General features: G+C 43.3%; 3 protein-coding genes across 3 annotated transcripts in view; 2 read left to right on the forward strand and 1 right to left on the reverse strand.

The window, feature by feature from the left end:
- The first annotated feature begins 4,141 nt into the window (after nt 1-4,141).
- LOC143105798 (uncharacterized) lies at nt 4,142-17,569 on the forward strand. The gene is made up of 4 exons (XM_076269908.1): nt 4,142-4,301; nt 13,874-14,913; nt 15,053-15,136; nt 15,571-17,569. The coding sequence occupies exons 1-4, from the start codon at nt 4,250-4,252 to the stop codon at nt 15,574-15,576; spliced, it is 1,182 nt and encodes a 393-aa protein (XP_076126023.1). The 5' UTR covers nt 4,142-4,249; the 3' UTR covers nt 15,577-17,569.
- Nucleotides 17,570-18,301: 732 nt separating this feature from the next.
- LOC143106771 (glutamine--fructose-6-phosphate aminotransferase [isomerizing] 1) lies at nt 18,302-57,050 on the forward strand. The gene is made up of 19 exons (XM_076271245.1): nt 18,302-18,404; nt 22,251-22,358; nt 23,084-23,191; nt 23,532-23,657; nt 25,419-25,477; nt 25,599-25,733; nt 25,855-25,916; nt 26,354-26,433; nt 26,908-27,016; nt 27,212-27,375; nt 32,961-33,056; nt 33,848-33,945; nt 34,566-34,686; nt 34,867-35,024; nt 40,845-40,959; nt 43,169-43,296; nt 45,710-45,877; nt 46,435-46,596; nt 54,504-57,050. Exons 1-19 carry the CDS (start codon nt 18,398-18,400, stop codon nt 54,546-54,548), a joined length of 2,049 nt encoding a protein of 682 aa, XP_076127360.1. The 5' UTR covers nt 18,302-18,397; the 3' UTR covers nt 54,549-57,050.
- A 6,135-nt stretch (nt 57,051-63,185) lies between these two features.
- Nucleotides 63,186-72,089, reverse strand: part of antxr1a (ANTXR cell adhesion molecule 1a) — a 36,389-nt gene continuing 27,485 nt past the window's right edge. The window contains exons 17-18 of the mRNA XM_076270501.1: nt 70,360-70,440; nt 63,186-66,410 (exon numbers count right to left, since the gene is read on the reverse strand). Coding sequence (XP_076126616.1) covers nt 65,982-66,410; nt 70,360-70,440 — 510 coding nt within the window. The 3' untranslated portion in view covers nt 63,186-65,981. The remainder of the gene's footprint in view (nt 66,411-70,359; nt 70,441-72,089) is intronic.

Raw genomic sequence — 72,089 nt, forward strand, 5'->3', positions numbered from 1 at the left:
AGCGATCTGGATTGCCTTTTCCAGAGTTAGATCAGGCTCTAGTTGTAGCTTCTGTGAAACTTCCTCGTCTGCAATGCCAATGACGATTCTGTCGCGTATCTGTTTATCCTTTGCCAGCCCGAATTCACAATACTCAGCCAACACATACAGGTTCCGAATAAAAGCCTCGACACTTTCTCCATTTTGTTGTATGCGTTTGTAAAAACATGCTCGTTCATGGATCACGTTACGTTTAGGCACGAAATGCTCATTGAATTTGGCAATCACGGATTCAAAATATTCATTTTGTTCTTCGGGTGTGAACGTGAATGTGCTGAATATTGGTTTAAAGAATATTATGCCCAAACCACACCCATGACTGATTCAGAAACATAAGACCAACCTTTTTGCTTATAAGTATACTCTTTTGATCCCGTGAGGGAAATTTGGTCTCTGCATTTATCCAAATCCGTGAATTAGTGAAACACACTGAAAGTGTTGTGAATCAGAATCATTTCTGTAAATGTACATACTGTGTACTTCTTATGGTCATTTGTGATTTTTGTACCCATGTGTACCCTGTGTGTGTCTTTGGTCTATATGCAGTGTATCCATTGTTTATCCTTGAATGATTAGAATTCAGTAGGCACCGTCTAGGGACCTTTCGGCTTATGCTCAGGTGTGACTCTATTGTATAGACTAGGGAGCAAGGAGGGGGGAACAGACCTCCTATTGTCACCATTTGGCCATGAGCAAGTTGGGGTGTTAAAACAATATGTGGCCAGGCCTTTGAAGCTTAATTAAAGAATAATAAAGCTGACCAGGCCTGATGACACAACAAGAGACCACATCCCCACACACCACACCTTTATACACCACACCTTTATATTGCATATTCATACTAGAGGTCACTCCTTCTCTTTGTGTGTAACTTATAAGGTTAAGATTTGTTTCTGTATCCATGATAAGGTGACACAAACATGCATCTCTCTGGAGCCTGGATCCTGATATTCCATCGTCCTGACTGAGTCTTAAGAGAAATATGGTAGTAAAAAATATGCTATCAGAACACATTCACAGCAAACACATCAATTGTCCACTCAAAAGAAGACTTGGCCTTAACGATCGGAAACACAAGTAGCTTATCAAATGCAAAACACAAGTAGCTTTGTGGGTGGATCTCGGGCACTGTTGCTATTATATCGCCAGGATAAATTACTCTTGTGCCCGACGCAAATCTAAAATGGGTTGGCATTACTCATAGGTGTGGTTTGGGCGTCACAAACCAATCAGAGCGTCTTCTCACATTCCCTTTAAAAGCAGGTGTGCTTGTTCCATGGCGGATTGCTATAATGGCTGATTTGCCAGGAGCACGCCAGGAGTGGTTCACAGCCGATGAGACCGACGTTCTTGTCAGGGGCGTAAAAGACAGAGAAGTGGCATTGTATGGGGATGGGAGAATACCACCCAAATTAGCTTTGGTTAAATAGGCATGGGAGGAAATTGCCACAATCGTTTCCATGGCTGCCATTTTTCTTTGTACATGTAAATAAAGAAATGTCACAAAGACATTCTTTCCGATGTTTTGAGCTCACTCTCACTGAATCACAAGGTTATGAATGCATGGTGATATTTTTGCAATGTAGTCTAACATTAGATCGAGATTACTTTGCTTCACTATACCTCACTATAGACAATGCATCTCTTCTGTCAGATAAGCTCTCCTCTTCCGTGCTGCTGCTGGGGCATTTGGGTTAAATGGCATTGGCACATGCAGTTCAACATCATGTCTCCTTAAGTCCTCTAATAGTTGCTCATTTATGTCATCAGCACATCCATGATTAATGGAAATGTTGTGTAAAACACAACATGCCACAAAGAATGCTGCGACTTTTTTCGGACTTTACTGAAAGTGCTCGCAAAAGCACAATCTGAATTGTCTCTGCGAGACACTCTGGCAACGAGTAATGATGCATGTTACTTTTACCTTTTACCCTTGCATCGCGAGGAACCAATCACGTTGGTGTAGATGACGACAATGCTGCAATGAATCAGTCAGTAAACATTGGTCGTAGTGTTATCCAATTGCGTTGAAGTCCGGAATCAGTCAGTAAACATTGGTCATAGTGTTATCCAATTGCGTGCAGTGAGATTTTCAAATGCATGCTTGGTGCCGGCCCTCGAGTTGGACCATTTTCATTATTCGTGGCCAGACCCTTAATCTTTCTAGATTACCAGGCTCTGGATTTTCCAGGCAGTAAAGGGCCTCCTGACCTATCCAAACACCTGAAGTACATCTTCAGTATGCCGAATGTTCGTTCAATTACACTGTGTGTTTGCTTATGTTTTCGATTAAATAGCATTGCCAGGAGATGGCAGACATCTGTCACAGCCTAATGGGTCAGGTGTAGCTTACGCCTACATTCCTCCTCACTGAGGGAGAGATCTGTCTGGGCCGGCAGACCCTGTCCCTCTCGCATCTAATTCTCTGTCCCAAGGCGTACTCCATCTCACTCTGCAGTAGAAGAATTATAATTTTTGGGGGCACCAGAAACACTTCTCTAAGGGTCACTTTTCAATAGATTCCAATTCGACAGTATTATCCATTTTATGGGATTGGCTAGACTGCTATATTTAGTAACAAAATAAACTTGCTCTTGACTCTGTGATTCTTTCTTCTTTTTTCGTAATAGCTCTGAACTTAAGGTGGAATGGGCTTTTTTGTTAGCAGTCTGTACTACCTCTGTTTTATAGCCCCTCTGTGTAAATCGATTTTACATGATTTTGGCCTGCTTTTCATACATTTGATTTTTATCACAAATAAGTCTAAGACGTTGGAATTGTTCAAGAGGTATATTGTTTTTGAGCCAAACCGGATGGAAACTATCCGCTTTTAACATTGTATTTCTGTCTGTTTCTTTTCAAAACACTGTGGTAAGGAGCTGGCCATCCTGACCTTTAGAGATGGTTAGGTCTAAGAAGTTAATCGTAGTTTTAGAATATTCCATAGAAAGTTTTACATTCCTATCAGTATTATTCAAGAAATCATAGAACAATAACAATTCATCATGAGAACCAGTCCAAATCAGAAGTACATCGTCAATGTACTACCTCTCCCACCTTTTTATCTTGTCACTGTAGATATTACCCTGGACAAAATCCTTCTATAGACCTAGAAAAAGATAATAATTTGGGGCGAAACATGTCCCCATAGGTACGCTCCTGTTCCATATGGTCTTGCAAGCAGATTCCTTCAAATGCGCCACTGACTGTCAAAATACCGATGCATTGTCTTCACTCTGTTAAAGGGAATGACAGATGTCATTCTCATTACTTTAAATGATGTTATGCCCAAAACACACCCATGACTGATTAAGAAACCTAGGAACGCCTTGTTGCACCGCTCAACGTTTGATAACGAAAACACTCTCAAGGTGGACTGGACATCCTACTAAATTTAAATAGGTTTTGACAGTGACCATGCGCTTTAGACCACGATGATAGGGCCCAAAGTCTCACATCAACTCTCTTACCTGAAATTATTGTCTCTGCAGAGAATGTAGTTTTGCTGGGAGCATGCCTACTGTATGTTCCCACAGCCCTACACGTATATCGGCCTAACCAAAGTCCTGTTAGGCAAGTCCCTCCACTCAGTGGCCATTTGACAACGCTTTTTTGGGCACTCGTCGGGCATCCATTTCGGCAATGCAGTCTGCATTGATAATTAAGGTGCTTGATTGTATACACCTGTGGAAGGGACCTGATGAAACCCATGAATATGCATCTGCAAAATTGAATGTTAGGCCTATGGGTAGCCGAGTATGTAACACTCTGCTAGGTGTTTATAGTAGGCTACGTTAAATGAATCTTTCTTAAAAGGTAAACCTAGCCAATAAAAATTGTAAACCATGATCATATGGGCAATTCAAAGCTACAGGCCCTCCAAAACCTAATCATTGGTGAACAGAGAGGGGGGATGTGGAAGAATAGCTCTGTCGTCAATAACGAAGATAGGGCAAAACATTTCCACCGTAAGGTATTTTTTTATGACTGTTAAAAGTCTGTATTTGTTAGGCTACCTACTGTTAAGGGACACGGTGATGTGAACTCCCGCCTTGGTTATCTTGACTCTGCCGAACACGTCTTTGGTACCGCGGAAGTGTCATTCATTTACTGGAAATGTTTGCTATCAGAAAGAGTCGCAGGCAGCTGCTGAAAGTAGCAAGCTCCCCGAGGTCTCCACATTTGGTGCATTAATGAAGGAAGAAGAATGCGTCTTGGGATACTGATTTTTGTGATTTTTTACTTAGGCGTTTGTCTGGGTAAGGCAGATTTTATTGCTCATGAAATCTACACAAAATAGCTTTCGGCTATTCAGATGTTTCTGTGTTCAGCTAAGTTGGCGTTAGCTTTAGCTAACGAGGTAGGAAGCGTCAGTTTCTTCGCTTTCATGCGCTAAAATGTGGCGCAGGAGAAAGTTGTTCTTCAGAAAAGGCGCGTTATTAATCTACTATTTGTACTAATGTTCTCCAAAATAACTATTAACCAGGTAGCCAGAGTCTTAAATAAACCCATAACGTTAGCTAATGTGTAAACGTCAGAATTAACCCACAGGTGCATGTACTGACGTGTTATAGAAAGGAAGGGTATAACCAGAGAGGATCTTTGGTATAACTGTAACGTTATTCTTAATACGTCTGGTCGCACAACCCATATAAAATATTAGTGTCACAATTTGCGAATGAGCACATGATTGATAGTTTTATAAAACCCTTTTTTCCCCTCAACGTGTAACGTTAACGTCACAGGTAATGTGAGCTTAATGATTGCTGAAAGGAGAAACTGGAATAGTATCTCAGTCCACAACAAGTTGGTTTCTTATCTACAAATATTGAACCTTGAGAGCCACAGTGCAGTGCTTGAAGTGTGTGTGTTGGTGTGTGTCATGTTGCTTACAGTCACGAATTGTCCGGGACATCCCGTATTTTGGGTGATTCGGGATAATCTTTGGTCACCGCTATTTACCGATTTCCGGCTCCCATTGACTTTCCATTCAACACATGTAAACAAAACGTCAATTATGTGGTTAAACTAACGCCGCTGACTTATGCCAGCAACCATTTCACTTTGATAATAAACTGAATTTTGTTACAACATATATAGAGCTTAAATTTGGCTTAAGCAGTGAGGAGAAATTTTATGCAAAGTGTCAGCCCCTAACCACTTTACAGCACAGATTTATTAACCTGAGAGAGATATCAACCTGAATTAGCATGCTACATTACTAGACACAGCCCGACAGGTATGGCAAGCCATTTTAACATTTACCCGCTAGACTGGATATGTATTGCAGATATCTGTAATTCAGTTTTGCCTAGTCAAAACGAACATTTTAGATATCCGCAATTGAATTCTTCCTATCCATAATTGTCATTTCAGATATCCACAAAGACATTCTTCCTAGGACAAATGACGCCACATTTGCCATTCATTTCTATTAGGGTTTATCATTACGGATATACAATTCAGTTGCAGATATCCACTATGTGAATTACGGATATCTGCAATTGAATTGTAGATATCTGTAATTCCAGTTAGAGAAATCTACAATTTGATTATTCTTAATTCACCTCAATTCAAGATATCTACATGTTCCTTTTCAAATATCTTGAATTAAGTTTTGACTAGGCGAAATTACATTGTAGATATCTGTAAATGGAATTATAACTAGTCAAAATTATGCTGTAGATTTCTCAAACTGGAGTTAGGGATAGTCACAATTTGATTGTAGATATCTATTATCAAGTTATAGTATCTTGAATGAGTTTTGATTATAGAGATATCTGAAATTGGAGATATCTATAACTTTCATTCTGCCTAGTCAAAATGTAATTGTAGATATCTTGAATTAGAGTTTTGACTAGGCGAAATGACGTTAGAGATATCTGTAGCCTATTGCTATGCAAATTAGGCCTGCATCCCACTTTAGGCGGGAGCAGAGCGTGTTGTTGTTCAAATCATCAAATCACATACCTGTTAAAGGAATTATCCGGAGTAAAATGCACTTTAGATCGATTTACGGATGATTGGGGGTACATACGTTGAGTTGACATCAAAATCATGTCATTCGGATGTGTTTTGAGAAAGTTCGATTGTACCGTTTTCAGTCACACAACTCGTAGCCTGGAAGTGAGCAGGGCATTTCAATTTCGCCGCTACAAAACGCTGAATTTCCAGAGCGTGTTACAACACACCCAGCAATAAGACTCCTACAGCAAAGATGCCCAACATTTCCGGAAAGGTACTGGCTTGATGAAATTCATTCTGGACTCTCTATTCGACCACATAAAGACCTCGGGATACTTCGGTTTGGCTTTAGGGACCCTCTACTCACTACCACGTAAGTGTTATGTTGTTTGGAACTGTAGAAGAGGTATAAAAATAGCGTTTTGTAGCGGCGAAATTGAAATGCCCTGCTCACTTCCAGGCTACGAGTTGTGTGACTGAAAACGGTACAATCGAACTTTCTCAAAACACATCCGAATGACATGATTTTGATGTCAACTCAATGTATGTACCCCCAATCATCCGTAAATCGATCTAAAGTGCATTTTACTCCGGATAATTCCTTTAACTGTTAACTTTGTAATTAGCACCATGTCAGAGCAGCCAGAGGGCGAAGGAGTTTTTAATCATCTTTTTAATGCTGCAGCCTATGCAAGACAGGAGTTGGCAGCAAGAATTGATGATTCAATGTTGCTTTGATTTTTTTAGATTACAGCCAACACCATTATGAATGGAGTTTCCTGTAGATGGTGCTGGTGCATTTAGTAGCCTAGGCATACTAATTTATGTAGGCTACGAAACCAGTTGATAACGTGCCAGTTGATAATGTGAGTCTAATAAACCACACGGTGTCCCTGAGTTTTAGTTATTTTAGACAGCCATGACTGCTGCTTCTTCTTCCATTCATAGAAATAAGGAAATAAGCCCACTTCTACTTCGATTATGTTGGGGAGGGGAAATTAGCCTACGGACAGAGAATGTCTAATAAGTAGACGGGCTCTGCTCATAGGCTCTGCTACAGATCTAGCAACGTCTTGCACAATAATTTGCACTAGTCATAATGACGTTTGAGATATCTTCACCTTTCATTCTGCCTAGTCAAAACTGAATTAAAGATATCTGCAATTGTCATTTAAGATGTGTGACTAGTTGAATGTTGTTTTCAATGACGTGATGACACATATCTGTAATTCAGTTTTGCCTAGTCAAAACTAAATTACAGATATCTCCAGGCGCGCGGGAACCTATTTTTGACCAGGGGTGCTGAATAACAAAAATAATGGATGTCCGACGATTCTCTCCCCCCCGGACATGTTTCGGATTTTGACTGCTAAATAGCCTACGTCATTTTAGTGCGGTGTGCGGGTGATAGCGAGACGTTTTAGAAAAGTCCTGGGCAGCCACAAATTCCAATGTTCCGCGACAGCACTCCGAGTCCACTGCGCCACCCCACAGAACTTGACATCATTAGCCTATTTCAGTATAGCTAAGGAAAATTACTTTTCTGATCGTCAAAACCACACCAGAGGTGTTAGGTAAGGGATAATGCCCGACGAGGTGTCCATTATCAGAAATAAATGAACGACGCGGAGGCGTGAACTGTCCGATGCGAAGCGGAGGACGGTTGCTTCTGCGAAGTCCATTTATTTCTGATAATGGACGCATCGAAGGGCATTATCCCGTTATACCATGGTCACTTACGAAATAAATAAATATGAAATCAATTATTAATACTAAATGAGTTTTAGAGTTAAAATCGTTCGTTTTTTCAGCTGTTTTTGCAATGCTGTGGAATGTTGTCACAGCTGAGCGGACTAACTCAGGTGTTGTCAAGCAACGTCATAATAATTTTATAGGTGTAGTATATCACTTTTTAAATGACACCCTTTTCAACCTAGACCATGGTATAAGCTTTAAATATAGGCTAATAATCAGGCTGCAATGATCTCGCAAATAATTTCTGAATAGCCTAAAGTGTGTCGTCTCCACAGCAAGTATGTGTCCTACACTGTAAAAAATAATAAGTAATGGTTACTTGAAAAAAGGGTGGAAACTCGTTGCCTTAAATAAGTTAAGTAAACAAAACTTTTCTCTTCCAAGTTATGTTTACTTGATGTCTACAAGTAATGCTTACTTAGAAGAAGTTATCCTTACTTAAGACTTTAAAGTTCTGGTTACTTACTTCCAACTAGTAAAGTTTACTTCATGCCCTCGAGTAAAGCTTACTTAAAAACAAAGTTGTATTTACTACTGTTAAATGAGTTACCCTTACTTTGAGTTGTAAAGGGTACTTTATGTTGGATAGTAAAGTTTACTTGCAGAATGTACACAAATAGTTGGCACTATTAGATTAGATAACTTTATTGTCATTTTGCAGAGTACAAGTACAAAGACAACAAAATGCAGTTTGCGTCTAACTAGAAGTGCAAAAAAAGCAGAAAAATGCAATGTGATATACAAAGACAGGTGGTGCATAGACAGGATAAGAAATATGCGGTGTAAACAGTAGTATACAGTTGGTTTACAGAAGGTGGTTTAGAGTAATATAAATTAGGTATAAATATGTGCAGTGTATTAGCAGAATAAATATGGATATTCGGTATGAACCATATAGACATATATGTACAGTATACAGCTATGTGCAGTGTGGTAACAGTACTGTAGTGCAGAAACAGTAACATTATAACAGTAGTAAAAATATGTGTATGTGCAGGATGAATAGTATGAAGAGCAGTAGAAAATGCCATGTATACGTGTAATTACAGTATGTACATTTGTAAATAAATAGAACACTATGGGTGGGATAGAGTAGTGCAATTGTCCGCGGGGGTGGGTGTCCCCCGTCAAGGTTTCCATGGTCATGGTGGACACCTCAACAGGCACAGGCAAGGAGGCATCGGGCGGGGGCTTAGTTGGTTGGTTGTCACCGGGATGCAGAGGTAGAGTTCAGTAGGGTGACAGCCGCAGGGAAGAAGCTTCCTCTGAACCTGCTGGTTCGGGTGCAGAGAGACCTGTAACGCCTCCCAGAGGGGAGTGGGGTGAACAGTCTGTGGTTGAGGTGAGAACAGTCTTTGATGATGCAGCGCGCCTTACGCAAGCATCACTTGCCCTGGATGGCCTTGATGGAGGGGAGTGAGGAACCGGTGATGCGTTGGCCAGTTTTCACCACCCTCTGCAGCTTTTTTCGGTCGTATTCTGGTGTAACCTCCATGTTTCAATCTGTAGTGTTTGAGCAACTGACCTCTGACTTCACATCCAAACAAGCACAACTTACATGTCCAGTTCATTGCTCTGCATTTTCAGTTTTCCAACTGCAAAAAGAAAAAGAGGGCAAAATTATTATCAATATGCATCTATTGGCCATGTTTAACTAAAACAGCTGATTAAGTTTATCACATTAAATGTTCATTTAAATTATTTCTCCAGAGACCTAATTAATACTGTTAAGCTAAAAATATTATGATTTGGCAACTGAATTTTCTCTATTGCTTCAGGCCTAGTACATTTATCACAATAGAATTTAAAAATGCCAATCATACGTTGGAATTATATGACGCCATTTTGCACCTCAATAACGGCACATTCGTTTAAATTCCACACACGGCAACCTAAGTCCTCTTGCTAAATCACAACGAAAGATTTTAGATAAAAGACCATGGCTTTCTCAGTCAGTAAGGTTATGAGTCCAATTGTCCTAATTGTTTTATCAATACAGTAGGAATATCGACGTAAACCATACACAGTTTAATCTTTACACGTTTTGAATCAACTTAGATGCTAGCATGCTAGCAAGCGTTAGAACTAAACTTCATTAAGAGCTCATGAAGACAACTGCTATTGGCAAATTTATACAGCCTAGTTCTAGACCCCAGGCGCCACCACTTCCTCATAACTTCGATAACAAAAAATATCAAAGGGCTTGAATACCTAGAATATCTGTGTTCTGCTCTGCATGGTCTGAGGCAATGTTAACTCGCATAGCTGCAACTGTTAGCAGCTAGCTGCAACTGTTAGCAGCTAGCTGCTAGCGCATATATCGGCCACTTAGCAAGTTGAACTTAACATTACCCCAGCTGTTAATGAAACCGAATGTACAGTTTTGCACAAATGCTGTTAGTTCAACCTATACTGTAAACATTTGACACATTAATACATACTGTAAACTTACCGGACAGAGCAAGTCACTGGTGAAGCTGCGTTACACTCCCATCCCAAAAGTCAGCCACACCGTAACACTGCCGACCGTTGGCTGTGGAATCCAGAATGCTCCTCTGCTGACTGTGCGCGTGTGCACTGCGTGAGTCCAGTTTACTCAGGTCTGAGTTGTGAAGCTTACTCGTGTATCTCAAGTTTTAGACCCCATTGATGCAAGTTCGGCACATTACTAATGTTACTCTAGTAAGAACACTAGGTCAGCCTATAGTAAGTAAAGTATACTTGTGTTACTGCAGTAAGATGTAATGTTATTTTTTACAGTGTAATTTCTATCTTAGCGACTAGGATAGTGAAATGATTTCACTAGCTATACATTTATTCGTTTTTTTCAGCTTATCCATGCTTTTTTGAATGTGTAAATCGCATAGAATATGTAGGTCTATATCAACCGTAGGCCTAGGCTACACACTTGATCGCTATCACATAGCTGAAACCAAGCTACGGTTCTTACAGTAGCCTAACTGACTCACGTTCACGTTGATCTCTATAACTGTTCATTTTTAGTAGCCTATATTCGAACCTATCCATAACCCTTTTTTGCTATTTGACTCATCATTTCACATACAAAAATATAAATAATGTCAGACAGCGAATTAGTAATTATTTAAAAAAAATTATAATCATTTTTAAAAATCTATCTCCTGCCAGCAGGGGGTGCTGCAGCACCCTCAGCACCCCCCTTCCCGCGCCCTTGGCAGTTACAAAGTAACGTGTTACTGTAATTCCACTACTTTTAGTGGTAACGAGCATGTAACGAAGTATTTTTGTAAATCCAGTAACGCAATTACAATTACTGAAATTTCAAAGAGTTCGTTACTTGCGTTACTCTGTTGATCTTGAATGAACGACTGCAGACAAGATGCACATTTGCTGCTTTATCTCCCGACCTTAGCTGTGTTTCCAGCGATTGTGTTTCATGTTTAGATTGCAGATGCATTCTTTACAGTTAATAGGAGCCTCCTCACATTCCTCCTTATTTTGGATTTATGCTAAAACACACAAGAGTGCATTACGCTACAATTTAAATGGGCATCTTAAAAGCCTTTTCCCTTTCGTTTCCATCTCGTAAGCTCCACTACAGTAAAAGCGCATTGTTGTTTATCTCCGCTCTTTTTCGCCTATTGCGCAAAAGCCTCGTTATCAATTTCTCATTCTTACAACATAGCCACGCCACAACACCAATAGGCTACGGTAGCCTATATATAGCCTTGGCACAAGCAAGCACACGTTTAACTAGAGAGGAAAATGCAGATTTCACTTACCAGATAAATAAACCTCCAAATAGCCTACCGTACATAACAGCGACTTGAGTTATTTGCACAGTAGGCTATGTTTACATCGGAATTGACGTCCATGGTGTTATGGATTCATTTGTCTGCGACGGAACATGCAACTTCTCTCTGGAACACCTTATCAGCTGAAGAGTAACCTTCTGCATAGTGCGCGACAATCCCAAACTCTCGGATGCATTAGAACTTATTTCGGTAGGTCAGCACTTGTGCTATATAATACAACTGTGTTCAAAGCAGGATGAGGATAACCTAAGGTTATGTGTGTGTGAGCAGACAATAACTGCTTTGAAAATAGGCCATTTAACATTGTTTCACATTACTTCCCATTGAACGAATTCCATGTAGCCTACAGAAGGATTGCAATAATAATGATAATAATAAGTTATTACTATATTGCAGAAGGCAAGTAGTAGGCAAGCAGTAGGCAGTGTACTCTACATATCTATCAAACCACCTAGATGGTGAGGGTGGCGCAAAACAAGGTCAGGGAGGCCTTCATGCATTGTAGAATGTTTTGTGGTCGGAAAAAGTTTGAGAACTCATGCACAAGGCTATTGATTTGAAGGCCCGTTGAAACTACAATAAATAGGTCCAAAAATTAGGTTTATTGTGTGTGTGACTGTTCAGTACTGTTCATATTGACATTTTAAAAGCAGACTTAAAAGTAACTCAAAAGTTACTTTCTCTAGTAACAAATTACTTTTGATATACAGTAATTGGTAACATAATTGAATTACTTTTGAAAGAAGTAACTAGTAACTGTAACTAATTACTAATTTTCAGTAACTTGCCCAACACTGGCCCTTGGATATCTCTATCTGACGTTTCGACTAGTCACAATTACAGATATCTTGAATGACAATTCCAACTATCCAAAATGTAATTGTGACTAGTCAGAAAGACGTTGTTGATATCTACAATGTTAATTCCAGATAGTCAAACTTAGCGGGTAAATGTTAAAATCGCTTGCCATAGACAGGTGTATACTCTTTGGTTCAAGTACGCCCACAAGCCATGCAAGTTTGGCTGGCGGTCATGTTGTCCGCATACCGCCTCCCATGGCCGAAACTGGTATTACAGAATGACATACTGTAGGCTGTGGCTAGTAATAGCATGCTAATTCAGGTTGATATCTCTGCAGCACTATACCTTGTCATTTTTTTTAAAAATGACATCACCCTTATTTCTTCTCATTCTTTTGATGCCTGTAGCTCATTTTTTGGATGTTTTTACCTCAATTCTTACACATGGCACCTTTTAATAGAACATTTTAACACAGAAATGTAATCAACGTTTCAATAGTGGAATGGCTGTTGAAAAAATGGAACAGGTGAACAGACAGATTCTTCAAGTTTAACTTCAGCTGCAGTATCAAACTATAATGCTTCCTAGTGTGAGACATTTACACACTACTAAATGCACTGTGTTATGGATCAACCATTTTTTTCTTCTCACATCCAGTATCTAACTAAAAATACAAAAAAACATTTTCATGATACATTAACATGCTGCCATGGAACATATTTTGGGAGGGCGAGGAAAAAGTGGGAGTATCACGCAAATACAGGGGAGAAGTGCTAATATGATTGGGTACTCCACCATATGTATGAAAACAGCGCGCATCTGTTTTGCGGTGAAATACTTCCGCCTGTTAAAAGCAGGTGTAATCCAAATTCTGGTTAAATGCGTCAATTATAGAAATTTTCAGAGACAGCTGAATCAGTATTCAGAGCATTACTTTTCTTCATGGTAGGCTACTATGTCAAAAGCAACTTTACGTTTTGTTTGCCTTTCTAATATCGTATGTTCACTTTCACAACACTTCCCAATCTGCTAGACTAGGGTATTAAGTCATAGCCCTAGTCTATGTGCAGTAAATGGTTCGAGTATTTTTTTTAAGTGGAGTAGAACTACTAGGCCTACTCTGTATGTCAATGCTTGTTGACATCGTATTATCATGTATGATTGCTAAACTTTGATTCTTTTTAATGTCACAATCGGTTAACTCCATTCAAATGCGCTTGTGGTGACATCTTAGTAAATTCCACGCAATATAGCAAAGCTATTTTCTGTGCAAAATTTCTGAATTAGTGCTTTCTTTATATATCCAGCCCTGAGTGTTGGCCTTTGCTAGCTTCTTCAAACTTTGCAAACTCAGCTGGGCGATGTTGTTTCAAGTGCGGCGCGCGAGTGCATATGGCCGGCATAAAATAGGCATGTCCGGCCAGTTGCCGGTGAAAATCGGCGAATTCCGGTCACCAGCCAATCAATCGGTGCATCTCTTCCAGTAACACATATTGTCTTTTGACACCTTTTTCCAGGTGATAATGGTGGACCTGGCCCAGAGGCTGTTGTTTCAGATGAAAAGCCTACCGACACTGTGAAGAAAAATGTGACGAAAAAACCTGTACCTGAACCAGCAGGTTCTGACAAAAACGGTGCAGATAAGGCTCCACAACCCTCCACAGCAAATAGCGATACAGATAGTGGTAATGCAGCAGTAAAAGTAATCTCCTCTGCAAAGGAAGATGCAGTCACTGGAAAGGACACAGGAACGGAAGACGCAGGAAAGGCTGGCTCTACAGCAAATACAGAAGCAGCAAAGAATGGTTCCGCAGAAAATAGAGAAGCAGGGGAAGGTGTTTCAACAGGAAATGGAGAAGCAGGAAGGAATGGTTCTGCAGGAAATGGAGAAGCAGGGGATGGTGGTTCTGCAGGAAAAGCAGAACCAGGAAAGAATGGTTCCGTTGGAAATGGAGAAACAGGGGATGGTGGTTCCACAGGGAAAGGAGAAACAGGAAAGGGTGGTTCAGCAGGAAATGAAGAACCAGGAAAGAATGATGAGGCAGGAAAGAGTGGTTCCGATGGAAATGGAGAAGCAGGGGATGGTGGTTCAACAGGAAATGGAGAAACAGGAAGGAATGGTTCTGCAGGAAATGGAGAAGCAGGGGATGGTGGTTCCACAGGAAAAGGAGAAGCAGGAAAGAGTAGTTCCGAAGGAAATGGAGAAACAGGGGATGGTGCTTCCACAGGGAAAGGAGAAGCAGGAAAGGGTGGTTCAGCAGGAAATGAAGAACCAGGAAAGAATGATGAGGCAGGAAATGAAGAACCAGGAAAGAATGATGAGGCAGGAAAGAGTGGTTCCGCAGGAAAAGGAGAAGCAGGAAATGAAGAACCAGGAAAGAGTGGCTCAGCAGGAAATGGAGAAGCAGGAAAGAGTAAAGGAGAGATACTCTCTATCGACTCCAACAGCTCAGGGAAACATGTAGATGATGCAGAAAGCAGCCATTTCTTTGCTTACCTTGTCTCTACTGCAACACTGGTGGCATTACTCTACATTGGATACCACAACAAACGAAAGGTTCAAGACTTTTAAATGACATTCTGTTATCTGTTAATTTTTCCATGTCACACAACAGTGAAACTCTACCTTTATTACCAAATGCATTTTTCTACATGGTTGTCATAAATCTCTTCTATCACCTGCTGTCCTCCCACAGATCATTGCATTTGTAGTAGAGGGAAAGAGATCAAACTCCACACGGAGAACCAAAAGCGGAAAATATCAGAAGCTTGAACAACAAGTAAGTACTTACTGGTTGGGCAATACTTCACTTTGCCCATTTTTTGCAATGGCTTCAGTTAACACGGGTAAACACATTGGGTCTTGTGCAAGAGGCAATGTATGAACACAATGTATGTACGTTCTTATTTGTATTTGCATTTTTATGTTTGCTCTTTTTTTGTGCTCCAGGGAAAAACATCTAGTTTTCACAATCCATAAATTATTTTTCCAATGCTAGGAAACATATATGATATACATACAAACATGTAATTAGACTATCTTTACAAATAAGCTGATAATACCAGAGTCATTGATTAATTGATTATAATGTTTAGGTCCCATTGCTCTCTCCTAAACAAATGCGACTTCCTGCATAATTACTGACTGTACATTTTTCAAGAATGTTGTTGCAATGTTTGTATTTTCATGCAATTCAACATTTCTGTCTTTCAGATTTGAAGGGTTAGTTCTTGGTGACTGAAACGAGTCCCGCCAGCCATAGGAGTTGTTTATACGACCAATTCTGTAGGTCCAACAAAGCTGACCAGTACTTTGCCATAGTTGTGGCATCATCCATCAGAAGCTCAAGATAAAGTGGACAGAACTTCAATAATGTTGCACTAATGTTACAATTTGCTCACTGCAATGAAAGATTTATAGTATTCTTGTTCTGTAACAAATTTCCCTCAAGTGTTGTGTCCAGGTAATAATTTTTGGCATAGTAGGTGTTGTGTCCAGGTAATTTATGAAGACTAAGATGGTAAGAGTAATTTTAAAAGCCATTTAGCATTCTAAAGTTTGATCATTTTGCCTTTGAAAATAAATGTATCAGTGTGTGTAGATATTTTATAAGTTATAATAGGTATAATAAGGATGCCTTATATGACATGACATGTTCAGGAATATGAAAGAGAGGTGTATGTATTGAGTGTTTTGCACATATTCTCATGCCACTGTCAGGGGAATGCCTTTTGACCAGAGAAAGAATTAGGTTTGACTCAGGGGGCTTTTGAAGCCGGAGGGATTTGAGAGTGCGTGCGTGTGTGTGTGAGAAAAATGTTTGTCTGAGGCTGCCTCTGCCAAATGAATGTAACAAGAGTGGTTTTAATTGCATGGATTAAATGATTTTGCTGAACTGTGCCCTTCACAATGTATGGAGAGACTCCATGGAGTATTACCTGCATTGAGGTTTCTTTTCCCCCCAGACACTGTACCTGCCATGGTTTTTGACAGAAGTGCTGCGAGATATCTGAATGCAAATTTCCTCCTTACTGGGGGAAGTTCCTGTTAGATAATTTTGAGAAGACATTTGAAAACCACTAAACTAGGCATTTGCATATGTAATGAAAGCACGCCTGCACAGAAGGTTCAGGGGCACATTGTTGTACTTCTTTTTTTTTTTTTTTTTTTTTTGCTTTTGTTCTTTTTTTACGTGCATAATTTTAAGCGTCTGCTTATTTTCTGAAGCTCTTTTCAATTGCAACAGTATAGAATAGCATTTTTTTTTTTTGGATGGTGTTCTGTTCACAATCTCCTTTGTTCAGATGTATTCTCTGTGGCATCAGCTGTCTTCTAGTGTCCTTCAGTGCTACAGTTACCTTCCGAAGCAATACAAGTGCCAAGCTACTGCCTGTGGTTACTAGAATACAGCCAAAATAACATGCACCATTACATCTTCATGTACCAAACAGCATTTCATACATTAATTATTGTTGTTCCTTTAGGAAAATATTGCGATATCACGATCAGTTTCTCTCAGCTGTTTACCTGAAAGAAAGGTAGCTGTGAGTATCCTAAGAGTGTGTGTATTTATTGAATCACAAGAAATCCACAAGCATTTTAGACGCTAAGCCTATTAGTAACTGTTTACAATATAACTGGTTTTAAGTACATGTCAAGTGAAAAAGAAACATTGCTGATTGCAGGTGGTTTGATGCTAGTATTCTGCACAGTTCTGATTGGTCTTTGGATAAGTCCAGGTTTCTGCTACGTGTAAAATGTACCTCTTAGTTTCAAGGTAACCTAATGTGCATGATTTAACGTGCTGCCCATTGGAAATGTGGTCTTTATCTCCCAGGTATGATCACCGGAATTGTGCCAAACAGGACTACTGTTTTTTGTTTGTTTGTTTCAGTTTGACTTGAATAGATTCCAAGCAGTGCTAAAATTGAACATAAGAGAGAGACATCGTTGGTGTAAAACTATGAATCCCTTTATCTCTGATGTTTTTTTTTTTTTTACTTATTTTGCACACAAGAGTTTTGACATTTTTTAGCCAGCACATTGCTTTCTGTATAGCACTGGCTTCTGTCACTTAACTTTTTGAATGCTGGACCAGTTTTAAAATCCCACAGGATAATGGTTTTGTACAAGTCTTGATGCCGCAATTTTTTCTCTGAAAAAAAAAAGATAATTCACTCCATAATGAACTGAATAAAGATGTTTTCATGTATGATGTACTTGCTTTATTTGATTGAGGAGATTATTGTTAGTGAAAGTTATAACATTTTAAAAAGAGCTTGAGTTTCACCCTTCATATACTTGTTGGTTAGTCATGGGGTGTCTGAATAATATTTGAGTTTGTCAGTCCACCTAAAACTGCAACCTGTGTAGGCCTACAGTATAATGAAAAGAAAGCCACAGCGCCCTCCGGTGTACAAATGTAGGCTATCTCCATGTGTACTTATATTAGACACTGGTTGGGCATTTAGTCCATTTATATACCTCATCCAGGAAGTAAAACACCAAAGGTTTTAACCACTGTTACAGCCAATATCATGTACCGGATTCCAAAAAATAAGGGATACACAAAGCACACAATACTTTAAATCTAGTGGAATTTGTAATGTGTTATACGTGGTTTTTACAATAACAAAAAGTTCAATCATCTTCAGATTAAATTAAACTTTATTGTCATTGTGCAGAGTACAAGTACAAAGACACGGAAGTAATCATCCCCCTAATCATGTCAAAATAATTCACCCCCTTGACTTATGAGTCATAGCATAGGAAACTGTTGTCACAGGTGAATAGTGGCACGTAGGCTTGTCATAACTGTAACTGCGGACATGCATCCTGCTGCCACGTATGAACTATCTTCGTGTGCAGGTAGGGCTAAGAATGACAACCGCAGAGCCAATCGTAAAATAAGTATGAGGTGGGACTTGGCTCCCATTTCATAGAATTCGAAGGGAGGCGGGTCGCCGCCTGTGACAGTCTTTTCGAGGAGGAACTACGGTAGACTATCTGTGGCTAAGTTGCAGGAAGCAGACCTGAAGACATGTGTGGTAAGTAACGGCTTACCTTTAAACCACATTTCTTACGAATATGTCAGTGGGATGTCATTCAAGATGCTGTTTTAAACAAGTAAACACACAGTAGAGACAACGTTTGGAAAATAAGTTTTCCACGGTAAACGTTAGCTACTGGTATTGGATAGCTTGTTAGCTATCTCATCTATTTGACGGGGATCTCTGTCATATTGGCTTGTGCTGAGCTAAGTAGCATACAGCCATTGGTATATGAACCTGTACAGGATTGTCATTATGTTCAACTCATTCAAAGCACATTTCCTGGGTATAAACGTCTTCATTCTGTTTGTTTTCTGAGCTCATATATTTTGATCATAGATGGAGTAGTTAGCAAATGTGAACACTGTTAATTTAACGTTACCCTCTCCTCATAACAGTGGTCGCCTCCTGGCTAGTTAGCAATATCGTACGGACATTTCTTGCACTAACTAGCTGTCCATGTCCTGGGGTATTGGTACATAACTGTTAAGTTGTTAACCGTAGTGTAAATGTGCCTCGTTGCGCTAACGATAGGTAGGCCTATCATACTGACTTCTGCTTCATCACCATCCACCATCGCTACCGCTTGCTCCTGATCTGTTGTGAAAGGCTGCGTGCATGAATGCATCAACTGTGGCAAGTTGTCCCTATACATTTTCAAATGGTGATGACCACGAAGACATGGCGTCCCAGCGGCATGCTTATAATTTATTTGCCATCTAGTTAGAAAACAATGACGTTATGTAACGTTATATAGACATTCTGACGTATGTGGACAACTCAAAATAAAGTGCAACAGTGAACTGGCTTGTGGGAAATGCGTGCTGAACCTCACCGGCCGATGTTTTGGATTTCATGATTCTATTAATCGTCTTTGGAAATGTGATTTTATTCTGCATGGCCGACCCAGGCTGTAGATTAATTATCCTCGCTTCAGTTTCCGTTCGGCAGATACATCAGTCAGCCTTGGCAATTAGGCCACCAGTGCCAATCTTGTAAACTTTTAGTCAAAACTGATAGGCTACACTCACTTGCATTAGGAAAAGAGATTGCCTGATAACCTGCAATGCTGCCTTTCCTCATTGTCACTCAAAGATAGAAGCCAGAAAACTGATATGTTATCATGTCTGATATGTCTTCCCCTTGGCTGGCTAAGTCTATGTTTACTTAGACCAGTGATAGCCCCCCCAATTTTCAAGCCATCTTCCCCAACAAAGCTGAGGCTTGTTCACACCCACATTGCTTGGATCAGCATGTAGCAGCTCACCCCCCCCTCCCCACATCCAACTCTTCCCAGGCTCCCTGTGCCCAGCTGCTCTGAAAGAGGTCTCTGTTGCATCAGCAAGGAGCGCCACTCGTCATATTCACCTCCTCGTAGCACCTCATTGCAAGACCACAGTTCTGTATAGTATTGATAGTCATAAACAACCCACCCCCAGCCCCATCTATTATTTCTCAATAGGCCTATGGCCTCAATAAGGCTCTGAAGAAAATGCTGGGTTGGGTAGTTGTTGCTGTCACAGGAACTGAGTCTGGTCACTTCTAAACAACACATACCTCTCAGTGGGAGTTGTCCAGATGTCCCACTGGCAAGTTTCTTTCACTGATATTGTAGGCTAGTTATGAAACTGAAAATAGACCCCACCACTCACATAGGCCTACATGCATGCATGCATTTTCACAGTCAGAGGCATGCACACGTATGCTGCCTTGTCAGCATTTCCAAATAATTGCAGTGATGGGAGTAGAGTTTCCACACTTCCTCTCGTATTTGTGTTTTGAAAGTCACACCCGATCTGATTGTGACAAACTCTTTTCAGATGTAAAACTATATTTGTCTCACAGGTCTAGTCAGACTGCCCAGTCAGGAATGGTAGGGCACCCCCCCCCCCCCAAAATCACACACACACACACACACTCTCTCTCTCTTTGCATAGCATAAAGAACTTATTCAGGTCTCACGGCTCTAGGCATAAACAACTCTTGGTTTGTTGTCTGTGTGTGTGTGAGAGAGAAAGAGAGTGTGCCTGTGTGTTTTGATATGCCAGTTCCACTACCCTCTTACAGAGATGTGAGACGTGTCTCTGAGTGTGGTGTGGGGTATGGCACAGACAGACTGACTGCGTCACAATCTGAGCTTAGGCGTCTCCCTTGAAAGCTTTGAGTCTGGAACCTGATATGCTATCGTGTCGGTGGTCAGGTTTTGTTTTAGAGATGGAACAGTTTAGGGGAAAAACAGATTGACCCTTTACAGAGTCACACAGCATTCTTACGTGATGTTCTTTCTACTATACCGGTCTCTGCTTTACTCCTCTATTGGAAACTGAATGTGTATTGTTCATATTACTCATTCTCTCCTGTGTGGTCAGACACCCCTTTGACTAATTGAATTTGAGCATGAATGAATCATGATGGTAGTTGTTTCAGTAGTCAAAATGGGGACTTACAAAATGGTGAATGGGAAGCAGAATGGCCCGTTTTTACTGACATCAAGATTTCTTTTCTTCTGGTTGTTCTTTGAGTCATCTTAAAAATACTGGTCATGTCATTTCTGTCATTTAAAATACTTTGCTGAAAGGCATAACAGCTGTAAGGCACACCTGGTATTCAGCACTGCATTGCCTCAGTGGTTATTACCTTGCCCTAGCCTTGCTCTCAAACAGCCAAGTAAACTTAGAGGGCTACTTGTAATGTGTCTTATTATCTTAATTATCTTAGCAAATTTGTAATGTTTGCTTTACTGCAAAATTTATAAGGGGAAGTCATATGTTGGTTTTTATGTAAAATATCAAAATAATAAAGATTTTAATGATGATTAGGGCTGTAACGATTTACGATTCGAAACCGAAATCGCGACATTCATATCCACGATACTGTGTCGCGGTGTGAAAAGGCAGAATCGCGACACACCCTTTCTAGTGTTTCACGCAGTGCTTTGCAGCTTATGCAGCCGCAAAAGCAACCCACAACTCCCGCTTTACTTATCGGTAGCCTACATTGTCCAAAAACAAATAAATAATAATTTCATAAGCCTACCTCTCCTTGCTTTCATTGTAGACTATGTGTGCAACTTTACCAAACAGTATAGAAGTAAACCCCCTCTCCTTGCCCCGCTCTCTCTCGCGCTCCCTCCCTCTCACTCTCCCTCCATCTCCTGCTCAATGAACACGCGCGACTTAAATAAAACATTCACAATCGTGAAAGCAAGGACGCATAGACGACTAGCTAAATTACTATTAAATCCGCTTAGCATCATTAGCATGCTGCACATATTTGTTTAAAACTCTTGCATTGAAGTTGACTGGTCATCTCAATACCAACGTTTCCCAAAAGGGCCTGTCCCAAGGAGAACAAGTAGCCTATTACCTTGAAACTTAAACACACATGGGGAAACTGAAGTCCAATCAGTAGACCATGATAGGCTAAGCTATATGCTACTTTGTTTACAATATTTCCAGGCTTCAACCAGACAGCTGAATTAAAGAGGTAGAGTTGTAATAAAAAAATAGTAGGCCTAGGCTATAGGCTAATCTGCATAAAGTGTGCTGTCATAAATATCAGTCATTCAGAAAAATATTTTTATATCAGGATATAAAATAATAGATATATTATATTGTAATCCTCTGGTGTTCTAAGGGAGGCTATTAAAATGTTATTTAATAAAATGTCTAGCCCCCCCCCCCCAAAAAAAAAAAAAAAAAAGAAAGAAAAATCGAGATTCGTATCGAACCGTGGGTCAAAAATCGTGATTCAAACCGAATCGTGAGGTTGGTGTATCGTTACAGCCCTAATGATGATATTAGTGATTTACTCATTAGTCGTGTGTGTGTGTGTGTGTTTCAGGAATCTTTGCCTACCTGAACTACCACGTGCCCCGCACAAGGCGGGAGATCCTGGAGATCCTCCTGAAGGGGCTGCAGCGACTGGAGTACCGCGGCTACGACTCTGCAGGTGCGTGAACGGAGCGCGGAGCCTCTCTTTCATCATGACCTCATGACCCCACCAGACTGGGCCTTGCTCTGGCCTGCGGTGATGCAGCCATCAAGTCCTACCCCAGCTACCAATGAGCACAGTGTAGTTGGACAGATACCTCATTGATCTCAAAGAATATTTAGAAATTAAGGCAGAAGTAGCTTATACAGACAAAAAAAAAACATATACAAATAACGAAAATACAATTGTATAATGCTATAGTGTAGTAATAGTCTAGTGCATTGTTGGTGTGGTGTACTGAAATTGAGCTGCAGTGCGACTTTAACTTAACAATTATAAGACTTCTTACATGAGTTGAATCATGTTCAATAGACTGAACATGATTGTCATCAGGTCCAAGCACATGACCTGACTGAGCTCAATTGATGGATTGTACTGATCTAACGGTTGTCAAGCCTGCTTCCTGCATGTCACTTACCAACTCTCTGCATTCCTGAAGTCAAAGCTCGTCAGTGGCACTTTGATGTAGCTGGACACAGCTGCTTTGAGACAGGTGTGTTTGGTTGGAGCAGAGATGGGGTGTTCATTCTTGAAGAGGGGCAATGCTGGAACTGGATTGAGCACTTTTGGCCAAAACACCGTGATGGCCAAGTGTCCCTGGATCACTCCTCCAGCCCTGCTAGACTGAGGCACTGTAGAGGTGCCGTTTGGCTGAATCGTCTGCTGCTTCTCCTCTTTTGCAGGCGTGGGCATCGATGGAGGGAACAGCAAGGACTGGGAAACAAACGCCAGGTCTATTCAGCTGATCAAACAGAGGGGCAAAGTCAAGGCACTGGATGAAGAGATTCACAGTAAGAGCAAATATGTGAAGTAAATTGGTCTCTTCCACTTCTTCCCCACTGATTGAGTTGACAGATGAGAGAAATGTGGCTTATAGTTTGAAGATTTATGAACGAGGAACCATTTTGATCACATCTTAAGCAAGTTGTCAGTTTTTCTCTGAGCTTAAGGTGGTTTGCATAGACGCTATAGGCACACTCCCAGTGACACATATTGCTTCATCCTAAGTAAACAAGGAACTCTTTGACGTCCTCTTCCGTGTGAGTCCTCATTGTTCCACTAATGGCCTCTGTTAGTCTTTGCATCTCACACACACAAACTAACCTGAACCACATTATTTGTCATCTGCAGAACAGCAGGACATTGACCTGGACGTGGAGTTTGACGTTCACCTTGGCATTGCCCACACTCGCTGGGCCACCCATGGAGAACCCAGCCCTGTCAACAGCCACCCACACAGATCAGACAAGAAGAACGGTCAGTCTGTCCATCTGTCTCTCAGTCTGTCAGAGGGTTATAAAGGATTTTTTTCCCCTGATGCTTTTTTATTTATTTATTTTTTACCATGAAACGGGCATAGATTCTGACATGACCTCAGTTTTACATACTCTAATGCTGACATATTGGAACAGGAATCATCAAGTCTTTTGTCAACATTTGGTGATGCTAGTCCATGTTGTACTTAACAGACTCTCCAAAATCGCTTTCCTTTTATAGATAGATAGATAGATACTTTATTGATCCCCAAGGGGAAATTCAAGATGCTCGGTACACTTGCTACACTGCCCTATATCTGACTTGGAGATGGTTGCCTATCACTCCATGGTTGTGTTTTCTGTCCTTACTGAAGGGAATCCATGTGAATAAGACCATGCTAACCAGCTAGTTAATAATTATGGGTCTGGGGTTGCACTTGTAACCGCTTACTGTTTTATTACTTGGAACTGGCTTCATCATGCAAACACCCACAATACAGAAACACCCGAGGGATTAAAGGAACCATATGTAAGAAATGTATTTCAATTAATCATAAAATGGCCCTGATATGTCACTAGACATTAAGAAATCATGTTCATTTCGAATACTTTTATCACTGACAACAGTAGTCCGGCCAGGATATTGTAATTTTAAAATGTTGCAGTCCTCAACTGATGTTGATGTTGTCATGTTGTGTTTTGGCCTGATGCGCCACCCTCCACCTATCTACTAATCACAAAGTCAGTAGTGTTTCGGCATCCGGGTTGCCAGCTCTGCCAGTCAGGGGGGAGAGGGAGGGGATACACCGCTCTACAGTAACTTAAAAGTGATTGCAGTACCAGTTTTGGCCACAATCTTACATACTGTTCCTGAAAAAAAGGTTGCTTGAAGCAAAAGCTTCACACTACAGTACTTGGACAATGTTAAAAGGATTAGAACTTGTTACAAAAGCAGGTGAAACCAGTTTTCGACATACACTTGTATGTCCTGCTTTGTGGCATACTGAAAGGTTTTTTATTGTATTTAAAAACATTCTATGTTATAGCTATGGACACATACTATGGCTCGTTTGAAAGATGAGAATTTAAGCTCTCAGTGAGTACAAACCGTTTATTTCTACATGCCTCTATTCCTGAGAAATCCCAAGCTAAACAGTGGCTAGTTTTCATAAAAATCCCTGTTTTTTTCTAGAAATGGAGATGTAGCTTATTTTAAGAAATATGCGCTGTTTGAGCCTGTCACTCTTCTGGGTCAAAGGACTTGTGTAAGATAAATATAGTTTTTCTGTTGACAAAACCACCTTTCTACTGCTGTCGGGCTCCATAAGTCTTCCTCCTCTTGGTCGGTAACGTCTGTGTCACTATCACCGACATATTCGGCACTCTTGCAAGGACGTGCCCTCTTGCAAGCATGACTCGGCCTATCACCCACTCCGCTCGGCCCGGTCCGGCACGGCCCGTGGAGGAGATGGAACTCAGTTCCAGTTTCCATCAGTTTCCTACCCGAAACTAGAAAGTTGCTAGGTTGGTAATTGTCTACAGAGGGCCGCTCAGACAATAGCTGAAATGCCGTTCGTCATGTTTTGAGGTTAGGTGCCATCAAAATGATTCTGGAAACGTTATGTTAAGGTAAACTGTAAAGGGTGCTTTTAAGGTTTGTGTGGAATTTTGCTGTTTGCTATTTTGTAGATGTTTGTTTGTTATTTTTGTAGATGTTTGTTTGTTGTCACTCCCTATGACTATGATCCTCTTCACCTAACAGAATTCATTGTCATTCACAACGGAATCATCACCAACTACAAGGACCTGAAAAAGTTTTTGGTAAGGACTGGTAGCTATAGATGCCCAGATGTAGGAATGGATGCCATGCAACATTAAAAGAACACAGTTTTGAAGTCAGTAAGTGTGTTCAATGTCTCTGTGTTTGTTTTTATTTTTTCAGGAGAGCAAAGGGTATGAATTTGAGTCGGAAACGGACACCGAGACCATCGCCAAGCTGGTGAAGTACATGTACGACAACCGTGAGAGCGATGACATCAGCTTCACCACGCTGGTGGAGCAGGTCACCCAGCAGCTGGTGAGAGTCTGCCGGGGGGGTCGCCATGTGAAAGGTCGTCAGTCACAAGAGTCAGAGATTCTCTGAGAACTCTCACTTGTACTGATCTGTTTGTTTGTTTGTTTGTTTGTTTGTTTGTCAGGAAGGAGCTTTCGCCCTGGTCTTCAAAAGCGTGCACTACCCTGGAGAGGCAGTAAGCACCCGGTATGGCGCAGTACTTCTCAATCCTTCACCCTCTCTCTGCCCACCTTCACTCCGGTTGCACGTTGAGGTGGCCGTTTGAAAAGCGAGATCAAGAGTGGAAGTAGATAGGGAGAGGAGTTGTTATGGCCAAAACAGCAAGTTTGCAGTGATGCTGGCTTAGCAAGCATGTGTAACAGCTTTTTCCTGTCTGTTCAGCAAGTTAACTCTTGTCAAAGGGGTTTTGATTCTGTCTTCCTGTCGACTGCCATTTCCTTGATGTTCTCCTCACTCTCTCTCTCTCTCTGTGTGTGTGTGTGTGTGTGTGTGTGTGTGTGTGTGTGTGTGTGTGTGTGTGTGTGTGTGTGTGTGTGTGTGTGTGTGTGTGTGTGTGTGTGTGTGTGTGTGTGTGTGTGTGTGTGTGTGTGTGTGTGTGTGTGTGTGTGTGTGCGCGCGCCCAGGAGGGGAGGGCCCTTGCTGATCGGAGTGCGGAGTGACCACAAACTCTCCACTGACCACATTCCCATCCTGTATCGCTCGAGTACGTCCACCGTCATCTCTCTGTCTCTCTCTCTCTTCCTGTCTCCTTCTCTCTCTCTCTTCCTGCCTCTCTCTCTCTCTCTCTTCCTGTCTCGCTCTCTCTCTCTCTCTCTTCCTGTCTCTCTCTCTGTCTCTTCCTGCCTCTCTCTCTCTCTCTCTTCCTGTCTCCTTCTCTCTCTCTCTTCCTGCCTCTCTCTCTCGCTCTCTCTCTCTCTCTCTTCCTGTCTCTCTCTCTCTCTCTTCCTGTCTCCTTCTCTCTCTCTCTTCCTGCCTCTCTCTCTCTCTCTCTCTCTCTCTCTCTCTCTCTCTCTTCCTGCCTCACTCCATGGCAGTCAGTCAGTCTGTCTGTCTGCTTGTGGTTTCTTCTTCCCCATGCCCCTCTGCTTCTTTCTCACACAAAAGCATTTGTAATGCGTCGGTGAGCAGAACCTCCACTGACACAACTGGTGTTTTTTTTTTTTTTTTTTTTTTTCAGCTGGCAAAGACAAGAAGGGCTGCAACAGCCTGCCCAGGCTGGACCAAGACACCTGCCTGTTCCCCGTGGAGGAGAAGGCCGTGGAGTACTACTTCGCCTCTGATGCCAGGTGGGCAGTGTTTACACTCGTCTGGACACTTGTCTGCCAGTTTGTAAATCATGTTCCAGATGTTTTTTGCAGATGTTAGCAGGCAGTTAGGTCATAAAGCGCACGTCGTCCAGACTCGGACCAGTCCAGACTCGAAATGTCTCCTGAGAAACTGACCCGAGTGTTCATTTTGTTGTCGTTCTGCTGTCGTTGCAGTGCGGTGATTGAGCACACCAACCGCGTGATCTTCCTGGAGGACGATGACGTTGCGGCCGTGTCGGAGGGACGCCTGTCCATCCACAGGATCAAGCGCACGGCTGGAGACCACCCAGCACGCGCCATCCAGACCCTGCAGATGGAGCTGCAGCAGATCATGAAGGGTGGGCATTCATCTGTACACACACACACACACACACACACACACACACACACACATACACATACACATACACATAACTCACACACATACACATACACTTAACACACACACATACACATAACACACACACACACACAAACATATACATACACACACACACACACACACACTAACACACACACATACACATAACACACACACATACACATACACTTAACACACACACATACACATAACACACACACACACACATACACATAACACACACACACACACAAACATATACAGCGGGGAAAATAAGTATTGAACACGTCAACATTTTTTTCAGTAAGTATACTTCCAATGAGGCTATTTGCATGAAATTTTCACCAGACATTAGTATTAACTCAGATAATCCACCCATATAAAAAAATCCAAACATTAAAGTCCATAGGTAGAGTTATGTGCAATAAAGTGGAATGACACAGGAAAAAAGTATTGAACACGCCTGCTGAAATTTCTTAAATACTTTGTGGAAAAGCCTTTATTCGTAATGACAGCTTCAAGGTATTTCCTGTATGATGAAACTAATCAGTCAGAGTATTCTGGTGTGAGTTTGGCCCATTCTTTTAAACAGATAGTCCTTTAATATTGAAGATTTCAGGGGTCCCTCTTGTAAATCCTGATCTTTAGTTAACTTCCAAAACTGTTCAATTGAATTGAAGTCAGGGCCTTGATTTCCTTTCTCTGAAACCAATTGAGAGTTTCCTTTGCTGAATGGTTAGGATCATTGTCCTGCTGGAAGGTCTAGCCATGTCTCATCCTCATCATCCTGGTGGATGTAAAGATTCTCCCAGAAAAAAATGACTCCATTCATCATTCCTTCAACTGTATGAAGTCTGCTAGTACCATGAGATGAAAAACAGCCCACACCATGATGCCACCACCTCCAAACCTCACTGTTGGTAGGGTATTTTTAGGGTGATGCACAGTGCCATTTCTCCTCCAAATATGGTGTGTAGTATGACATCCGAAAAGTTACATTTTTAACCAGAATACATTCTCTCAGTATTTCATAGGATTGTTCAAATGTTGTGTAGCAAACTTTCAACGAGCTTCGACATGTTTTTCTTCAGCAATAGAATCATGCTGGATGAGCGTGCATAGAGGCCATGGCGGTGGAGTGCATTACCTATGATTTTCTCTGTAACAATTGTACCTGCTGCCTCCAAATCTTTCTGGAGCTTTCTCAGAGTGGTCCTTGGCTCTTGGGCTACTCTTCTGACTATCCTTCTGACTTCCTGGTCAGAAATCATGCAAGGAGATCCTGTGAATGGCCAGTTGATGATGTAGTGATGTTCCTTCCACTTGCAAATAATGGCTCCAATACTGCTTGCTGGATGATTCTGAAGTTTTGAAGTGCATCTGTAACCAGTTCCATTAATATGTTTGGCAACAATAAGGTTGCAAAGATCTTGGGAGAGCTCTTTGCTTTTACCCATCATGAAATGTTTCTTGTGTGACACCTTGTTAACAAAAAACCTTTTTATAGCCCACCAGTATGTACTAACCCAGCTTATATCAATTTGCACAGATAGGAGGGATAATTTCTCTAACTACTTATAGATTCCAGTTTGTTCCTTGCCATTCCTTGCGTTTGTGTACTGCTTTATCTTAGCGTGTTCAATACTTTTTCCCTGTGCCATTCCACTTTTTTACTCATAACACTACTTTTAGACATTAATGTTTGGATTTTTATATATGTGTTGATTACCTAAGTTAATACTAATGTCCGGTGAAAATTTCATGCGAATAGCCTCACTGGAAGTATACTTACTGAAAAAAATGTTGACGTGTTCAATACTTATTTTCCCCGCTGTATACACACACACACACACATACATACACATACACACATACATACATACATACATACATACATACATACATACATACACACTCAAGCTCACAAAGACTCAAACACTCCCAGGCACACTCATTTTCACTCACCTATACTCAAACACACACATACTTACACAGACACACAGTTACGTCTCTAAAACATTGAGGTGAAACTGCTGGTTAGTTCAAAAGCTCTCCATCTCAGCAGACCTCCAGCTTTCAGCCATGAAGTAGGTTTGAGTTATTGTTCTAAGTCCCAAATGTTTGGTTAGATATTTCAGTGAGACCAGGCTGTTTGGGTTTTCTTAGACACTTTCAAAATACGCATGAAGGATACAGTCTACATCTTATGAGCCTTATTTTACTTTTTATTTGAATTTTTTCAACTGGGGTAACAGAAAAAACTGAAACTGAAACTAAGGGTCTGACTGGGTCATTACTGAAATGACAGAATTGGTGTTTGACAGAAAGTTTTTTAGGCTACTCTGAACCTAATCTCTTGCATGTTCATCGTCTCTTGGCCCTGAGAGCAGATGGCTGTGGTGTCTACTGTATGTGTCGGCCTTATCAGATAAGAGGTTTGTGGTGCTGCTTTGGGGACAGATCGTGTCCTGTGCCAGTGCACATATCATGTGTGACCACATCTCTTTGCCCCGCATTAGTTACCCACACATGCAATATCCAGATACACTGTAGACAATACAAACCCCTGCAGATTTTACTCATTGAGTGACCTCGCACTTTGCTTTGTCTTCATATTTGACTTTCAATAAGCGGCCAAGAGGGAAAAACATACAAACAACAAAAAAGATGCCATTCAAACTTTAGCCCAAAAAAAAGAAAAAAAGAAATCTGTGTATTTAACCAACATCATCAATCCTCATCATGTGCAGAGCCTGTTGCCTGTTCAGAGGGAAAACGTCTTTCCAGCAATTTATGTATCCCAATCAAATCTTAAAAAACAACTAGAGATCGCCAGATGACTAAAACAGCCCTCAGATTTCATCTGCGGAAATGGCTCGGAGAAAACACTCAACCTCCTTTCCAGACTGTCAACGAGGATAAATCCGTAAAATCAAGGCATAGACCTTAAACTTTTGAGATCTGGTCCAGAAGCTGTGCCTAGCACGCATGTCGCTGAAAGACCCTTGCATACACCCTTCCTAGTGTCACACATGCCAGCGGTCAATGCTAATATTACATTTAGATGATTTCTATGAATTGGAGGTCGGTGTTGATGGTCTGTTGGTAAAGGAACTGGGCTTCCAAACAGAAAACCAGAGGGTCATCAATCCTAGGAGCTACCACCATCACCATTGTGCCCCTGAGCAAGACACTTAAACCCAAGCTGCTCCCAGGGTACTCTCCCTCTAGTTACTGCACTGTAAGTCGCTCTAGATAAGAGCATATGCTAAATAATCAATAATATACTGCAATGTAATATAATGTAATGTAATGTACAAGGCTGTCCCATCAGTCTTAAGATCCGGGCTCTGATCTTCCGGGTAGACACACAGGGTGCTGTGCTGTGCTGCCCCCAGGAACAGGGCGTACCCTGGGCTGATAATGCCAAGGCCAGACGCTTCATTCCCATCTATAGGCTCTTTAAAAGTTCTGAGAAATCATCTCGTAGAAGACCAAACAGCAGCAGACACATACTTTTATAAATATTTTAGGTCAGGGTCGTGTGAGCACATCATCCGTTCACTGCCCTTTCCCATAGTATTTCAACTTTATCTCTCAGACCTTGAATTTGCAGCGACTAGCACACAGGTTCTATGAGAGGTGTGATTTATTTGTACCTCTTAAAAGCAAGGACTGTAGCACAAAAAAGTGGCAACAACACTCTCAAGGTTACAGATGTTGCAATTGGTAATCTCATGTCATGCCATAAGTCATTGTGGAGTTTATATCTCCATCAGTAAGTTTAACAATGTGGAACAGAAGAATGAAATCTTAGGAGGTTGGAATATGGAAAGAATTTGGTTGATGTCTAATTTGGTTTGATTTTAGTTATTGTTACAGCATTATACACACACACACACACACACACACACACACACACACTCTTACTCTCTCTCTCTCTCTCTCTCGCGCTCTCTCTCTCTCTCTCTCTCTCTCTCTCATTATCTTTCTCTCTTATTATCTCTCTCTCACACACACACACACACACACACACACACACACGATCACCATCACCAAAGGGTCTTAAGGCTCTATTGCTATGTTTTCAGAGACCCCTTAGCCATCTACCCGGTAATTACCCTACCCTGTCATTAAGCCTAGAGTTACCGGTAGTCTTGTCAAGCACCGTTGACACATGGCTGCCACAACCACTTTAATTGTATTGGGGTGGTAGGCTTTGCTGGAACGCGGTTGGGGAGGTGTTTAGGGGTAGGGTGGGTGGTGAGGAGATGGGGTTAAGATGGGGCGGGGGGGGGTCAGAGTCCTGGTTCCTGTTGTGCCCCCAGGACACCCATGAGCATCAAAGCCATCCTCTCAGACTCCCTGGCCCCCTGGTGAACCACATGACCGGCTACTCTCTCACTCTGTCAGCAGAAAGAAGTGTGTGCCTGACTGACACGGTTTGACTCCTCGCTGTTTGTCTCCGACTCTCCCACAGGCACACACTGTCTGTCTTTCTTTTTAAACCGAGCGTGAATAGTTGGCATTTAATAGGATTTGGAGTTCTCTCAAATTTCCTGCTTTGGCAGGGATGTAGAAATCATAATAATCGAGTTTATAACAGCTCAAACCTTAAAGGGACATTATGCATGAACCACCACAAGAGGGCAGTACACTACAACAGATTGAGCTTTCTTTGTCTTGATTTGCTTTTGCGCTTTCCCCCCCCCCCCTGTTTTTCCTCCAACTGCTATTATGAGACCAATTGAGAAATAACCCAATTTTCCTGACCTAAATTGCTGTTACTTAACACTGTGCAACAGTTCTATCCCACGACTTGCTTTCTCTCTCGCATGTGTGTGCTCTCTCTCTCTCTCTCTCTCCCCCCCCCCCCCCCCTCTCTCTCTCTCTCTCTCTCTCTCTCTCTCTCTCTCTCTAAGCGAACTGACAAACAAACGAGAGTCCTCATCACGCTCCTCCGCTGCCGTTTAGCATGTAAGCGTGACGCAAGCCTTCAAGCTACCAGCGGTGGCCTGCCATGAAGAGGCTTGTGTTTTTGAAATGTGTCCCATTCCCTACTCTGCTCCCTGATTTTGTTTTTGTTAAGTGTGCAGCGTTTTAAGATGCCTTTTGGCTCGACCTTTCCTCGGGTTGGCATCTAACATGTCTCCTGCACAAATCTCAGAAATGGATTGTATCAAGTTTTTATGCAAACAAATGTCTTATACAGGGTTATCAAGTGCAACCTTGAAAGCAAAGCAAATAAATGCCATAGTTTGGAAGAAGCAGTGCATTGCGTTTGTTTATTGCTGGTGCACATTTGGAAGAGCACCAATGATTGGGTTCCCATTGGCTGAAGTAGTTGAAGAAACAGAACACTTGTTTTTGGTTTTTAATTGGTTCAGATTCAGAGTGGGCCATTCAGACTGAAATGAGATCCTTCACAGACTAGTGAATCAATGGCACGAATGTGAAATGTGATGGTTAATTATTTATGTTTTATGTATAACATTAGTTTGACATCACTGGTCATGATCCTTTTTTTTCAACTGTCCAACCCATTGTTTACCCACCCCACAGGTAACTACAGCTCCTTCATGCAGAAGGAGATCTTCGAGCAGCCCGAGTCAGTGGTCAACACCATGAGAGGAAGAGTGAACTTTGATGACAACACGGGTAAGATGGATGAATGAAAGTTGTGTGGATAACATCACTTAGGGCTGTGTGTAGTGGACACACTCATTTCAATCTCATCCAGAGTTTACAGCTTGTTGTGCCAGCAAATATCCCACATAAAATTAATGAAGTCAATTTTGGATGGACTTTAGTGAGAGGAACAAACGAAGAAAGCAAGGATTTGCCAAACTGCAGAGTTCTAACCAGGCAAAGGCACATGTTCCAGCTGATGCCCCTGTCACAAGCCGTCCAAGCTTACCATTCAACATTATACTCAACTGGCCTTAACCCAGACACTAGTCCCCCAGGTCAGCTGTAAGCTTGGATTTTATGGCTGTACAGGCACTGCATAAACATGGCTGTACGGGCCCTGCATAAACTGTGTATACAATTGAGCAATTTGTCCATGCAAAAGCTGGACTCAGGGAAGTTGAGCACAGTAATTGTTTTAAACTCGCCTGCCGTAACTAGAATCCATGAGGTGCTCTTGGCAAGGGCAGCATATGGAATGGGTTTATAACATGTTTGAGTATATAAACTTGGGCTACAGAGCTCTTTCACTTTGAGTGCTCATCAATCTCATATGCTCTCAGCGGATGACTTAAAGATTGGCCTCATTAAACATTAAACTCATGGAAAAACATCTCTTTTTCTCTCCCTCTCTCTGTGTGCGTGTGTGTGCGTGTGTGTCTGTTTGCGTGTGTGTCTGTGTGTGTGCGTGCGTGCGTGCGTGCGTGCGTGCGTGTGTGTGTGTGTGTGCGCGCGTATGTGCCTGTGTCCATACACATCAGTAACACTGGGTGGACTGAAGGACCACATCAAAGAGGTCCAGAGATGCAGACGCCTCATCCTCATTGCCTGCGGGACGAGCTACCATGCTGGAGTGGCTGTAAGTACCCCCCCTTCTTCTCTCACCCCCTTTCCAACTCAAATAGCTGACTGACCCAAAAAACGCTTTTGACGTATGGAAGTTGGACCTCTATCCATGGAGCACGATGACAGGCTCTTGACAGATTTATACGTCATCTGGAAAGCTTTTACCACCCTCGTCATACCCAGTGTCGAATGTGTCATCCATTGCCGTCATTTGTGTTAGTTTGATGTTTGAGATGTGGTTGATGATTGAGCTGTAGTTGATGTCTCCAATTGATGAGGGATTCACTAATCTTAAGTTTGCATATCTATGTGTTTATGATGGGATCCCACAGACTGACGCACTTAAACTGACTTCTCTTTAGTCATGTTAACACTTCACTATTTATTGTCAAACATTTCGTTTTTTGTCAAAATTGCAACAGTGTCACATGTAAACAATGCCACCAACATGTTTAACAGTCAGACAGTATGCATAGAATGCACAGATGCATAGGGAAATGCTGAGTCTTAACCATGCCTCTCTTTATGGTTTCATATTGTGTATGTAATATGAGATCCCTGCCAGTGAAAAGTTTGCCTTGCTATGCTCCCCAGCAGTGATGCATTATGGGATGTTTCTGTCTTTGCACATAGACTCGACAGGTGCTGGAGGAGCTGACTGAACTTCCTGTCATGGTGGAGTTGGCTAGTGACTTTTTGGACAGGAACACGCCTGTTTTCAGAGACGATGTGTGCTTCTTCATCAGCCAATCAGGTAACAGAAGACAGACCAGTTAGGCTCCAATGATAAACGTTTTACTCCGTATGTTTTTCCACAGCATGTATTGCTACATAGTAATGCCCAATAATATTTATTCCTCAGCAGTACTGGTACTCACATTAGTATCACTCCATAGTGAATCATGCCTGACTCCTTGCCATACTTTCCTACCAGGTGAGACCGCAGACAGCCTGATGGCCCTCAGGTACTGTAAGGAGCGCGGCGCCTTGACCGTGGGCATCACCAATGCAGTGGGCAGTTCCATCTCCAGGGAGACGGACTGCGGCGTCCATATTAACGCTGGACCGGAGATCGGAGTGGCCAGCACCAAGGTGAGACAGCGGGAGAACACCATAGAAACACAACAGTGTGGTGCGATGTGGCAACTTGGTGTAATACTTTGTTCCTTTTAAGTCAACTCAAAGAAAGTGGTAAACCTCCTCTAAAAGATCTCTTTGGCTCTGTTTTGTTGGGAGAATGAAACCGTTGGCCTCTGATAATAAGATGTTTTCCCATTCCCTCTGGGTTACCTCGCCCAGGTCTCCCACTAAACCACGCACTTGAAATCCACCTGTGTTGGATGCAGGTAATCTCATGGAATGTGGTGCGAAGAAACACTGCTAGATGCCTCACTAGAGGCTGTGAATGTGGTGGTCATGTTCTAGCTCAGTGCAGTTCCACTCTTTCCAGTGCGGGTCTCGGGTCTCCGCCCTCCGCCAAGCATCTTCAGTAAGGAGTGACCTTTCCACAGAAAATGGTGCAATGTTATAATGTTACCCTGACTCACGTTTACAGAGAAATTTGTGGTTTTGTTTTGTTTTGTGTTGAGCGCACTTGATGTTTGACTTGTTGAGTCTTCAGTGATCCTCAAGCACATTCCTAATCTAATTTGAATTTGCCACCCATTTACCAGTGAAGTGGTTATTTTCTGATGGCTTGTCATCCTTCCCTGGAACTGCTATTTCTCCAGGCTGGTGTTTCCCCTGTCATCATTCCAGACCATCCGGCATGGAGACATTCACATCTAATTAATGGGTGGTTAATTCCAAGGAACTGATGTTTTGTAAGACCGGAGGAGTTGTGTCTTAAGCACAGATGTTTGTACGTGAGGAGAAGCAATTCATCAGGAAAACTTGTGGTCATTAGGGGTTCTCCCGCAGGCTGTTGGCCAGTGCTCCATAATAGCCCTGTATCAATGTCTGCCTTTGCCCCGTGAAGTGGTTAGTGCATAGGGGGAGGGGGTTTGTCCGGGGTTGGTGGAGTTCAGACTCTTACCCTAATTATCATCAGTGTGACGAAATGCTGAAGCAATTTCCAGAGCATCCTCAATGTCGGTAAGACATGCCGGTTGGCCCCGGGGGTTGAGGTTTTACGGTGCAGCGAAGGAAGGCCGGGATCTTTTTTTTGGGAGGGGGTCATTTGGCGATATTATTTGGAAGAGATTGAACATTTCCAAAGCTTTTATATAATAGCAATGCATCTGGGTCTAATTCTCATCAGGGGACATATTACACCATGTATAGCACCTCTATAAAATCACATAACTCAAGCTATAATTCAATGTGTGTGTTTATTTAGCTTTCAGTTTGCCTTTGTTTTTTGGAGGCGGGTGGGGGGAGGTGCACTACAATGCATCATTGTTCTCTGGTACCAGAGCTGCTCATGTAAAGTTTGCTGGTTTAATGATCGAACCCTGCTGACAAAGGGAGATTCTAGAAGCCTTACATCACACTGCGTCTGGGTCTGGACTCAGTCACTGCTCCTCACACAGCACACACAACACCCATACGCTTCTTGCATTCATCCATCTGGGGGGGTAAATTGCGGTAAGGTAAATTGCCTGCAGCCGGAGAGTAAATCAGTCGGTTAATTGTCCTGCCCATCCACCCCCACTAAGGTTGACACTCGCTGTAGCAGGAGGACCGTCGTACAGCTGGAACTGTGATTCCGTGTGGAGCCATCGGAGCATTTTCTCATCTCCCCTCCACCCCACCCCCTTGTTAAGAAGATGTATGAATCCATCTTATCCATCACTTCCACCTCCCTCCCTGTGATTTTCATTATTTGGGAGTGGCCAGATTTGCTTTGGAGAGGTTGCCAGGGCTTGAGAAGAAGGGGGGGGGGAGGGTGTAAGGGGCAGCTAAACATCTCCGCTTTTGCACAAAGTTATTCTGCAGATGCTCTTACACATATAGATCTACAGTGCAGGAAAGGACGTCACCGTAGCACTCAAAGGAAATGAAAGTTTAGGCCTTTATGCTTAGGCTCTATGCTCTTCAGAGGTAGTAAAACAACAGCACCCACTATGGGGAGTTTTTTGTGATTTTAAAAGACTACTGCCAAGAGCTGGCCAGATTAAGTAGTAAATTAAGTATAATTCACAAAAATATAATACCACAACAGTTGGGCAACAACATGTGTATGTTATTTATGTTTGCTTAAAAGAAGCTTTTATCCAAAGCAAAACAACATACAAGAGCAATGTCTTTCATGCCATGTGCTTGAGTTTGCTGGAGGATGAGTCTGTGGACATGAGTGTCTTATGTGCCGCCTAAACCACAGTGTGGTAAAGGGGGTGAGTGGGGGGGTGGTGGTGGTGTGTGTGTGTGTGGGGGGGGGGGGTGGTGGTGGTGGTGGAGTGTTGGGTTGGGGTGCAGCAGCAGAGGATTAGGGGAGTCCAAGGGCCTTGCTCCCTCTGGCTGGAGCTCCGAGTTTGGCAGGGTGACCACTCGGTGTGGGGCAGTTTGAGAGTGGGGTGGGAGGAGGAAAGGTGACCGAGAGAGGGGGAGGGAAAGTGACAGAGAGAAAGAGAGAGGGAGAGGGAGAGAGGGGGGGAGCGAGGGAGAGGGGGGGGATTGAGAGAGAGCTCTCCGGCCTGCCCAGCAGTCGTACAGGCGCCATGTTTTACTGCCTCTCTGGCACACACACATTCTGCTCTGCACCTCTGTCATTCTGTCTCTCTCTCTCTCTTTCTCTCTCTCTCTCTGTTTCTCTCTCTCTCTTTCTCTGTCTCTCTCTCTCTCTGTGTGTCGTTGCACAATTGTTTCTAGCTACACTTGCTCTAACATATACTGTATATTTAAGTGTATGAGCGTGCATGTGTGGCTGTGTGTTTTGAGTGGAAATGTTTGTATAGAGAGTATATGAGTTCATGTGTCTGTGTGTGAAACAGATTCTGTGTGTGTGTGTGTGTGTGTGTGTGTGTGTGATGGAGAGCACGGGAGCGTGGGTGTGTGCCTGCTGGCGTCCACGCCGGTGCTCAGCTCAGTACATCTCTCAGTGTTGTCAGGGGGACCCGCTGAAAGCACAGCACAACAGCCCCTCTGGCCGCCCTGCCGTCGTCATCGCTGGAACACCCAGGGGCCTACAGGCTGCAGGCAGGAAATGAGCCGGGGCCGTGCCACCAGGCGTCTCCCCTCCTCCTCCTCCTCCTCCTCCTCCTCCTCCGTGCGCCACCCTACAACATCTATCTTTGGCCAGGGAGCACATAGAGAGAGAGAGAGCACGAGTCAGATGAGCTCACAGTCACATGGACGCATTCCACTCTCTCCCTGCTGTTTTCCATTCCATTCATCAATCCGTGTATTGCTAAAAGACGGTGCCTTAATGACCCCTGTAGGGTGGGGTATCATCCCCCCATCTTCATACAACTTTCACTGTTTTCCTCTCCCTCTCTCTATATCATATCTCTCTCTATCATATCTCTCTCTCTCTCTCCATCTCTCACTCTCTCCCCATCTCTCTCCATATCAGCCAGTGTTTTTGGTGCTGCGTGCAGATGGCTAACCAGAGGAGTGGAGAGAAGGCAAACTGTGTGTCACTTGATCTCTCACTCACTGATTGTGTGTGTGTGCGTGCATGTGTTTTGCATGCACTGTGCAGCATCATCATGCTGTGTGTGTGTGTGTGTGTGTGTGTGTGTGTGTGTGTGTGTGTGTGTGTGTGTGTGTGTGTGTGTGTGTGTGTGTGTGTGTGTGTGTGTGTGTGTGTGTGTGTGTGTGTGTGTGTGTGTGTGTGTGTGTGTGTGTGTGTGTTTAGCATGTGCTAATGATTGTATGTGTGCGTGCGTGTGTGAGTTTATTACCATGCCGCTGGGGAATAAGCTTGAACCCAGTTTGGCTGTTTGTTTATGTGGGGAGCGAAAACTCAGATCTGGTTCAGTGAGTGCGTCACCCGGCTCTGCTCTGCGGCTCTGAGGGGAGGCTGCTCGGTTCTGGTCCGCTCCGCTCTGCTCAGCTCTGAGGCGGAGGAGCTGACGGAGAGTAGACGTCACATCTGGGTCCATCCTTCACTGTCCGTCAGGGTCCAGCCATCACTCACCGTCTGATGTGAAACAGTGGGGACTTTTGGAGACTCTGTGGCTTCATTGTTGTGGGGTATAGTGTGTGTGTGTGTGTATGCATGAGCATGTGTATGCATGTGTGTGTATTTGTGTGCATGCATAAGCGTGTGTTTTGTGTGTGTGTGTGTGTGCGTGTGCGTGTGTGTGTGCGTGTGTGTGTGACCTGATTTAAATGGGATAAGTGTGTGTGGTGATGAAGATGGATGTGCCAGCGTGCGTTTGTGTTGACATGATGAATGCCCCACACAGCTGGCACCCCACAGCCCCTGTCCACATGTTACAGCACGCCGCCTCCCCCAGCCATTTACAAGCACTGATCAATGGGCTTCCCCAAAACCCAATGGGCCTACAGGGCTTTGAGGAGCGCCTTCAGCACGCAAACCACAGGCTCTGGAGGGGAGTGTGGGTAATGCAATGCCGTGGTCATGCTTTACAATGAGGCAGACAGTGGTGGGGGACTCGCATCTCCCCAGAGGCTGCCCGTTTGAGCCCAGTTAAATGGAGATGAGTTGAGTGAAATGGCTGCTGTCATGCCTGTCACGGGACGGTACGCGTTGCTACGTGTGCGTGAGGCCCGGCAGACCTGGCTTGCTCTCGCTAGTCTCGCAGGGTTGTGTGTTCTGCACATCGCAACAAGAGCACACAGTGGTGAGACAGTGGAGGCAACAGGGGGGCACTCGTGGCCTACTGGTTAGGGCGTTGGGCTTGGAACCGAAGGGTTGCCGGTTCGATCCCCGACCAGTGGGAATGGCTGAAGAGCCCTTGAGCAAGCCAGCTAACCCCTCTCTGCTCCCCGAGCGCCGCTGTAACAACTGCTCTGGGTTAGTGTGTGCTTTACCTCACTGGAAAAGAACATTCTAGAACATTCCAAACTCAACTCGACACCCAAATCTCACCCTGCCCACTTTCAGACTGATATCCTGTTGTCACGAGCACGCGTGTTGTAATTTCTGTCTGGCTCTAGGACTTGCCAAGCCTATTTGAGCAGCGTTATTAAACGCAGTATATTTCAGCTGGCCAGTGCCCTGCTGTGCAGAATGAAACGGTCTGGTGGAGACCCCAGCTCTCGCTGTGCAGCTGTTGGGCCAGGCCCCATGCTGCCCTGACACACCGCTCCCAGCTCCCAAAACCCCCTCTACACACACACACACACACACACACACACACCACATCTCTCACACACACCACATCTCTCACAGAGGGTGTTGTGAATTTGAGAAGTTTTTTTTGGGTGGCGGCTGATATGAGGTGTGGTTGGGGTGGGATGGGGTGGGTTGTGTAGATTTGGACAAGCATTAAAGGCTTTTTATTTTACTGAAATGGACACCACTATAGACAACCTATAGCGGTTGATGGACGAGGGGTTGTGTGTGTGTGTGTGTGTCTGTGTAGGAGTGTGTGCGTGCACTGCGGCGGCTTTCTAGAGTTTACTGAGCGGTGCGGCGCAGTTTACTGAGCGGCCGTGGGGATCTGACCGAGGGAGAGGCCAGCGCTGAGGCGGAGTGCAGTGCCGTCATCTTTGGCTGTGTGCGGAGCGAGCCGTGACCGCCGCACAGCGCTGACCGGCGCGGTGCTAAAACCCAAGCGGCCAGATGCTTTTTCTTTTCCTCTCCGGGTGGGGAGCCAGAGTGGGTGTGGACGGCCATTACGCATCTCTCTCTCTCTCTCTCTCTCTCTTGGCAACACTAGAGCAGGAACCTGGGGAGCACCTGTGAGCTCATGGTCATTTGTGGTGGGGTATCTGGCGACTGGTTAAACTCTTTCTCTCTCTCTCTCTCTGTGTGTGTGTGTGTTTTGTGTTCTCCTGCAGGCGTACACCAGTCAGTTTGTGGCCCTCATCATGTTTGCTCTGATGATGTGTGCTGACAGGATCTCCATGCAGCCACGCAGGAGAGAGATCATCCAGGGCCTGAGAGTCCTGCCAGGTACAGCACTTTTGTAACACAGACACACACACAGACACACATATACTGTAAGTGGAAGCAAGCCTTCACTCTTCCCCTCTCTCTCTCTCCCTCGCTCTCTCTCTCTCTTTCTCTCTGTCTGGAAGAGATGACCTTTTCAATCAGTTCCGCTCATTACTTATACATAGCAGCTGAGATTTTTTTCTCCCCCATATGAGTCGTGTGGCGCGTCCTCATAGTCAGGCGCGCACGCTCTTAACCCTTAAGCCGTGACGGGAATGTTGGAAATTGAACATTCTGAAGAATATCTGGGTTCATTAAGTTCAACATGGAACTTTCCATTGTTGCGGAATAGAATCTTCTGCCGGAATGTTCAAAACTCTCCTGCTGAAGGTGTTGCATAGAAACACAACCCAGTCGCACAGCATGCAGGCTTTACTCTCTGGTCCTACAGGGCTATAGTGGGCTCTCCCACTACCAGGTCACTAGACACCCGATGTGACCGATGCTGCAGTGTGGTCAGTAAGGTCAGACAGAGGTCAGCTAGCGGTGATGCTGTTAGAGGCGGAAGCTCTCCCAGCATGCACTTGGCACGGGGATGGCAAAGTTCAGGTTCATGAAAGGAAAAGTCCTGCTGTGCGCCCACACTGTGTCCTTCCACGTGTTAAGCAAGCTGTGGCTTCCATTACTGGTACCTAATAGTTTGAGTTTCGATAATACTGTACTGCTGCTTTGCAAATCCGGATTGCAACAACATAACACTTTTTTCAATGATGAACTTGTTTGAGCACCTTTTTCCGAGGCATGCTAAGGGATTGAAACTGCGACTAATACCTGCAGCTTTCAGTGGCTGTTGTGCACAGCAGCAAGTGCTGTTTTGATTGGCTAACGTCACAGCGGGGCTCTCTGATTGGCTAGCCGTGTGCCTGGACACAGGCTGATCTTGCTCACTTGGCTCCCGCTCCTCTGCGAGGGCCGTAGCGGGGCGCCGTCGTGTTTACAGAGGCGGGCCGGGCGACGGGAGGGAGGGTGGGAGTAGCCCTCGCGCTCTGCTGCTTGGCCGCCAGTCCTGGAACGATCCGCAGGACCGCAAGTGTCCGACGGGGTGGCCACCCCCCTTCGCCTCCCTCTCTCTCTGTCTCTCCATCTCTTTCTCTCCCTCTCTCTTGGGCTTTGTCTCTCTCTCTCTCTCTCTCCCCCTTCTCTCTCACACTGTCTGTCTCTTTCTTTCTTTCTCTCTCTCACTGTCTGTCTCTCTCCATCTGTCTGTCTCTCTCTTTCTTTCTCTCTCTCTCTGTCTGTCTCTCTCTTTCTTTCCCTCTCTGACTCTCTGCGGAGCTGAGACAATGTGAATGAGGTCAGGAATGTTTGGCTGGCTGTTCCTTTCTGCACTAGCCGCCACCTCCTCTTTCTTCCTCCTCCTTCTCCTCCTCTGCCTCCCTCCATGACTTCCAGCAAGTCCCGAGTCTGAGCGCAGCCCCTCGAGCCCCAAACCCCCACGCCCAGTCTTTTCACAGCTGGCCTCTGCTGCAGTTCCCCATCCCCCACCTAGAGCAGTCTGCGGAGCAGGTCAGGTCTCTGACCGAGAGAGTGACCATCTCTTGGTGCTTAACTTGAGGGTTTAACTCAAGCCTCTGACTGGGGCTGTTCGCTCGGTGAGCTCAGAGGCGTTGGGCTGGGTTCTGTTGTGCTGACCTCAGATGATCCACAAGTGTAATGAGTGCAGCCTTGTTTCATGCTCGGGGCTTTCTGGCCAGCGCAGCGCGAGCGAGCGGGCTGTTACAGGGAGGTGTGACTAGAGGCTGTCGGACTGGATGGCCACTGCAGTGCTCCTCCTGTCAAACAAACTTGTTGATTTTATCATCGGAGCGATGCCTTTATTCGGTCATCAGTGTGTATTTGTTTGTGTCAAATTCCTTGTTTTTATGCCAAATTGATGTGTTGGTTCTCTTTGTGTTTAGGTCTTGACTTTGTGTTTGCTTTTGTTCCATTATCATAATGTGGTTGTTGGATGTGTGTGTGTGTGCACATGCATAGGCATGTGTTTGTTTTGATTCTGTCTAATATCGCTCCTGGCTTGCTTTCTTGGATTTTTTTGTGTGTGTGCGTGCGTGCGTGCGTGCGTGCATGCGTGCGTGTGTTAGTGTGTCATTGTATGTATATGTCTGTATGTGTATGTCTCTCCTTGTTGACAAGCGTTCATCTCTGCTGTGTTGTGTCCTGTCCTCAGACCTGATTAAAGAGGTGCTGAGTCTGGATGATGAAATCCAGCGGCTGGCTACGGAGCTCTACCAGCAGAAGAGTGTCCTTATCATGGGCAGAGGCTACCACTACGCCACCTGCCTGGAGGGAGCTCTGGTCAGTCAGCTTAAAACACACACACACACACACACACACACACACACACAGTTGTGTCAGTATGTGTAGTGGTGGTAATTCCATTCTTGACTTCAATTAGGTCTTTCTGAGTATTCTGTGTAGCTTTTAGCATTCTTTAATGCTTTGCTTCATTTACCTTGCATGTGTTTTTACTCACACAGACAAAGTGAGGATATACAGAAACTGACCTAATTATTGTGGTACTTGTGACATGTTTTCTCAAATCAAAAACCTCATCGTTTGTCATATTTTCACCTTTAACGTCCTCTATTGCGCATGATTTGATATGATCTTAATTTCCTCATATGAAACAGATGTGGTCATGTCAAATTCCACCGCCTTTGTTTTTAACTCCACCCAAGTGTTGAGCCAGCTGATTCCTCTAATTGGTTTAGTTCTTTAGGACTCATATTAATTAGTTCAGCCAGATGGTTAAGATGAGAAACTGTAATCTCCACCTTTCTTATAAAATTTGATTTCAGCCCACAGCATGTATGGCTATGAGAGTTAAATAATGTCATTAAGAGCATTGTTTTATTATGGTTGTTATTAAGTCTCTGAGCTGAGATTTAGGGCATCTTAGCCAGGACTTTCAAAGTGTGTGTGTGTGTGTGTGTGTGTGTGTGTGTGTGTGTGTGTGTGTGTGTGTGTGTGTGTGTGTGTGTGTGTGTGTGTGTGTGTGTGTGTGTGTGTGTGTGTGTGTGTGTGTGTGTGTGTGTGTGTGTGTGTGTGTGTGTGTGTGTGTGTGTGTGTGTGTGTGTGTGTGTGTGTGTGTGTGTGTGTGTGTGTGTGTGTGTGATCAGTGTGGGGATTCCCCTAGAGGCCATGTGTTCGGAAATAGAACAGTAATAAAACCTTAAACTTTTTCTGAGAGCTTACATAAAAAAATAAATGAATAAAAGCTCATTTCAGTTGCCAGTGCCACCCACATCCACATAATAACCAACTGTTATGATATGCACTGTAGTCACAGCACCAGTGTAGATATTGGGGCTTAATTAGACGCTATCTGAAATGCCAGGGCCTTTTCAGAGTTTCCCAGCGGCGGCGGTATCAGCGTCTCGTATTCCGCACCAGACTCGTTTACCTCAGAGAGCAGCCTTCACTCGTCCGTGCCAATCATTAATGAGACGGGCGTAATGGGGTTTACTTTGGACACCACCTGTTTGCGCTGGTTCGGATTACTGGCCGGTACCGCTGCCATTGTTTCTCCCCACGTCCATCTTTCCCCCTCACACCAGCTTTCCTCTCCTCTATGGTGCGCCATTACTCCCCCCCTCCCCACACTCTGCTCACTCGCTCTCTTTTCATAATGTTAAGACCTTTTCTTTTTCTCTTCTCATATTTGTTTTCACACTGTCTCCCTTTCACATGTCAGAACTGTCCCATTTTTTTCTTTTCTCTATCCATTCCGCTCCTCTCTCCTTGTGCTCTCTCTCTCTCTGTCTGTCTCTCTCACACACACACACACACACACACACACACACACACACACAAACTCTCTTAATCAAACACATACACACACACACCACCTGACACTAATGGTAAAGCTGAGTGTCTCCAGTTGGCTTCATGCAGCCCAGTACCACTCTGAAGAGTAATGCATAATTGCCCCCATTTTCCCTAAAGCTGTTAGGGAGGGGAGGTGGTGGTGGGTTGGGGGGGGGGTGCTTTCCATCACGCAAAGCGCTCCACTAAGGTCTTGAGCCTCGCAGGCTGGAATGCGCAGCCAGCCGAGGTGTTTTTGATCACGGTAGTAAATTAGTGCGCAGCGGCTATACAGGCGCCCTGATTGCAACCATATCCCCGCACTCATGCAAATGGATCCAGGCCCTTGGCTGCCTGTCGGCCCGACGGCCAGCCTGTAGTGATGAAGGGAGTCACGCAGCACGGGGGTGGGGGGGGGGTCAGTGATGGAGTCACATGACTGCAGAAGTCAGACAGCAGCAACAACAGAGAGGTCCATCACTGCTCCTGTCTCCGTGTGACCGTGCAAAGGAATCGGCCATTTTTAGGCCTGACTCATTGTAAAAAAATATGTCAGTACACTTAAACAACTTTGCTGCTTGAAGTATGCCATGTAAGTGCAGCACATGGCAACAAGTCCCTCTGCTCTCTGGTCAGAATTATGGTACCCAAACTCACATTCACTATCTGCTGGTTTGCATCATGGTGAACCCACAAATGCACACTGACATACAGGGATAAAGATTACACCCCTTTTACCTGCTGCCATAAATGCAGAGTGTGTCTGTCTAGCAGTGTTAAGAGTACTGCTTATAATTATATTGTGGAATGGCTTAATACAATATATGGACCTTGTTTACCTTCCCTTGGAATACAAGTAAAAGTATTTAAATGTTTGTTTGGTTGGTTGTTTTTTTGTGTAAAGAAAATCAAGGAGATCACGTACATGCACTCTGAGGGCATCCTGGCTGGTGAGCTGAAGCATGGACCTCTAGCACTGGTGGACAAGCTGATGCCCGTCATCATGATCATCATGAGGGACCACACGTACAACAAGTGCCAGAACGCCTTGCAGCAGGTGGTGGCACGACAGGTGAGGGCCGCAGGACATCTTCTAGAAGCTTCTACCACTTTGAGAAAACGGAGGCTCGGGGTCCTCTCTCTCTTCTTGCCTTTCTCTGTCTCTTTGTCTTTCTTTCTTCTCGTGCACACACTCTCATATTAATGCCAAAGCAATCTTGGCAGGTATACTCAATGACTTCTATTTTTTTCTCCCTCCTAATCTCTCTCTCTCTCTCTTTCTCTTTTTGTCTGTCATTTGTTCTCTCCCACCCCCCTCTCTCCCTTATGAATGCCAAGCCAATCCTGGCATGGCACGCTGGGAAGGCCACATTGTGTTTGTAATGGCACTGTGCATTTCTGCACTATGTTTCTTTTACACACCAATAACATTTGAAAAAGTTATGTGGCTGTGTCATACTTCAGGCATCTGAGCAACAGTTTAAATCCAAACTGGTGTCCATTTCTCCATTCTGCCACATAGACAAACCCTGACTCTCTCCTCTCCTCTCCTCTCCTCTCCTCTCCTCTCCTCCTTGTGCTCTGTTTGTTTTTTCACACTGATGTGTATTGTGTTTTTGTCCTGCTCAGGGCCGGCCTATCGTCATCTGTGACAAGGACGACTACGAGACCATCAAGAACTCGAGCCGCACCATCAAGGTGCCGCACTGCGTGGACTGCCTGCAGGGCATCCTCAGCGTCATTCCCCTGCAGCTGCTGTCCTTCCACCTGGCCGTGCTCAGGGGGTATGACGTAAGTAACCTCAAGTCCACACACACACACACACACACCTAAGCACTATACCATTAGAGGTCGAAAACTCTGGTCCTACCATGTATTGTGTGCACTTAACAGAGGTTGTTTCACTAGTTATCTAATCTACCTGGCTGCTGGTTTGGAGGAATATGTGGTATTTATCCAGCTCTCTAAGAACACTGGATTGAATATGTATGGTTTCAAAAGTGACCTGGATAAGACTATAAACTTTAGTTATTGGGTTAGCTTCAACTAGTTGGCAGCAGCTAGCCACCTTAAACTCGATATGAGGTGAGTTTGGTGAAGCTTTAGGGACAAGCCTTCCTTTTAATGAGCTTTGAATTAACTTCAGTTGGTTAGCAGGCTCCTAGGATTATATGATAGTGAAAAGAAGAGGATTGTGCTGCTCAATGCAAAAACAAAAAAGCTTATATTTAGTCAGGGTGGTGAAGCTCTGCAGATTAGCTTGGCTGTGTGTGGGTAACAGACTGCATGTTCTCAATATGATTTTGATTAATTAAAACTGATGAGGCCTCTGATGATTGCAACATGTCTGCATTTTTATGGACAACAATTAAGTTATTGAATGATATATTGACCATATGTTGGCCGATTCCTTCACACACCAGTGTAATACTTCCCTGGGTTATCGTAAACAGTCACAGATTCTTTAGTGCTCATGGGCTAAGTGCCTGCAATAAATGTGCACCTTTCAGATTACGTAAATGCTCCTAAGCGATGACTAGACCTGCGGCTGGTGAATAACTGATCGTGAAAGCTGCTTGTGCATTAGCAATAATGCGTTCACCAGTCTAAAACTATTTTGTTTTTTCTTTAAACTCCATAAGCAGCGACATCGAGAAGTTTCAGTCAAAACTGTTATATACTGTTTAAACCATTTTTGTCTTGTGTTATTTACAGTGTTGGGCAAGCTACTGAAAATTAGTAATTAGTTACAGTTACTAGTTACTTATTTTAAAAGTAATTGAATTACATTACCAGTTACTGTATATCAAAAGTAATTAGTTACTAAGGAAAGTAACTTTTAAGTTACTTTTATGTCTGCTTTTTAAATGTAAATATGAACAGTACTGAACAGAAACACAACTAGATGTACCGCAGAGCGGTACAAAATATGACCGCCACCCTGTCCAGCACATTTTTTTCCACAAAAATAAATCACGCTAAAAGGCCTATATGATTCTAACTGTCTCACTAAATTGCATTATCCACACTCAATTCTCACTGGTATCTGCTAGACAACAAGTACCAAAACATGATTAGTTCATAGATTTCACATGTAAAATTCATTTTATACAACCCCACCTCCATCTTGCCTGTTCATAATTCTGAGAAATTCTTGAATTGTGTGCATGTGTGCATGTACATGTTTATGTTATATGTGTGTGTGTGTGTGTGTGTGTGTGTGTGTGTGTTTGTGCGTGCTTGCTTGTGTGTGTGCCTGCGTATGTGCCTGTGCATGCAAGCGTACATATGTCTACTGTGTGAGTATGTGTCATACGTATGATTACTGTGAATGTATGTGTGTGTGTATCTGTTTGTGCACATGTGTGTACATGAAATGGGTTAACATGACCCCTGGAGGCAAACATACAGTCATCCTAGTCCCTACAGTTCTCAGGATATTCACAGAGAACTGTGTCTGCCCTACCCTCCTTTCGGGGGGTCCAGTCCAGCGGGGGGGCTACAGATCAAAACAAAAAACGACGGTTCCATGCTATCCATGTGGGGTTACATGCCCACCAAGTTTTGTGTACCCCGGTCTTTCAGTGTCCCGGGAATCCTTGTTGGTGTACGTCACTAAATGTACACATACATTATTTTATTGTAAGGCCCCCCATGAACGAAAGTACACAAAACTTGGCATGCATTCGGAGGGTGTCATAATGATCCTACACTTTTAATTTCGTGCAGTTTTGACCTTGTCAGCCAGAGATATTGTGATGAAAACACCTAATTTTTTGCTTTTTAATTTTTAACTAGGTGGCGCTATACATGAAATAAGTGGTAATGGGATGGGTTGACATGCCCCCTTAAGACCAACATACATAAAAAAGGTGGACCTCCTAGGCCCTACGGTTCTCGAGATATTTACAGAAAACTGTCTCCGGCCACCTACAGGCCAGTTGGTGTATAGTAACATAAATTAATTTATTGTGTGGCCCCCCATGAACGGAATTCCACAAAACTTGGCGTGCATACAGAGGGTGTCATAATGATCCTACACTTCCAATTTCGTGCAGTTTTGACTATGTTAGGTCACAGATACCTGCGATTACAACACCTCATTTTTACTTTTTTGTGTTTAACTAGGTGGCGCTATACATGAAATGAGTGGTTATGGAATGGGTTGACATGGCCCCTTGAGATCAACATACAAAAAAAAATGGTCCTCCTAAACCCTACGGTTCTCGAGATATTCACAGAAAACTGTGTCTGCCCTACCCTCCTTTCGGGGGGTTCCAGTCCAGCGGGGGGGCTACAGATCAAAACGAAAAACGATGGTTCCATGCTATCCATGTGGGGTTACATGCCCACCAAGTTTCGTGTACCCCGGTCTTTCAGTGTCCCGGGAATCATTGATGGAAATTTGGGCATGCGAAAAAAGAAAAAAAAAAAATATCTGACTAAACCTATATGACTGCCGCTTCGCTGCGCGGCGGTCATAATAAACATTTTTTCAGACCTATTTATTGTAACCAACAGGGCGACAGGCCTTCAAATCAAGCAGTTGTACAAAATTCCCTTTTAATACTTGAAACAAAATAACTGTCTCAGTCATTTGACAGTGTTTTTTTTTTACCACATTAGGCCCAATTAAATAAAAGTGATTGGCCTACCGTATTTACACTAATTAAAAGAGAAAACAAAGGTGCATATAATTGAATATAGTATAAGTGTATATGAATATGTGATTTAACAAAAGGTTAAAATGGTTTAACAAACATGCCTCATAAGGCAAAGCTAAATAGAGATGAGATTCTTAACAAACGAAAAAATGGGCTAACAAGTCTCATCTCTCACCTCTGACCAGTACCCACAACATTGCTAGCTCTCAAACCAGTTATTGTACCTCAAGCTTCTCAAACTTTTGATCTGAGAGCCTATTCCTGTTTGTAGAGAGAATCAGGTTCCCAAGGCTAAAGAGTCTTGCCACTGGGGCACTGGATGGAGTAGCTGCATTATATTTAAGTGATACTCTCCTTATTATGGGAAACTGATTCAGAGCATCCATCCCTGTGGCTCCTGATTTAAAGTAATCAGCTACTTCATTTTCAACAGAGACATAGGCGTCCTCCTCACTCTCATCAAAGCTAAAGAATTCATCCTCTTTGGTAGATGGCCGGCGCTGTGTTGTTGGGGTTTCCCCTGGGTGCTCATCCTGCTCTGGGACATATTTTCTGCATTCTGCTACTAGACTTGCTTTTACCAGGTCCTTCCTCTCTTGGTCACGCAGCCAACGTAACTTGAACTTGGGCAGGGTCGCAGCAGCCAGTAGAGCATCTTTATCCTCAAGAACACGTGCAAATCGTGTTTTGATTGCCTGAAATACATGACACAAAAGACATAACAAGTTTTAAAAACAAGTGTATTATACAATACAATATACTGTATTTGGCATAGCATAAATCTAACTACAGAGCAGTCTTGACCTGCACTTATAAATACTTCACATTATCTAGACACAAATAAAGGCAACTGAGCTATTGATTGTATAAATGTAATTGCAAAATAAAATAGCAGCTCTTACCTGAACAATTGCCTCTGGTAGGCCATCAAGGATTGCAAGGTGTTTTTTTAGAGTGGGCAAGAGTGTTCCGTAAAAACAATTGTCCTCTCCTTGCAGAATGTCAATAGCCCCAGTAAGTGGCTTCATCACAACACAATACTCGTTAAGGACCTGATGTTCCCTTTCACTGATGCATTTCAGCTGAAGTTGGGAAGATATTGTATTCAATTCGGCCACAGGTATCTCAGAAATTCGAGCTACCGCATCATAGAACGAATTCCACCTGGTGGTGCAAGGTACAAGCAGCTTCTTAGCAATAACGTTGACCGACTTGCCTTGTTCCACAGCTCTGCGCATTTTGTGGTAGCATTTCTGTAGATAGATTTTGTTTCCGGCTTTGACATTAGCCACTTATCGACATCAGTGCATGAGATTAGGTTCAATGTGTGCGATGCGCATCTGTGATGCGGGGGTAAAACCACGTCATTGAACTCGACAGCATTATCTAGCACATCCCCAATGTTTGTAAAAGTCGCCTCATCCTCCTCCAAATGATCTTCAGTGTCTGACTCAGGTGGCTGGTACATTTGAAACGCCTTGACAAAATTAGAACCATTGTCAGTAACAGTTGCTGTCACTTTGAGAGATAGGCCATAGGATGAGTCGATGTTGTCTATTTCGGTTACAATAATGTCATACGTATGTCGGCCCTTGAATCTCTGGCATGCCAGGGCTGATTTTCCACGAAGTATATTGTTCGGATTAATCCAATGTGCAGTTACACCTAGAAAGCTTTTATTGTAAACAGTCCAGATGTCTGCTGTGGTAGAGACATGTTGTAAACCCTCAAATGTTTTTTTTAGCTCGACCTGCATTTTCGCATATTCTCTGTCTAAATAGCTGGAAACGTCTTCCTGCACATTTGTCCCGAGCCTCTATTTATCACGGGTATTTTGCTTATTAGTTGCCTGAAGGCAACTGACTCGACAGTTGACAGAGGATGCATGTCATCGACAACATACCTCGCAATCAATTTATTCAGCTCTGCCTGGCTTATCGGCTGCACTGGAGACCGTGGCCTAAAGTCCAGCCTTCAACATCTGTAGGGCTGTCTTTCGCTACTAGCTTTGCGTGTTGTTTCAACAGGTGCTTCATAAGATTTGAATTGCTACTCTTAGATGTGGATAAGTTCTTTACACCTGCACATAATTTACAACTCACCACTACATTTTTGTCTTTAATTTCGACGAGCGAAAAGTAATGTCCATACTTCCAGGAGAGAAAGCTCGTTCTATCCGCACTCCTAGCCATTGTGTAGTTGAATTCTCATTGATTGATTCGATTGGTGTATCATTGCGCCACCAAGGTCCTGCAACATTAAATCAGAAGCAGCAAAGTAGGCCTATTTTGTCTTCTTGTCTGCAAGTGTTAATATTTCACAAAAGAGAGTAACGCGAGTAACGAACTCATTTAAATTTCAGTAATTGTATCTGCGTTACTTGATTTAAAAAAAATAATTTGTTACATGCTTGTTACTGCTAAAAGTAGTGGAATTACAGTAACGCGTTACTTTATAACGCATTACTCCCAACACTGGTTATTTAGTCTTTTGACTGACATTTGAGCTGGTCTTACATATTCAAGTCTTATCAAACTTAACCAGAGTCTAATTCTTTGACCCTAACACCTAAGCATTGGCTTTCTTGATACATAGTCCCAAGCCACATTGGAAATATGCACTGAATCCCTGATAAAGAAGATGCTTGAAGTCATTGGTGTGTTGCTGTAGGCCTGAACAAGGCTATTTATCTCGTCCTTAATGCTGAGCATACAGTGGTCGTTGCTTTCAAATGGCCACTTCAGTCGCGCATTACGCGGCGTGAAGCTGCGTGAAGCTTTAGTACCACTTTCAGCCACTGTGCGTCGCTCTGCCACTGTACATCGCTCTGTCAGCCTGCCTGCCGTCCCTTCTGAAAAAGCAGGAGGCTACCATTGAATATAATTGTTGCCGAGAGGAATCCCAGCCTACGAATTCAATAACAAAATAAATCATGCATAATTAAACATTACCTCGATTTAGGCTACTTGGATATGGCTTAAGGCTTGACTACACAGTGGTAACGAAAATCGAAATCTGCTTTTGATAGCCTACCGGTGCCGCTCCACAAAACGAAAAAATATCTTAATTTGCTGTCTACATTTTTGTCAGTGTTGGGGGTAACGCAACTACGCAAATCAAAACAGTGTCTTGTGTGATAATTGAGCCAGTAGAGAAATAACTATTCAGAATTAATCTGTAGCCTTGGGTAGGCTTCTGCAGAAAACAATGTTGTTGGCGATTTAATACTATCTGGCGATGTTTTTAACAGGCTACGCAATAGAGGCTTAGACAACTATGACCCACGTTTTGGTTTCGTAAATTAATTTGCCCTACTTCTTGACTGCAATGTAGTCAATTGACTGAATTAGCAATCTGTTTATTTTATTTTATGAAGCCTATACAGTAGATCACCTGCCAACGGAGGTTAATATGCTCTATATTTTGTCCAAATGATGTCTGTCTATCATCGTTGCACTCGGAGAAAACCAGAATGTTTAATTTGTCCTGCATTTCTTCTACGGCTGCAAATGGGATTCACTCGCAGTTAACCAAATATTTCTTTATTAGGGCAGGGCAAGCATATTTCTGGCTATTAAATTATTTAAAGTCTGTAGTGAAGTCTGTGTAGGGTTTTCCAGGCTCCATTTCTTTTTACGAGACACCCTGCTCACTTGAGACATCTGCCGGTTGTTTGGGTTGTTGCAGGGTCGTTGCAGCGTCACTGGAAAAATACAAATTAAAGTCGCGTGATACCGCGTGATCCCGTGCACGGTCGCGAGGTATTAAATTTATGTAGGCTATGGGACCGCCAGCGAGTGCGAGAACGAGTGAAAAGGTCAACACCTTTTCGTGTATTTTTTAAACGCAATTGTGTAAGTGACTATAAGGCTACTGGAGGAAGTGTAGTGGTTGCAGAGTGAAGATGTTTTTCACAGGTGTCATTAAAGGTGTGAAGGTGAAGGGTGTAGAAATATGCCTGACGTTTTCGTGGAGTAGCCGAGGCTTGAGATATGCAGGTACACGAGCGGTAGAATGAGAGGGAGAAAGAGTAACGGCTCATACACACAGTTGCGTGCGTTGCAGTGCTGGAGACGCATCCCGTTCACTTTACATGGGCTTACGTCATCTGTTGCCGAACTGAATTGTGGGTCTGTTGCGTCACGTTGCTCCCGTCGCTCGCGTTGAGAAGTCCAGCTGTTGCTGCACCGACTGACGGCACCAGCAAATCAAATTACGAACAAGCAAAAACCAGGCAGCACCAGCCAAAAAAATTACGGTTATACCTTAAGTAATTTGCATAGCTACCGTCGGGAACACCCACTGGCATGCGTTGACTGAACGCAACATAGGATGGCCATACGTTCATATTTAGGCCGGACATACGGATTTTAAAAGCCCTGTCCGGCGCAGCCTCAAGCCGGACGCTCATTTGTTCTCCTTTTTGGAGTTGCGCTGGGCTTCTAGAATCTTTGCTCGGACGCAGCATCGTTTCACAAACTATGGACACGAAGACTGCTTGTCAAATTATGTGCGGTGCTTCTGTCACTCGTTTGATAATTTGCTGCACAATTTATGAAGGAACCACGAACCGACAGAAAAAGAAAACAAACGTTTTCGCAATCAGGAAATACATGCTAAGATGTTTGCATCTCTCCAGCGTGTGTTGCTGGCCTAGCCTAAGTAAATATCTGTCTTTATATAAAAGTCTTTAAATTTGCACTTAGAAAATGTGCAAATACCCTGTCATTCAGACATGAGCTCATTCACATAGTGTCCGTCCGAAATACTACAGTAGGAAGGGAGTTCGGAGTTCGAAATGTCAGGATATGTTGTGAAGATATACGGCCAACTGCTTGATATCCGTAGAACATGCAGACTTACACCTACAGGTCTGGAAGCAGCTATTAAGACTGAGAAATGGGGTGGTTAAGATAGTTTAGCTTGAAAACATGCATTGGATCTCTAAAGCATCTCCAAAGAAGGAACAACACTGGAACTTAAGTAGCATTGTTTGGTGACATGTTTTCCCCCTTTTCTGTCCTCTTTCTCCAGGTGGACTTCCCAAGGAACCTGGCCAAATCTGTAACCGTGGAGTGAAGACGCCCCCCTTCCTCTCCACAGAGCCCCAGAGTGTGACTGTTCACCTCAAACACACACACACACACACACACACCAGTGCAGGAACCGATCTCACACTCAGCTGACATCAAGAGTGATGAGGAAATCAAGTCAACACATATAAGCATGTGTTGTTTAGTCTGACAGGTCTTTTTAAATGGAATTATTACTTTCATATTCAAGGACCTATACAAAGCTGTTTTTTCCTCCCTTAGATTATTGTACATGACTGTTTGTTTTTGTCAATTATGTTCCTTTCTTCTTTCTTTTCAGTGGTGGCAGGGTATGGGTATGCACTTGGTTGGCATGTAGCTGCTTTCGTCCTGGGATAACTGGACTTCTGACCTTTTAAACTCTGCTCCGGGGCCTGCTTTATCCAGATGTCATTTCCTCCGGAACTGTCTGTGGTTACAGAATGAGTCCACATTAGATAGTCACTAATGTCGCAGTCAGGAGTTCAGCCAGAACTCTTGGCGTTTCTCTCTTGAGCAGAGGGGGTTGGTGTTTGGATGTTACTAGGGGGAGATTTTCACAAATTAATAGATGTAATTGTTGATTACAGGACAGTAAGGGGGGGGGGGGGGTATTATTCTCTGTTGCTAAGTGGTAATAATGTAAGAAGTATGTGTACTCTGATGGTTGCTCTGTTACTTAGCCATGCTAGAATGATGTAAACATGAGGTGGTGAAGATGCGCTCGCCATCTTTTATATTGATTTAAGTGTAGTAGATCTGTAAACAAGAAATCAGGCAGCTACAAGCTCAGTTATTATCCAAAAATGGATATTACCCACAGTCCTAACATGTCTGTTTGTATGTGTGTCATCTGAATGCATTCCAGAGTGTGATGGGGAATTTTCCCACACAAGAAGGACATTTTTGCCAACTCTAAATGTGTGTGCTGATAGATCTGCCAGTGACCTTGTATAAAACAATCCTGCCTACAGAGTACATGCTGTTATTTAGATTTTATTATTTTGCAAGTAGTACAGAAGAGGCTAATGCAGGCTTGTCACTATTCAAGGGTATTGATGGGGGAGAGGAGGGTGTATGTTAAAATAGACGCCCAAAAGAGACGAGGGATCTGTGCAATGTATAGTTCTATACATGAAGTGCAAACACTTGAGACTGCACTACAGTAATGAGGGCCATGGTCTGCGGAGAAAATTTGTGTGAGAGACTCTTTCCAACATGAAACTGGGTCACCAAATCAAGAGAGAAATGTTTGGCCCGGTGATCGAGGCCAGTAATCTGAGACACAAGTCAGTCATTTCTGATTAGCGGATAGACAACCTTGTTGGTTCAGAGGAGTATGGTCTTTATTTGCTGCTTTTCGTAGTGATGATTTTTTCTGTTACAAAATCAAAACCTGGTACACATTTGCATACATCATGTGCTTGGCTGTGAAAATCAGGGTTTTTTCATTATTAGGGCCTGATTAAGTTAGTTTGAGTCGGTGTTGACTATTATTGCTTGGTTGTCTATGTTTGCATAGTTTGATGGCTCTGTTACGATTTTCTTTCTTTAAATAGTTATTTATTGATTTTTGTGTTACTTTTTAGTTTGTGGTGTTGCGTGCTTTGTCTAGTGTATGCCTTGTTACTGATGGGGCCCTAGTCATTATGGGTGGGGTCTTATGTTTACAGTAGAACAGCCAACAGCAAGTGAATAACCACATCTAATGAAGTTTGTTACTGACATTGTTTCGCCCACACAAGTTTACCCATACCGTGCCACTCATTTACATTGTCTTACCATGGGACCATTGCTTTATGTTTTGTTGTTTCTTTTTGAGTTTTGTTTTTTTTATATACTACAAAATATTTAGATTTTTTTATTTTGAATTATTTTGAAATATGTTTTTAATCAATTGCTTGTGTGCTCTGAAATGATCTTTGGATGCCAATGTGAATGTTACATACTTATCCCCCCTCATAACCATGCGTTAGAAACAGGTCAGTGAGAAACAAACCAAAAAAGAACAGTGTACATCCCAGTATGTTACTTAACCAAAGGTATTGTATTAAAGGCAGGGTTGATTTTGAAGGGGCTCCATTTTTTTGCAAAAGTAAAGTATACAGTGCAAAGTATACAGTGTAGTGTGTAAAACTGATTATTTTATGACGGGTAGCAATCTGATACATGCACAATCCATGATTTCCATTACAACTCATTCCTTTTTTTTTGTTTTTGACTTGTCACTTGAAAATGCTTTTATATGTAGTCTTATCACAAATGTAGCTGAACTGATTGCGTTAGTCATAATGTTACTCTTCACTTTACTGGTGAAGAGTGACAACGGCAATTAAGATGGAAGTAGAGATTAATTTACTGGCTATGAGTGTGTCTTTCATGTGTGATAGATTTTTAGTGGGAATGTCATGTAATTATGTGAGCCCTTTACAGCAACAGCCACCATGTCGTGGTTGGGTATGAGGACCTATTTATGATTACAACTGATGCAATAAAAAGTTATACTCAAGAGTGCGAGTCTGAAAACATTTTATTAGCTGTATAGCAACTCATTCTCTCTAAACCACCTCGTGCTTTTTATTGATAGAAATGTGATTTTGATAAAAATGACAACTCCATGAAGATAATACATATGAACACAAATTAAGAGAATGGCAGACATCTTTATTAAAATATCAAACATTCATTTAAAAAAAAAAAATACTTTAGGTCTAATTTGATTTACAGGGTAATTATAAAATGAAATTGAATCATAAAAAACAACTGAATCATGGCTCAAGACCTACTTAAAAAAAGTCTACACAATGTGCTAAAGGTCTAAACATTTTTAAATTGAACTCACAACACTATACACTATTTTTATATGTAAGTTAGTATTAATATGTTAACATTAATAAGACTCAGCCTTCTATGAGTGTTGTGGACCTCCCATCACTTCAGTGCCATGTTTCACCCTCTTTGGAACCGCATAGAGCCCAAATGGAGAGGATGATTGTCATGGCATAGCTATTCAGTATCCACAGGAAAACAAGTACTGGCTTTATGCATCCACCAAGAGCCAAAATGGCCGCCCACATTGACACACAGCACTGACCAAACACTGGAAGCGCTCCCAGCGTGCACTTTCTCAGTTTCCTTATAACTCCTTGTAACTGGAGCAAAAATGGATGACCGTGTCTTTCCCATGCCTTCGTCACGGAGGTCTGGTTAGTCAGACATAGGGGTATTGAGTTAATTTGTTCCATACTACTTTGCCTCGGCTCTTTGGCAACAGACAGCATGCACCACATCCATCGGTTCAGCACCAGCATGGCAGAGAGAAACTGTATGGTGCCTCTGGTGATGACCACAGAGGCCTCCTGCATGTCTGCACAACACTGGCACAGAGCAATCATGGCCAGCAGCGTGGACGTCGAAAGGCTACAAAAGGCCGACATGGCGCTGCAGTCAGGGCTGAAGCATTTTTTACAGACGAGCGGATCTTTGAACATCTGACTGAGATGTCTTCTCGGTGCGGTCATAGCACCCCGCGGATGTCTGTTTTTGATGTCCAGAGGCGTTAGCAGCACAGAAGATTTACATCCCCCTCAGACAAAAGAGAGGCTATAACATGTGGACTGGAGAGGAGATCAAACAGTGAAGATCCTCTTCCTTCCAGACAGAAAACACAGGCAGGATAAAGATCCGTCTGCAGGCCGTGTTGACAGTGGCCGAGCGGGACCACATTGATGCAGTTATCGGCCGGTCATCAGTGCTTTAGTGTCACAGAAAACGTCCCTTGTGAATAAAATAAAGGAACATTCTGGTCTGTGAGCTAGGTTATAGGCCTAAGCAGCCAAAAGCAGCATATAGGACCATTGATTGGCCTCATTTGTTGAACCCCCACCTCCTCAATAGGTTAGCCAATAAGACACTCTCCTGATGATTTCACTTAATTGTATGACATTTCTGCCAGGAGACACAAGTAAATGTAATTGGGAAATTAGTAATCGTCAGAACTCAGTAATTGTCATTTCTCCTCTCATTTGCTTTAGTGAATGTGAATATTGGGGAGACTTGCACTCTTGCAAAATCTTGCATCAGAATATCTGCAGAAACCCTAGTCTCTCTTTTTGTTTAAGTCTGGATCTTCAGTCCTTAAGGAAACTTTAAGGATCTTTTGTGGGTGTTCCTGTGGAACATTTGACAGATGATTTAAGAGAACTCTTAATAAGTGGAGATATTCTCTCCAATCCAAGGTGAAAAATATGAGGCGATAAAACTAACAGTTAGAGAGAAGACCAAAACAAGGCAACAGAGTATTTTCTTTCCCTCCCATGGCGGTTTACTCTTATCAGCTGAAATGAATGTTTACTCAAACCCCCCTGATCCAATGAAACTGATCAAATGGATCCAAATGTCAGAGATGAATGGGTGGACTAGACTTGTTTTTTAGCACTTGGCCTGGTTTAAGCAGGACACCGCTAGGTTGTCATAGCATCTGTGTAATAAAGACCTATTTTCATAGGCAGCTGGAGGTGTATGCTCTCTGCACTGGAAGAGAGGAAAATGAGAATTGTGGCCAGGCCTTGGTTTTGTGCCCTCACTGGGTGTTTTCAACAGAATCTGGTCTCTCAGTGGAGGATGGTTGACTTTTATTGTGTTGGAGATTGCTTCACAGTAACTCTTTTATTTTAGAAAAAGTGAGATAATCAGAGACTTGAAGAAATAATCAAAATGCCGTCAACTAGAACCCACTAAACAAACATTAGTATTGTTTGTTGACAAAGGCTTTATGATGGTTATTTTGATTACTTCTGTGTAAGGGGTGTTAGCTTTGAAAAGAGTGCACGCCTGATCCCTTCAAGTGTCTTTCCTCAGTGCATTCGCTCTAGTATCACTTTCTGGTTAATGTTGCACCATAAAGTTTATAGTCCTGTATCAACATTTGGCACAAAATGTGATGACCTCTCTCTCTGTGGTGGCATGCATGCATCACTTCTCAGTTTCCTCACAGCTCCCCGATGGCTCTCTTAGTGCTTGGAGTCTCATATTTAACCCCAAGGGTTTGCTGGCTTCCAATTCGTAAGTTTGAGGAGTCCTCTGGAAGGCAATAAACACAAGCTGCTCTTTGTTGTACCCCACTTAGAGAAAACAACTTCTCCCTTAAGATGTCAAAAATACAAGCAGGGATCGGTTTTAAGGTCCCATTTCTCATTGACTCATCACAGTTTAGCCCTGTTTAGCATGCCAGGGCTGAAAAGCCTCTGAGGCTTTGTGCACTTCTCCAGCACAGAACCACTTGACATGGAAAGATGTTCTTCTGCCCCACCAAAGGTATTCACCAAAAAATATTTTCCCTGACTCGGGGAGCCAAATCAGAAACCAAACCGCTTGTGGTGCTCATGAATAACGAAGCAAATGAGATTTGTTGGCATCTCTATCATGTGGGTGTGATGATGACCGAACTATTGGATAGTGGAAAAATCTCCCACCTACCCTTCCACCCTCACCCCACCCTCTTTCTCTCTCTCTCTCTCTCTCTCTCTCTCTCTCTCTCTCTCTCTCTGGCATTTTTCATCTCTTTCTGGCAGCGCTGTGAGTTTTGAATAGCTGGCTGTGTTGCCACTGATGTGTCGATTATTTTATTGGCCAGAGAGAAAAGTAGGTCAGCAACAGAGGGGACTGCATGCGGCCCACAGCAATCTCTCTCCTGGTTGCTGAGAGGTATTTCCTCCTCCTGCAAGGTGACTCGGTCAGTAAGAGCCTGTTCATTGCTGCGCTGCATCAGTGAGATTCACAGTCCACTGTGAGCAAAGTCAGCTCAATGCACGTATCCACATAAATGTGATTGCAGGCCTATGGCAGGGGAAAAAAATAGGTCCCCTGGGAATTGTACAGCAATTGTTTTTCCCGACTTTATTTTTCTGCCTGACCGCACCATTGAGGTATGCGTGCGCACGCAGAGGAGACGTCTTTGTTAATGCCTTTTGTGTCACCAGAAAGTAGATTTCTCTCCAGCTCGTTCATTTAAAAGATGGTGACGTCTGTTTTCTTTCCCCCTTTATGTCAGCAAAATGGGTCAAACCGAAACATGCATGCAGGCAGTTTGGTAAATCAAGTCCAGTGGGTCTCCGCTGAGCGGAGGAGTGGCGAGAGCAGATGGGGGTTTGGAGCTCTTGGCTCCGGTTGCCGCAGCAACAGGCTGCAGGCAGGGTCTACAGAAACCGAGCTCGCCCAGAGGAAAGGCAGCGGACCCGGCGATGAAGGTGCGGAGAAGATTGATGAGGCCTCGGCTACCTGACAACGGCTCTCCGCAGCGCTCCTGACACTCAGGGAGTCCAGACGGTTGGTCGAGCGCAAACTCCTGCCAGTTAAAACATTTCTCATGTTTGGCACTATATTGGAGGACATGCGCAGACGCGGGGTAACCCCTACAGCTGTGCTTCCTATTTCTGGGGCTCAGTTGAAATGGAAAATTCAGAGGTTTAGTGAAGGTTTAGGCAGAGACTTCTCCACCCCCCACCCTCTTCAGCTATCTGATTTCATGAGTTGACTAGTGTCTCCTGGCTCTTGAATAGTGGTGAGCTGATGAGCAAATCCACACTGTTGATATATACCCCAGGAGACTGACCATCTGGACATGGACAGTATGGCTCAACTATGCAGACAGTATATACGGCCGCCTTCCCCCACCGCCTGTGCAAGCTGACTGTGTGTGTGTGTGTGTGTCTGTGTGTCTGTGTCTGTGTCCGTGCGTGTGTGTGTGTGAGAGAGAGAGAGAGAGAGAGAGAGAGAGAGAGAGAGAAAGAGTGAAAGTAAAAGAGAGAGCTGAATTGTGGACTGTATGTCTAGCTCAAATAATTCCATCAGGCAGAGAAATCATCTCCACGGGACTGCTTTTCCCATTGCATCCAAATATTTGAGGTATCCAGTGAAATGAACCAGATAGAACCACCTCATACCTTGTGTGAGGTTAATTGCACAGAGATATTGCAGAGGCAGATCATATGTCCTTATTTCTCTTAAGCAAAAACTTTCAATTATGTCATGTACAATTTGTTCTGGCATTCTTGCTTTTCTCTAGCCTGTCTACATTTACTGAGGATTGGATGGACTCTAATATTTTCCGAGATAGCTCATTCTTATTGTGCATGTGACATAATTCAACACAAGGCCCATCTGGATGCTGTTAGCTCGGCCATTCTCTTTCCCCCAGCACACTGGAGAAGTGGACTGGTCTTTCTACTCGGATGAAATGTCAAACTCACTCAGGAAGACACCCTTTTGGCTTTGCACCCCCTGGACTTGTCCCCATTGAACTCAGCCTACCACATTCTCTCTCTCTCTCTCTCTCTCCAGTTTGTTAAAGAAGCTAAGACGTCATTTTGAGCATCTGCATTTGCAGAACTGGAGAAATAAATATATAAACAGAACCAAGTCAGGCAGCTGTGTTGTGAGAAAGAAAATGTGAGTGAAATGTGTTGCTACAACGCTGGAGCCAGAGGAGTCTTACCTTTTCCAACTGACTTTTTTTTTTGTCAGTATAACTAAATGGAGTGGCAAATCAAGCCTTAATGGTTGGTGAAAACGCTCTCTTCCAAAAACGTGTTTGTCAGGAGGAAAATGTGTTAATGTCATTTGGATCTGCCACTGAGCATTTCGCTGGTGTTGGGCTGGGAACTGGGGAACAAGGTGGGGCCTAATGCAAGGCATGAGATTACTGACAAGCTCAAAGGCCGGTTGAAATTGAATTCCCATGTGCTAAGTTTACAAAAAAAAGTTAATTCTCTTTTTTTGTACCTCCTCAGAAGAATGACATCTGTACATGATTTGTGAATATTACAGGTCAAAAAAATAATAAAAATGATCACCGTATAGGCTACTGACCATACACCGCATTTCAAGAGAAATATGACAAAATGAACAGCTTCACTTACCCTCAAAGCCGACATCCCTCTCTGCACTGAGGGCATGTATCATGTCAGTACATATACGCACACAAGGTGGCGGTGTGAGGGAGATCTCTCCCAACCGCGGGCAGAGAGAGGGAGAGAAAATGGAGCGCTGAGAAACGCAGTACTCCTGGTGACAGGCGTGAGAGGTCTGCGCCCCTGATCCTCCGCAGAAGCCCAGCTCCTGATGGCGTCATCCAAATAGGAAACGTGTTGGAGCACCTAGCAGGCCTCCAGCTGCACGGACACATGGGGGACTTTAATGAGATGGTTCAAACATGTCGCGGAGGAAATGTGGCTTATTTTCACTTCCCACAATCCCGCGGTGTCAAGCTCCAAATGTTGATGTTGGTTTAGCCGGTATAAAGTGACAGACGGATAGCGATGCGTGGTCTGGAGGTTGGAGCAGAGGGGGACCAAGGGCTGCACTCATATTCTTTGTCCAGTGGAATGGTTACAGTACCTCTCAAAGCTATCGTTGGGACTGATAGAGCAGAGCAGAGAAGACCTCGCTCCAGTTCACTCCATATTTGGCAAAGGCAGCAGAGTCAAAGCAAAACCACACTCTTAAAACGAATGTGTTGGAAACAACACAAACTGTGCTGTCCCTATCTGGACACAGAGATGTGTTAAAAACAACGCAAGTTATCTTGATTTCAACACAAGTTGTTTTATTTTCAACGCATACTGTATAGCAAATAACAAAAAACAACGGAAGTTGTGTCGTTTTCAACACATTCGTTTTAAGAGTGCATGTAGATTTACATTTATTCATTTGGCAGACGTGTTACATACAGAAATTACACTTCGAAGTTCTTGTGCTCCTAGTGGTCTATCCTCACGCGCCCACACACACACACACACACACACACTCTCACATAAACACATGCAAACACACACACAAATAAAATGTGCGTTTATATAAAAATCTTTTCCATCTTGATCGTCATGTAACCTTTGGAAGCAGGGCTGTCTACATCTCAGTGCAGTTTAACAACATCTCCCAGGAAGCAGCAAGCCAGCTTTCCATGCATGTGTCTCCTGCTCCGCCTGCCCAACTGGAGGATTTATCTCCCTCTGTCACTGAGGTGGAAGACACCGAACAACCGGTATCAGACTGTGAATGTGTGTGTATGTGTGTGTGCGTCAGCAGGGTTGTCTTCTAGAATCAGGCTATAGTGGAGAATGCCACCATCTTTTTAGGATCTTAGACGATCTGGATAACCCAGTTTACCCTGATTGGTCAGATGCTCTGAGGAAGACAGAAGGCAGTATGAAGTTCCCCATCATACAGCCATAGTAATCCAAATTCAACTTATTTCTCATTTCTGATCCTGTATTAGTGCTTTTACACCCCCCAAGACATTTTTGACACTAATAGACCACTAAAGTTCACCTTCAAAAAAGCTACCATCTTTGCCCATATAGGACATTCGGTATCTTGAGATTTTTCCTGGGGGAAAATAACATGGGGATTTTGAATTATCGCACCTGATAAACTTGCAGAGACGAAGAAATCGGAAATGCAAATATTTAGCTCTATGCGCTTTTGTCCTCTGTCTTCGAGTGGATACTGAGATCTCCGGTACAATAAGACGGCACACTTTGATTTTTGCTACCCAAGACCTAATTTTCAATGCAACTTGCCATAGGCAGTTAGCTTCAATTAACACTCGGATCTCCTTATATGGGCAAAGATGGCAGCTTTGGGTACTTTTTGTAGGCAAACTTCAGAGGTCTATAGTTTTATGAAACAGCCATAAAGCAAAGTCATCATATTATTAAAACCATTTCAACGTGTGTGTGTGTGTGTGTGTGTGTGTGTGTGTGTGTGTGTGTGTCTGTGTGTGTGTGAGGGAGGTGCCATTCCATCATGTGCAATGAGTCAAGTTCATGTGATTCCTTTAAGCCATGTTGACCGGCCTCATTGAGCACAACAGTGGTGCCAATTGCGAGGGGAAAAAAGATAATTAAGCACAGCTTATGACTGGAATCAAGAAGAACTCAAGACTCACGCCAAGGGGCAAAATTGGGTTTAAACATTGATTCTGCTACACAGTGGTGTCAAATATACGACATATCAAAATACTGTGTGCCAACATTGTGAAATCTGTTCGATTATGGGGCACAAGTACCCCAGAGCGTGTTCAAACACAATTTCAGATGCGATGCACATGCTTGGTGTAACTAATTGTACAATCATTGACTGGAGAAGTTAAAAACAAAATCAACCACACAAATTAAAACAAATAATGTGAAAGAACAATGGAGAGACATAAAAAGAGTATGATATATTTATACAAAACACATTTATAAAAAATGTATAAAAATGCTCTAGGAATGCTAAAAACGGACACTTACTCATGCACTTGTTACATTTAGTCTGTAAGAAAATGATGTGCTTAAACCTGAATTATAGTCTTCAAGTGACCCTTCAACATCCCTGCATCAAACTGCCTCCATATTAGATGAGGCCCCCTATGTTGCCTTCTCTCTTTCCTTTGTTATTTATCTACTTGTTTGGCATTTCTTTACCCAACAATCTGTTCCTATCCAAGCTGAACCAAATTTGCATCAAGCTGTTATTTAATATTGACATCATAATATCATCATATCCATGTGTTGGTAAATGCAAGTTCAAGAATGGGTAGGAATTAATTTTCTTCTTTTCTGACAAGTGTGTCCCAAGTTTCAGGTTGGAAATCTGACAAATATCAGACACAACCAGAAAAATGTCTCTTCAAAACAAATATGGTCTACTTTGTCGTACATGAACATTATTCATTAATTTTTTCCAGTTTTTTTTCTTTTCTGGTCTTTAGAATTGACTTGTGCAAGAAAGTAACTCCACATACATTAAATCATAATTTCAGCTTGTTGTGTAGTGGAAAGTGTATCCCTAAGTGAAAGTTCACTGTCCATTACACCTTTCACCAAAACCATTTCAAGACATTTTGCTCTTTACAAGCAAATTTTACATGTGCATCCCACAAACAGTAAACCTCAAAACACCTTCTCTAAGTACTCATTCTCAAGAACCTCAAGTCTTTAAATGTTTTAGCAGATGGCAATGAGTGGGTGAACTGTTGTCCATCCTTTCAATCTCTTTGAATGACCATTGCACATGCTTCATGGAAACAACTAGGTAAAGCTGACTGAGTGCATTGTTTATGTGCAGATATGCAGATGTGTCCAGAGGGGTGGTGCTACAATGTGACTATAGCAGAATGTGTGGTCATTATCAGAAAAGTCACCTAAGAAAGCAGACGTTGCAGTGTGGATGGTGGTTGTTGTCTTTGGTTGAGGCCTTGGGGATAGGATGTATTTCTCTGTGATTCTGTCCCAATAGAGATATGGAAGGTGATTTCATTAGTGCGTGGCCACATGAACACGTGTAGAGCAGTCTGAGAGGGGGGGGGGGCGTTTGAATGTCCTGTCCCGCCTCACACTCCACGGATCAGCTCCAGGAAGCAGAGCCTCTGCACACACCAATCACAACAGCCGCCCTACGGAGAGGGGCGTGGTGGTGGACGGTCGGGGGGCGGGGCTCTTCCGGGGGGAGGGGCTTGTGGGAGTGGAGGCAGGGATCCGGTAGGCGACGCAGGAGGAGAGGGGGGAGCCACGGGTGGGGGGAAGTAGAGCGTGGTGGGAGGCAGGGCCCTGGTTGGCGGTGGGGTGTAGGGGGGTGGAGTGATCGGAAGCGGGGTGGTGGGAGGGGAGGGGGTAGAGCAGGGAGGGGGGGTGGTGGGCAGAGGAGGGAGGGTGGAGGAGGGTGAGGCTGGAGGACTGTGGGGTGGAGGGGGCAGCAGCGTCTGGAGCGGAGGTGGTGGACTGCCTCCTCGCGGAGGGGTGTAGATGGGCGTGGGGTGGTTCCTGTAGGCTGGGTAGCGGGGCGGAGGGTTGGACTTGACCCGAGTGAAGTTCATACAGCGACCCTGGAGAGAAAGGACAACATGACCAGAGAGTGAGGAAAACCCACCTAACATTATGGAATAAAATGAGCGTGACTCAACATGAAATACACAAAAGCATATTCGTCAGCACACAGCATAAGTGAATAAATGTGATAAATCATAGCATACACAGTTGTTAAATTGTGGTGAAATCAGTTGAATACAATTTGAAGTTAGGGTTAGGGTAACCCTAGGATGTAAGCCACCTATCTGCATTACGAGGGAACCTGGCCAGATAGGCCACCAAGAGTACAGGAAGCAATTAATTTTTGTCAAAATCACAATGTTGCTGCATTGATGACCACTTCACCCGAGAGAAATTAAGAACTACTTAGTGGAACAATGCAGGTGAATTCTCAACCCACATAAAAACATCTCCTGTTATATACAGCAACATATTAACAAACTAATTGCTTTAGCAGTTGTTCGAAGAGGGCTGTTTTTATAGTGCACATTCTCTAGTGTTTGCTGCTTCCAAGACACACAACTCACAACCCACATTATTTATACTGTGGTGAGAATACAATAACACGTTTGACATGATTACATTAATTTACTGCTTAGAACTTCATGCATGCCATTTTAAAGATCGATGCATCCATAACAAAAAAAGAGATCTCTGATTTATGCTTCTCAGTCTAAAGTGATATCCCTGGTTAATCTTATTCTCTTACTGACTTCTGCAGGCCAAATGTTGCAGTCTAACTTATTTTGGGTGAAGAAAACACAAGAGAACAAGGTCAGGTCAGTGACCTGTTGGTTCCTGTGAAATATCTATTGGTTCCGGGTCATGCAACTGTATCTCTAGAGGAAATGCGGAAGGTTTACAAGATCTGAAGCAAAGAGTCACATCGTTTACTCTGTTGCTGATTCAGTGCCTCACGTGGCTGTTGCTATATGGAGGAAACTATTAAAGACATGGGTGTACTTGAGCTCTTAATTGCAACCAGAGGAGCCTTGTTTACCCACAATGCTTGAGGGGAAGTGACAGTCAAGGGCTGTCCAGAGCTCCTGTTAGTTAATGAACAGTTTTATGAAAACAAGGCTTTGCTCATACACTGCATTACCTCATTCCAGAGTTGGTCTGCTGATCTATGAAACAAAATACAATGTTTCTGCTTAAGTCTCACACCAAATATTTTCTGTTTTTCTATTTTCTATCTGATATAAGGCTAGAAAAAGGACTCTAGGACTCTAAGCAGAATTGAAGGTAATGCTGACTTGTGGAGCTCCTGGGAGCGAAGCCAGCAGTCCATTATATGCTCGTCCATTTTCCGACCGCCAGGCCATATTGCAACTCTCTACTTCACGATCACATTCTTTTCATTGCGCCTTGACTGTTGCATAATCCTAGTCTTTTTCATATCGCTTTGTGCTTAGGGTGCTTTGTCTCTGCATTTGTTGCATAATCCTTGTCTCTTCTATATCCTTTTGTGCTCTCCACATTTGTTGTAATAAAGCCCACCCGCACCTCTTGTCTTCTCATCTTTGCAGTGTCGCTAGGTTGTGAACATATAACTAATGGGCTAAGTAGGAGGCAGAGCCAGGAAACTCATTAAGCCTCGACAAAGTTTACTTCACCATGGCTTTGATGTTGCCAGGCATCCCACTGATCCCCCCGCGGAAGACGCCACAGTCCCCCTTTCCCCATCCTTAGGCCCGCCTGAGCGTCACCACATCTACACTTACAGAAATGTTTGTTTGTGGCGGAGACAATTAGTCTTTGTAACAGGGGGGACTATGTCTTGGTACATAACTCGCAAAGCAACCTCAAAGAAACTGGGTCAGATTCTGGAGCTGAATGTTTTTGTTTCTGGCTCTCGTCCAAAGCAATGGACGTGGTCCCTGCGAGGGAGTTGCTGACTGGGCACTTACTGTGAGGAATCCACATGGGCCCTTGTGCAACAACAAAAAATAAATGATCAGGATTTAACCCCTAGTAGGGAAGGACGTGAGGGATCAAAGTCAGATGGAGCTTTAACCCCTGCAGTGCAGCAAATCCTCTGTGTTTTAGTTCCTACTGTACCCTCGGGCTATCACCACAACTGGCTAACACCAGTCCAGTATATGCCCCACCAACAACCCCCTCCCTCTCCAAAAGAAAGACGGACGGGGTCACACTAATGCTTCCTAGTCTCATGCAAAATGAGGGGGGTGGGGGGTGGGGGTGTTGCATCCAGCTTTTTGTGTGACTACTTTTCCAGACGTGGCCGGGTCTCAGCCTTTGGCAGGCCGACCCATCAAGACTCACCACGCACTTACCCAGCATCCTCCTCTGTCTGAATTGACTTTATTGCAAACATCTGCGTTGTTTGCGCTGCATTTTATCTGGCCTCAAAACTCGACTTGACGAAAGGGCCTCTTCCCACTCACCACCACCCAAAGCCAAGGCTAGTCCAGGGCAAGGCTAGCAGTGGAGCGAAGCCAAACTCTGGCTTTTTTCAGTTGAAAGAGAGAGGGGCGCAGTTATTAACATTTCTATACTGCATTTTCAGAGTCATAAATGACAACACCCTTTGTACCCCCCCAATAAGATTAAATGTTAACAATCTTTGTTTAGTTTACATGAAACCTCTTAAAGCACGAGCGTGTTTAAAAAGTCCTCATTCTGTCGCTGGGAGGGATTCTCTGTGGAGAGGGCTTCATGTGTTCTGTGTTCTCTGTCCAAGTCCAGGCTGATTTCCATCATGAAATCCTGGCTGCAGCTTTATGAAAGCTTCAGAATATCTCGACTCCTTTGGTTGTTTAGATTCTGGTCAAATATTACTCGGTGTCCTGTGGTTTTAATACTATTCAGACAACTTCAGTGAGACGTTCTAGTGCAAGCTGTGGTCTATCCTCTTTGTCTGCTATTGCTTCTCCCCTTTAACCCTAAAATAAAGCACAGCACGCACAATAGACATAACAACTGCATGTATGCAGAAACAAATCACATGAAAAGACTTGTCTGGATGACGTCTGCGTTGCCAGCAACCCCTCCATGGAAATGTTTTGTGACCACGTTGCCTATGGATATGGGGTGGTGCGTCGCCCAGCAGCATCCACCCAAAAGGTCAGACATCTCATATTTTCCTCGTGGAAAAACATTGAGTCACGATGTGTTCATTCAATTAGAGGCCAGAGAGCGAACCCACGGGCCATGCTTCATTTCACCCCGTATGAGCGACAGGTCCCGAAGCCGGCCTGACCTCACACAGCTGTAAGGTCAAACACATGCATGCCGCCATCCATGCTTAAAATGTGCCATGTTTGGATTGCTTAAGTAATGGCTGCACGCACGGGGGAAACCTGTTTCCTGATAGAGCATGTTGGCCGCAGAGAAGAGGGGCTGGTAGGCTACACAACAACAGGTGGGATTTCCATCTCTGCGCTGTTTTTGTTTTTCCTAGAGAGAGAGGCGGTGAGTTGGGTAAGATGTAATGGTTCCAAGTGGAGGCTTGGAGGATTCATGTCATGAGTCTCAGATGGACAGTTACTTACAGGATGCTAGCGCAGTGGGGGTGTCGGTTTTAAGCGGTAATTATACTGTTGAGCACGTTTCAGCTTCGAAAACGACAAGTCAGTCATTCCCTATGAGGAGTCGCAGACCGCATGCTAACAGATCTAAGCGAGTGTGTTGCGAATCCGACAAATGTCTGCATGCATTAAAAACGTGTCCAGCAGATCCAAACCGACAGACCAAATGGAAGAGTGCATTGATATGGTGTATGCTGTAAGCAGCCATTATAGTCCTGTCAAATTCAGCATTACCTGCTGATATTGGCAGATTTTCTATACTAGATTGAAAGGTAGAGGTAGATTAGATAGGTAGATTAGATAGGCTACTACCTTTTAATTTTGTTAATGGCCCACTGTGCCTCTGAAAGGTTACAGGGTTATTTTATTTAGACGATTATTTTACCACAGCATTTTGGTCAGATATGAGTCTTACTTTGTCTCCTGGTTGTGGTCTCATGACTGATACACGGTCGTAGCCTTTCCTCAGGAGAACCCACAGAGCGTCCAGCTTGCCCTACAAAAAAGGAAAAAAAAGGATGTAGAGACATGTTTTGACAAACTGTATCTCCATCATCCTCAATCTGTTTCAATCATCTGTTGCTTCCAAGCTCACAAACTTAATACAGCAAGCTTACCATTATCGCATAACCTTTTTACAAACATTAGGAAAACATTCAGAATGAGAAACCACTGAGCCATGTGTTTGTCTGTTCACTAATGGGGCTGCATCTGAAGTTCCAACAGAAAAAGTGATGCCACTTGAAACCCTGAAGCTCTGGGCCCAGTACCAGAGAGCACTGCACACATGTTAGCATTCGATGGATCAGCATCAGTAATGACTGCATGCATTCACTTTCACTTTTTTGCATTATGTCATTGGCTTAGTTTTGTATTGAACTGGTCTAACTGTAACTATACAGCCTGTATACACAGATGCTATCTGAGGGAGGCATAACCTCCTCAATCCTCAATCCTCTTCAGTCGCAGGTTGCTTTCAAACATTACACTGTTTGTACATATCCACCTTTCTGTGATGGACTTCTTTAACCTCTCTTTGAAAATAGAAAAACCCTCACAGACAGTGCCAGATTAAATCATATCTTGGCCATCTGCTGTGTGGTCATTCCCATCTCTTTCCAAAGCCTTTGCGTTCTTTACTGTAATCCAATTTAACAATGAAACATCTGACCTTCATTTCACAATCCCTTGTGTTCAAAGTGTAATTTGGAAACAAATAAGTAAATGAAAAAAATAGAAGCTAATGTTAGTTCACTGTGGGTAGAAACCTCTTTTTTTTGCCATCATCTTCATTGTTTTGAAGATGATGATGAAGAGCCCCCGAGCCCCATCAACAAAAATGTGTTGCCTCTGCAACCCTACTCTCCCGCAGGTCAGTCCAACACATGCCTGTTTTCTATTAGCGTTCCCCAGCTGACTGAGTCAGAGTGTAAGCATACAGAGCACAATGCATTAACCGTTAGTCCTTAGCTGAGAAGAGCATATCTCAGAGAGCCCAACACTAGATTACACACACACACACACACACACACACACACACACACAGCCTTACGTCTTCTCGCTAATGTACCAAGTCTCGGCCGGTACTGCTTGGTATGCAGAGGTCATCACTGGAGCACAGGTTGTGGTTAGATAAACTGATGTGTGTTGTGACATGTTTTGATTTTAAACATATGTGAGCGTCTTTTTAAAACAAGTAAGAATGGGACGCAATCTTTTTCTGTTAAAATGTGTTGTTGTTACTTAACTATTCTACTCTGCAGCTTGCAGAGAAGGAAAATAAATTTCTTAGCTTTACACATGATCAATATGTCAGTATCCAATGATATTACAGTGCTTTATCCCCCCTGGTGGAGTTAAATGACTTAATTTGGGCCTGCTTGTTTTCATTTTTACTCTGTTTTCACCTTCAGGCCACACAACAGGATGTAGCTGTGTTTTGGATTGTGGAGACTTGAATAACGATGGCTATGAATTCTCATTTCCTATGATAAATCGGTTTGTAAAACACTCATTGCAAATGCAAGTACTATTCATCTTCATTGTAACCACAGCCATAAGCTGTTTCAGCACACGTATTGGATGGGGTTTGAGGCCTCCATTGTATTTCACCATAAATTTAACAGCATGACAAGCTATTGCAGA

This window comes from Alosa pseudoharengus, unplaced genomic scaffold (assembly GCF_046254945.1).
Source record: "Alosa pseudoharengus isolate Yale_2024_CS ecotype anadromous, Long Island Sound unplaced genomic scaffold, YU_APseudo_1.1 YU_APseudo_1.1_scf_6, whole genome shotgun sequence".
Classification (NCBI taxonomy): domain Eukaryota; kingdom Metazoa; phylum Chordata; class Actinopteri; order Clupeiformes; family Clupeidae; genus Alosa; species Alosa pseudoharengus.

Coding starts and splice junctions, on each gene's coding strand:
- LOC143106771 (XM_076271245.1), top strand. Junction 34,687..34,866: donor CTTCTTCATCAGCCAATCAG/GTAACAGAAGAC, acceptor CTTTCCTACCAG/GTGAGACCGCAGACAGCCTG. Junction 35,025..40,844: donor TCGGAGTGGCCAGCACCAAG/GTGAGACAGCGG, acceptor GTTCTCCTGCAG/GCGTACACCAGTCAGTTTGT.
- LOC143105798 (XM_076269908.1), top strand. CDS start 4,250: ATGCGTCTTGGGATACTGATTTTTGTGATTTTTTACTTAGGCGTTTGT. Junction 4,302..13,873: donor TTACTTAGGCGTTTGTCTGG/GTAAGGCAGATT, acceptor ACCTTTTTCCAG/GTGATAATGGTGGACCTGGC. Junction 14,914..15,052: donor GATACCACAACAAACGAAAG/GTTCAAGACTTT, acceptor GTCCTCCCACAG/ATCATTGCATTTGTAGTAGA.